General features: G+C 55.1%; 2 protein-coding genes and 2 long non-coding RNA genes across 4 annotated transcripts; 1 reads left to right on the forward strand and 3 right to left on the reverse strand.

The window, feature by feature from the left end:
- Positions 1-4,788: 4,788 nt before the first annotated feature.
- Positions 4,789-22,110, reverse strand: LOC132321311 (maestro heat-like repeat-containing protein family member 2B). The gene is made up of 33 exons (XM_059834827.1): positions 22,043-22,110; positions 21,222-21,344; positions 20,528-20,693; positions 20,027-20,125; positions 19,385-19,536; positions 18,852-18,995; positions 17,990-18,059; positions 17,765-17,878; positions 17,209-17,282; positions 16,748-16,867; positions 15,615-15,722; positions 15,260-15,419; positions 14,834-14,874; positions 14,426-14,567; positions 13,789-13,841; positions 13,242-13,349; positions 12,916-13,035; positions 12,608-12,730; positions 11,619-11,780; positions 11,271-11,393; positions 10,887-10,954; positions 10,389-10,524; positions 10,188-10,283; positions 9,625-9,729; positions 9,276-9,399; positions 8,223-8,323; positions 7,640-7,792; positions 6,939-7,084; positions 6,529-6,691; positions 6,036-6,232; positions 5,283-5,420; positions 4,980-5,091; positions 4,789-4,824 (listed from the first exon to the last, which is right to left on the reverse strand). The coding sequence occupies exons 2-33, from the start codon at positions 21,234-21,236 to the stop codon at positions 4,789-4,791; spliced, it is 3,669 nt and encodes a 1,222-aa protein (XP_059690810.1). The 5' UTR covers positions 21,237-21,344; positions 22,043-22,110.
- Positions 22,111-24,202: 2,092 nt separating this feature from the next.
- LOC132321313 (uncharacterized) lies at positions 24,203-26,395 on the reverse strand. Its single transcript, XR_009484766.1, has 3 exons — positions 25,819-26,395; positions 24,636-24,761; positions 24,203-24,399 (listed from the first exon to the last, which is right to left on the reverse strand). It is a non-coding gene; the product is annotated as an uncharacterized LOC132321313 (long non-coding RNA).
- Positions 26,396-27,189: 794 nt separating this feature from the next.
- On the reverse strand, positions 27,190-40,168 carry LOC132321314 (uncharacterized). The gene is made up of 4 exons (XR_009484767.1): positions 40,083-40,168; positions 37,808-37,917; positions 34,742-34,912; positions 27,190-27,235 (listed from the first exon to the last, which is right to left on the reverse strand). It is a non-coding gene; the product is annotated as an uncharacterized LOC132321314 (long non-coding RNA).
- A 5,313-nt stretch (positions 40,169-45,481) lies between these two features.
- On the forward strand, positions 45,482-63,745 carry LOC132321312 (maestro heat-like repeat-containing protein family member 2B). The gene is made up of 34 exons (XM_059834828.1): positions 45,482-45,485; positions 46,295-46,434; positions 47,133-47,255; positions 47,784-47,949; positions 48,352-48,450; positions 48,941-49,092; positions 49,482-49,625; positions 50,441-50,510; positions 50,622-50,735; positions 51,218-51,291; positions 51,633-51,752; positions 52,579-52,686; positions 52,882-53,041; positions 53,427-53,467; positions 53,734-53,875; positions 54,599-54,651; positions 55,091-55,198; positions 55,405-55,524; positions 55,710-55,832; positions 56,660-56,821; positions 57,048-57,170; positions 57,487-57,554; positions 57,917-58,052; positions 58,158-58,253; positions 58,722-58,826; positions 59,052-59,175; positions 60,128-60,228; positions 60,659-60,811; positions 61,367-61,512; positions 61,760-61,922; positions 62,219-62,415; positions 63,031-63,168; positions 63,360-63,471; positions 63,627-63,745. Exons 1-34 carry the CDS (start codon positions 45,482-45,484, stop codon positions 63,663-63,665), a joined length of 3,924 nt encoding a protein of 1,307 aa, XP_059690811.1. The 3' UTR covers positions 63,666-63,745.
- The last annotated feature ends 4,541 nt before the right edge of the window (positions 63,746-68,286 follow it).

Consider the following 68,286-nt stretch of genomic DNA (forward strand, 5'->3'; position numbering starts at 1 on the left):
GCAGCCCCGCTGCTCAGAATGACAGAGAAAGGGCAGACCCCGTCCTTGATTTTATTTTCTCAAGATGAAACCTATCAACCAATCTTTAACACCTACGGATGATGGTTTTGTAACGGTAAGAGGAGCTACTGGCCAAAGTGAAAAGGCGTATTTTTTAAAAACCTCTTAAATTTAAATTGGGAAAAGAATTGGGAATACACAAATTCTTATCTGTGCCTAACTCACCAAAACCTCTGTTGGGGTGAGACTTATTGGAACAACTAAAAGTGGAGATAAAATTTGAGAAAGGAAAAATAGAACTTCGAGTGGGGATGACCAGCTAATTGAACTTCTGAGTCTGGCCCTCAGAGATACTCCTGTTAGCTCAGAAGTACCTGAGGAAATCCAGAACCAAGTATATCCAGGGGTATGTGCCTCAGAAATACCAGGAAAAGCGAAAAATGCCTCCCCAGTAATGGTCAGGCTCAAATCAGGGGCGCGGCCTGTAAGAATTAAGCAATATCCCCTGAGAACTGAAGGTAGGGAAGGAATCCGACCAGTCATCAACCGATTATCAAATAGAGTAAGAACAGAGGAGGGGATAGAGGGTCTTCAGTGGCTGTAGTCTTGATCAGTTTTCTTCCCAGGGGCGCTGGTGCTTTGTGGGCAGAAAACTCTCCCTGGAAGTCCTCCTCCTGAAAGGTTTGTTAGGCACTGTACCTCCCACCTAATTTTTGATCTTTCTTTAATAAACCTTTTTTGTTGTTGTTGTTTGGGGTGTTTCCCCCCTCTCCAGGACGTGATATGCCTCTGGTTTGGAGAAAAGCAAGTAAAAGAGCAGAAGCTGGGACAGGACTAGGTAAGTCGGAGGAGTGGTAGAATATCATGGGCAAAAGTGCGTTTGGATTTTGGTCTGCTCTGAAATTTTCGTACTGGCCTTCCAACTCGCTTGTTACTAATGTGGAGGTGATTGTGAATGAAGAGAGGAGGGGAGAGACAAAGGAGTGGAGGGAGCGAGGAAGGGCTCAGGGGATTTGCAACACCTCGTGCTGCATTAATCCATTCAGCAGGAGATCCTCCCCACTGCTCCCGGAGCTGTAATGTGCTGCTCCTCTAGTGTCAGAAGGGGTGACTTGCCAGTGACACTGGAGCTGTCACTCCTCGCCCCTGACTTCATAATTCCCTTGGAAGCCAGGGCTACAGCCTCTCTCTTAAGAACGTGTGTTAGGGGTACAAGTGCACAGGGACAGCAATGTGAATGGCGGGCAGTGCGAACAGGCAACATCTCAGTCCATGGACAGGGAACTTGTTATTCCTGTCTTCTGGTGACGGGATGTCGTGGGCTTTAGCATCTTGCAGAAGGTTGTTCTTGAGAGGATGAGAAACAGGGAAGTGCTCGTCCGTCTTCCTAAGGTGCGGCATTGGGGAGGCACAGTTGGGCTCCCAGCGTGTGGGAGAATCTGCTTTCATACTAATTAGTTAGTATGTATTAAAATGAATTTGTCCTATCCTGCCCATGTGAAACCAAAGTGGGGCTGGTCCCCATGTGGAGCTGCTCCAGGCAATGCTGAGGCAGCCTAGTGACTTCATCCCCAAGGCTTTTCCTTATTTACCTTTTTGGTTCAGACTTCCCACCTTGTTTCCTGAAGTTTAAGACCCATCCCGAGACCGTGTTGCCGTAACTGTGGTTTGAAGAATACCCAGTGTTCTTGCAAGTGGTTGCAGAAATTGCTGAAGTGATGTCCAGCTTCCTCATTCAGGGCTGTTCTGGATGGAGTAGAAGGGGTGGAAAATTATGATTCCTGTCCTGGAGTTTTCCTGGGGAAGGTTTCCCAAACCCCACATGTTAAGGTTGAAAATTTTCACGGTGGAAATTAATTTACAAATAATCTGGTTCTCCTGAAATCAGAGCGCTCTGTGTTATGCCTCAGTTTTGATGTTTTTCAACGTTGGTGAGTCACTACAACGTTAAAGACATATTTTGGTTTGTGGCACACTTGCTTCCCTCTCAGGCTTTCCCCTCCTGACCCCAGGCTGTACTTTCCTCCCTGTTACCACCTGCGTGAGGGTCCCTGCAGCAGTGTCCGAGGGAAAGGCTGTGCGGGTTTGTGTGTTGCAAGTCCTGCGGCTGGCCTGGCCCACAGCGGTGGGTCTGAGCCAAAAGTCTATTTTTCATAAGGCGATGGAGGTGATTTGGGAAAAAAACTCCACTTTTTCATGAGACTTGATATGAAATTTTTCAAGGTGTTTCAGGAAAGGAAGCAATTTGAGTTGGAGCTACTGTGTCAAGTATTTCTGATTGGTGAAAGTCTAATGATTTTCTCTCAAATATAAAACTTTCCTCCCAGAAAAAGCTTAAGCTTTGCAGAATATAAAATCTCTGTCAGGAAGATCTTACCAGTTGGTAATCTGCTCCTGCGCTGTGCGTATACACCCTCGTAGCACAGATCAGTCTGCATCTGCTCGTTGAGCGTTATAATCTCTGTCCAAGAGTAATTGAGCGTGCGTTTGCAAGATAAGCGTAAGTGACAGTATCACATTTGTGACAGCAAATAACCCTGTCTTGGCCCTATTGCTGGGAGATGGGCCTGTTTGCAGGGAGATGTAATTTGAAATGGCAGACACTGTGCTTCAGAACAGGAGTGGTGCATGGTGGAAATGGAGGCAAGCTTTGTTTACTTCTTCATTTCTAAGCCCTGCAGCTGAGTTCCTACCTTAGAGATGGCAATTCCGGTCGCAGCAACAATGCGGCACAAGGTTCTTGTTCTGGAGGTGCAGCGAGGTCAGTAAGGGACCCAGCCGAGGAGCCTGTCCGGCCGTCTGGGCCGTCTTTCCCCAGCTGACGGCAGGGTCGTGGCCTTTGACAGATGTGGAGTTGTTGTCGTTGGCAATCAATACCTCCTCTGCTCAAAGTGTGAGGAGCAGCCAGCCTGCCTCTCTTACGATCCCAGGTGGAGCGGGTCTTTGCAGCCGAGCGGCCGTGCTGTAAATGCAGCTCTACCTCCTGCCCGGTCTGTCTGGCCATGTTCTGGTCTGGGGCAGGAGCCTCAGTTCACATCTGGGGGGTTTGGGCAGCTGGGTGCAGGCTTTCTGTCCTGGCTTTGGGTGAGACGTGCTGTGCCGTCGGTTTCAGCCACTCTGTTTTAGTGTCTTGGAGGCTGCACCCCCACGAGCCAGCCCCGTTCAAGAGCAAACGTGTGCAGGTCCATGCATCTGGACTCTGCTCTCCTCGCCTGTCCTCTTGCAGTGTGGAGGAAGGTTACTTTAATAAAGTGAGAAGCCTCTTCCATGGCTTAGTCTGCTCCTCTCTGGTTACGCCCAGGGATGATCTCCAGGGACTCCACTCTGCAGGGACCTCTCTCCCTATGTCTCTGGCTTCTTGGTCCTTTGCTTTCTTTCAGGAGATGCAGCTGAACCAAGGCGTCTGGTCCGTGCGAGCGGCAAGTCAGGGGGAAATAGGAGTTACCGGCAGGGCTGAGAAGCTCTGTGGGGTTGGGAGGAGGCTCAGACCATTTGAGGGCAGCGCAAAGCCCGATGTGCAGGGAGCCAGGGCTCACACGTGCCTCAGACTGACCTGCAGCAGTGGGGCAGGACAGGGGTCCCTCTGAGCCCCCCTCATACAAATGCCTGCTGCTGGAGAAGGTCCAGCTCAGTCGCTTGCCCCGTGCCTGGCACGCTCACCTCCCAGGACTACCAGAGCCCTCAGCACTGCTGGTGCCCAGGGAAACCCCCAGCACCTCGGCCCTTGCTGGTGCCCCCTCCACAGCAGGACCCTCCCCAGGCCTGGTGTTCCACCCAGTCAGGGGCTTGACTCCCTCTTCCAGCTCCAGCCCCACCTCTGTCAAGGAACGTGACTGTGCAAGGCAGGAGCACGTGTTTGAGCAATCTTTGCAGGGTCTTCAGTTAGGAACACAGGGATGGTGGGACCCCCGGGACAGGGGACCAGAGGCTTACATGGGCTCACAGCGGGGCCAGGGTGCCCAGCAGCCTGAGGGATGAAACTGCATCTCTGCTGGTGGGCTCCCTGTGTGGAGCTGCCCCTGCCCCACACAGATGTGCCCAGGCCCGCCGGGGCTGGGGACCAGCACCAGTGGGGCCTGTGTTAGTGGGCAGGGGTCCGATGGGCCAGCCAGAGCCCTCTGCTACACTCTGTCCCTCTGCTCAGCCCCTGAGCCATAGCTGACCCTTTAAGATCCCCCGACATTCCCTACTTGTCCCCCAGTGCCACCCTTCTGCCCCCTGACCACACCCCTCTAAACTGCTGTGCCTCCCTTGGTTCTCCCCACCCATCCTCCAGTGCCCCCTACTCCCCCCAGTGCCCCCCTTTTCCCCTGATACCCCCCCACTCTGTCCCTGGGCAAGTGCTGTGGGGGGGCCCAGCATGGCAGGACACCGGGGAGGGCAAAGCCTGCTGTGGTGGTATGGTCAGGGTGTTCCCTGGGCTGTTCCCTGCACCAGCCCTTGCTGGTGCCAGAGGTGGTCGTGCCGTGGTGGGAGGGGTGGCAAGGGGATCCCCATGGGCAGTGGGAGGGCACGGCAAGGCCCCAGGACCCCATGGGGAGACCCCTGCTCTGGGGTCTGTCCCAGCATGACTGCGTTGTGCCCAGCCCATGAAGATCCAGGAGGGGCCATGCAGCTGGCAGCCCCCAGCCTCGGTGTCACCCACATGTGGTCCCGCCAAGCACAAGGGTGCCATCGGTGGAAAAAAGATACACTGCCCTTTAGGCATCTTGTGCTGAGCTTTATTTAATTAACTCCTTGGTGCTGGCTGGGGACAGGTATCGTGGAGAGACTCCTCTAGTGCCTGCTTCACTCGCGGGTCCTTGTGCTGCAGTCCCAAGAGAGCTGGAAGGACACAGGCAGTGCTGTGGGGACCTGGTCCTGGCCAGGCGCTCCCCTGTCTGCTCCGCTCCAGGGATCTTCCCACAAAAACAGACGTCCCAAGGAGCCGGATCTCACTAAAACCCTCTGAACCCTTCCTTCCCCACCCCCTGCCTTACCTCAGCAAAGAAGGCTGTAGCTGTCACCCGCAGCTTAACTGAGCAGGAATCCAGCCATGGGAAGAGGGTCTGCTTCAGACAGGGTGATAGAAGCCCAGCATGGACCAGGACGCTGCGCAAGGGAGCACAAGCGAGGGACACACAGTTACCCAGGAAGGCCAGGTTGCCAAAATTCATGTACACCAATGCAGATACTATTCTTCAGCTCAGGACGGCTTCCCAGGCATGCTGGAAGGGTCCTGCAGGCATTTCCCTGGGCACAGCCCCGCAGGAGGCAGCCACGTGCATCCCTGGGGCTCTTACCTGGTCAGGAGACGCACCCCATCAGAATGGGTCAGGGGGTCTTCAAGGAGAGCCCACGCTGCCCGATTCATGAGCAGCCGCATCCACTTCTCTGCCATGCATTTGCCTAGCACCAACTCTAAAGCCATAAGGAAAACCCTGGCAAAAGAAACAAAACACAAACCCAGTCAAAACACAGTCAAACAAAACAAGAAAAAAATCAAAACAGCAGCAGCACCACAAAACCAAAGAAAGATCAAATCACTGCAGTTTAGGGGAAGATTTCTCTTTAGCAGAGCTAAATACCCCGGGAATGATGCTTCGTAGACTGCAGCTAACGACACTGGCATTTTCATCATGCCCCAAACCCACTGAAGCAGAAGAAACTCCACGCCCCTGGACTGACTCCATGCTAGAGAACCAAGGCAACACCTAATACCTCTTCCCACCAGCATTTTGTGAAGAATGATGCCATTGCCCGCAAGAGTCACGCTCCCCCCCGGTGGGGGTCCGCTGAGGGAGTGCAAAGCTATCGTGCATGCAAGGGTATGCAGAAGGCAAGATGACAGCCGTCCACAGCACGAGCTGCCTCAGACCTTCCTGCCTGGGAGTTGGAGTTTCCCCATGAAGGAGCAGAAGTAAACCCAACCACGACGAGCAGTTTGCTCATCTAGGAAGTGGGGCAGGCAAAGCCCTCCCTCAACCCCACAAAGGCACGTGCCTTGGCAAGGGGAACCGAAGCCAGCCCCTCCATCTGCCCCTTCGGCTCCTTACCTGCACGGCTTCTCCTCAAGCACCTGGCCCTTGAGGAACAGTTGTCTTCCGCCTTCTCCCAGGGGGGAAAGCAGCCTCTCCTCGCCCAGGGTTTCACTGGCCCACCTCAGGAGGCTGGGAAGGAGGTGGGGAAGCAGCTGCCTGAGCTCCTCCGTGCTCCTCAGGGCAAGCACCACTTCGGAGATGGCACGGGTGATCTGCAGAGAACCGTGACCAAGAAGCCCCTCTTCAGGCAAGGCCTTTTCCCACCAGCCTGGTTCCCCTGCCTGCCTGGGGCAGGGGGGTTACTGTCCGCAATTGTCACTTCTGTGACAGCCTTGTGGCTCAGGAGCACAACACTGTCCCAGCTCCCCACACTGCTTGAGGCTGGCCCAGCACAGCGCCCTGGGAGTCTCCAGGGGCATCTGCAAAGGGCACCTGACTCCCCCTTTTCCGAAGCAGGAGTTACAAAGCAGATGCAAAGCTACAGAAACGTGTCTGCCATTGAACGTACCATCAAAGTCTCCAGAGCAGTCTCATGGTTGTGCCACTCACAAGCGGAGGAGTTGGTCCCCAGGCAGTTGTTTCGTGCTCTGTTTAGTTTCTCCACTAAGCACCTCAGGACCTGAATCCCAATGGTGCTTCTCCCCAGGCTCCTCCACAGCTCCACCGTGTCACTGCAAGGGAACAGATGTTCACCCCTGAGCCCGTATCTTTGCAGTCCTGCAGTGCCCTCAAACCTTCTCCTCCTCTGCAATGGGGCTTACAACGCCCCAGTCACGGCAGAGACACAAGCACGCAGTCTTGCAACACTCAAGACAGCTCCGGCAGAAAAAAGACCTGCTTCTTAACTGGGCCACCCCAGTGCACGCAAGCTGTGGGGTCTCTGTTTGACTACAGTGGGGAAGTGGCTGGTGCACGTACCTGTCCATGGGCAGACCTTTCCGGAGGAGACTGCTGATGACGGGCTCCTGGTGAAAGTGGGCGAGGAGAAACACGGCCCAGAGCAGGAAGGGCCTGTGGGTGCTCTGCCGCATGTAGGTGCAAAGGGTCTTCAGGATTTTTGGCACCTGAATGGAAATGGAGGAGAAAGAAGGGCTCGGTGCATCCTTTACCCCCTCCTGCGGGGCCCAGACACAGTCATTCAGCACAGGAGCAGTGCCTGCTCCCGTGACACAGGGTCCAGACCTAGCTTGAAACCTCACCCCTTCCACCCTGCCTGGCCCTGGCTCACGTCTGGAGCTGGGTGTGCTCTTGGCAACTGCGCACACGTACGCACACATGCACGCGCTCACACGCACAGACTCAGTCACTGCATGTGCCTGGGCCCAACCGTACGAGCAGCTGCGTGCCCTTGTGCACACAGAGGACACGGGCACGTTTCACACCCAACGCTTGAAGAACTCTCCCCACATGTGTGTAGCGATGCAAGAGCAAAACCAAACACGCTCTTTGAGACCCTGAAGTCGCCTTGCAGGGCCTCTGCAAGGGCACCTGACTCCTTCAGCAGCCCCTTGGCTCGACACACAGGTGGCATTTCTTGAGCCCGTGCCAACTGCACAGGGTGTCGTTAAACAGCCAACAGGAGCAAAGACAAAGTCAAATGGGAAAAAGGTCGCCTTTACCTCCTGGACTATTTCCTTCCTGCATTCCACCAGGAAGATGAACACCCACTTCCATAGTGGCTTCACACACGTGGGTGTGACGTGCAGCAAGCTGGGCAGGACCGCAGTCAGAAAGTCTGTAGCCTGCGCTGGAGGGATGCACTTGCAAACAGCCTGGAGAGAAGTCAGGAACAAGAGAGACCACGTCACAGCTCTGCTCCAGCAATTCAGAATGGAAAGGAAACTTGACAGAACTGTTAGTTCGGCAGTCGTGCAGGGGGCAATCACTTTTTCCTCCTGCTATGCATACAGTGCTGTTTACATCTGATGCAGCTACCCGATTGGGAAGTGTCGCCCCCCATGTTGTTTGCTTATTATGTACCAAATTTGTATTCTGACAAGAGCAATCACACACGCACACATATACGGTATCTGCTCCAGCATGCCTGAAGGACAGTCTTGTCTCAAAGCCTCCTGCTACTTGCTAACAACAGCCATCCTGGACAGCTTGCTCTGGAGACAGCGAGGGACGCTGGAGGGGAGCAGGGAGATGTGCAGGAGCCCAGGAGCTGGGCCCCCACCCCGCTCTTTTTGGGCCAGTTACCTTTGCTATTTTGGCGCAGGTCTGCACGGTGTCTGGGCTGTTCAGCTCCTCACCAAGGCACCTGATCTCATCTGCCTGAGGCACCACCTCCATGGTCCTGGCTGGAACAAACACCAGAAGAAAAGGGGAGTCACACCCACAGAAAGGCAACCTCTGGCCCTAGATACTGCTCAAGGAGAACCCAGGGGGTGGCAGTGAAAGCCACAGGGAAACCCAGGGCCCTCCTGAACTCGGTGCAGCAGGATTTCCCGAGCCCGATAAATGGCTGACAAATCCCGGGCTGGAAAGAGCCCTCTTCCTCCTTGAACCATTTGTTGGGGCTTCAGGGTTTCAGCAGCTACTGGCCTCTGATCCCAGCAGCTGTGTCCCCTGTTCCCACACAGGCCACCATCGTCTCTGGGAGGCAGGAAACCTCCCCGTGACTGCCTCAGCACAGGCAGACCCTGCTGCCTGAAGAGGAAACGGTTCAAACACAACCCTTTGCGGCACGCCCCGGGTCTGCAGTTCAGATCCCTCTTCCCTGCCCAGTTTGCTCTGGGCAGCAAATTGGTTTCCTCTCTTGTGCTCAGCAGGAGAGTTCTTCCCTGGCGGCGATGAGTTTGGATAGTTTGCCTGGGGAGCTGCCTGTCTCTCCAGGCTCAAGGCAGGGAGCAAGGGGGAAGGCACCCTCTGGAATGTCAGGGGCCTCATCCGAGTGAGTTGTCTGACCACCCTCTGTCTCTCCTGGAACGTGGAGGGGGGCAGACATGGAGGGGGACAGTCCCCAGCATTGGTGGCAATGTCCTGCTCTCAGACAGCAGTGGGGGATGGCCCTGACCAACCGCACACATGCGCTGCGGAGGTGGGACTCAGCGACCCTCTCCCAGGGATCCTTCCTGACATGTCCAGGGAGGCAGAGGGCTAACAGGGTGGGGGCACAAAACCAGCCAAGCACGTTGCCTCCCGCTTCCCTCCTGGGGACAGGGCCTGGCCCTGCAGGATCCCAGTGGTGCCAGGCCGGGAAGGGAGGGAGGATCAGGCTGAGCAAGGCTGGGAAGCGCCCACTCTCCTTACCTTGCATTTGGAGAAGGTAGCCAAGGCAGACCCATGCCCTCTGGCGGGACGTGGCCAGGCAGTCGCTGGTCAGAGTCGCCAGCAATCCCACCAGGGAGCCGAACCGCTTGCAAGGACGTCCTCTCTGCAGGGCAGAGCAGCAGGAAAAGGGTCGCAGGCAGCCCCAGCACCCGCTCGCCTCTATCGCCCATCCTGCTCCCTGAGCAGCGACCGGGCAGAGGGGCAGGCAGAAGGGCTGCCCCGTAATCCCTGGAGCCCCAAAACCCAGCACCCAGTTGGGCAGGGCTCCCTTCTGGGGCCATGAATGGTGGGAAAAGGGCGCCAGGGCACGCGGGGGGGCTCTACTCACCATGAGCTCGAATCGCTCCTTGCAAGCTCCCAGCACGTGGGTGCAAACCTGCAGGGCTCTCTCCCGCTCCCATTCTTTGGCTGAGGTGAGCCAGCCCTTCAGGACCTGAGGCAGGGTGCATCTCTCTCACAACAGGCATCTTTCTCTCCCTGAGATCCCTCTCCAACTCCCTCCTTCTCTGGCCCCTTCCCAGTGCCCCACCGAGCACTGGCACTGCTGCCTCCACTGCCTCGCTCCCTCCAGCCGCCTCTGCCCTGAGCCTGCTGTTGCTACCCTGCCAGCATCTCCCCACTCCAGCCTTCCTCCAGGCTGCTCTCAGCCAGCTCAGGGCTGGCTCTGGGCTTTCCCTCCATCAGGGCCCACTGCTCTGCCTGGCCTGACGCTGCAGTGGCCGGGCGCTCCCGTCCCCCAGCTCAGCCCCTGGCCCCGGCCAGACGCACAGCCTCAGAGCGAGGAGCCAAAGCCCCACGTTCCCGCAGGAAAGGTATCCACCTCCTAACACCCTCTAAGGCCTCCACTCTCTGCCCCTGAAACACTTTCCCTCTTGCCCCACGGCTACTCACATGGACCATGTCATCAAAGCAGGCAGAGGTCACCTCTGCCTCCAGAAAGGTTTCTAGGAGATGGCCCAGATCTTCCACGCATCTCCTGTGCAGAAGCTGAAAGCAGGAAAGCAGAGCTGAGGTTCTGCATCATGGGGGCTGCCGGGGCGCACTGAGGTGGGATCCTGACCCAGGGGTGGGCAGGCACTGGCCAGCGGGTACCTGCATGTTCACAGCTGCCCTCACTGTCTTCCTGCCCTTTTTCATCTGCTCCTTGGAAGGACAGGACAAGACAGTCTGGCAGCACACTGCCAGCAGCTTGTGATTTTCCTCCCGCCTCAGAGGTGGCCTCAGCTTGCTGGCCAGAGGAAAAAGGAAGAGAAAACAGAAAGGAGATTTACTGTCTCCAGAGTGGTTCAAACCACATCTGGGTTCCTCCTAATCGAGGGCCCCAAATCCAACACACCCCCGCCCACGCCAGCAAGCACTGCCTTCAGCGCCAGCAATTCCTGCCTCCTCCCAGGCAGCAGGCAAACCCCTGCCCCCAGGTTAAGGAACCCCGGGGGCTCCCTTCCTGTGGGAGACACCCGACATGGGGGACACCCTCCCACTCCACAGCCCCAGCAGCTCCCGGCCCCATGCTCAAGGCCACTGGGGCTGCCCCAGCCAGCTGGGATGGGGCACACTGGGAGTCCCCACAGCCCGGGGAACAGATCTCACCTCAACTCCTCCAGGGCCTGGAACACTCCATACACCAGGGAGTCCCAGGGCTCCCCCTTGATCCAGTCCTGCAAGTCCCAGAGAGAGAAGCACAGAGTTGGCAGGGGCACAGGACGGCCCTCCCGCCTCCCCTGGGGACACGTTCTGCTGCCAGGCCTGGGCAGACACTGCCCCGTCACCCCCACGCATCCCCAAAGGCACCGCAGGAGGGCCCCTGCTCCCCAACCACAGCCACCCAGCACCAGCACTCAAGAGCCCCACCAGCTCCGGACACAGCTCCAGGAGCTCACGTGAAGCCCAGAGACCATCGTGCCTCTGGGGTAAGGAGTCCGATGGCACAGCCCAAAACTCCCCCGTGCGACCGCCCCGGCTACAGGCACTCACCAGCAAGGTCCACGTTGCCTCCTGCTTTAAGGACAGCTCAAAGCTGCCGCAGTTGCCCACAGCCTGGATGGCACAGCTGACCTCGGTGATGCTCTGCACCAGGGCGAGCTTGAGCTGCAAGTCCTGAGGCCAAAGACAGCAAAGCACCCCTTCAACTCTTTGAAGGGCTGAGAGGTGGAAGAAGAGCATGGGCAGGGGAAACCCATGGGGGGCTGGATCTGGATGTTGAGGACAAACCCTTCCTTGGGAGATCTTTAGAAAGGGACCGTCCACCTCAGTGCACCCCAGCCCCAAGGGCTGGAGCTGGGACACCCAGGCATCCCTGCCCTGTGTGCCCCATGCTCCTACCCTCTGTTTAGCTCTGGAGAGCCGCAGGATGTTGCCCACGATTTCTTTATCCACGCGGGTGAGCAGCTGCTCCTTGGGGGCACGCAGTGCAATGCCGCTGTAGGTGCACATCAGAGCAGCACGAATGGCCTGGGCGCTCTCCATCTTCTGCCACTGCTGGACCTGTGTCAACAGAGATGCCCTGAGAGGTCAGCCCCGGGACTCTGGCAGGCTCCTGCGGCAGGCCCTGCCCCGCACCCTCACCAGCTCCTTGTTTCCCTGGGCACCTCCCAGCAGCTCCCCAAGCCACTCCTCGAGCTGCGAGTTCCAAGGCCAGAAGTTGTTCCCATCCCACAGCTTGGGATCTCGCATGGGGATGGGGACGAGGGGCAGCCAGCATCGCACACACTGCTGGCTCTTTTACCACTGATTTGAGAGGTCGGGGAGCTGCCTGGAACCTTTCTGTGGAAAGGTATCTGACAGAGCCTGTCACGGTCCTGCTCAGACACGCAGCCCGTGCTCGTCAGGGGTGCAGATGAGCCCACTCTGCTCACCTCCCCAGGCCAGGCTGCACCGCTCTCTCTTTAGGGCCCTGCCCTGCCCTGAAAGGCTTCCCCACAGCCCCCAGGTGGGGAGCAGAGCCAGCGAGACTTCACCAGGCTCCTGCTCTTGGCCCTCAGCTTTGGGGAAGGGTCAGAGTGTCACACCGTGCCCACCCCCTTGTCGCCAGCTCCTGCTGAAGTTAAGTCAGGGGCAAGGTGGCTGCAAGCAAGCAACCACTGCAGCTGCCCCAGCTGGGTGGCTCTGATCCACCCGGTGTCAAACCCCCTCCTCTCCAAAGACACCTCAGGGGCCCCAATGTCAGGACGTCCCCTCTGAAACAGAGGTCTCGGCTAGCTCTTACACGAATGCTTATCTAAAGGCAGCTGCCACAACTTGGCTGCTGCAGGTGTAGAAGTGAAAGAAGGCCAAAAAAGGAAAGCCAAACAGGGAAACCCTGGCTCCTTTACCTTCCAGCCCATGGAAGTCTGATAAAACCAGCCTCTGGCGAAAGCGGTGGAGAACATGTTCACCGTGTCCAAGACCAGATGGAAGTGGCTCTCAGCCGTGTGGGACACAACAGAAATCATTCCCTGCAACCACAGAGAAACAGGGAGTTGGCTCCAGCACAGGCACTCGGCCATGGCCAGCAACAACGGCCAGGCAGGACATTGCGGCAAGGGGGAAATGGCAGCATGGAGGAAATAGAGGTCTGGAGCAGCCCTGCCTCTCCCCCAGGAACAGGCAGGGGATGCGCAGGACATGAACATCACCTCACCTGGGCTTCAGACAGCTGCACAGGGTTTGTCTCCTGCAGGAACCTCAGCACCTGCCCTTGGACGTGTCTGAGATCCTGACAAGCTGCCAGCACTGTCCCAAGGGCCTTGTACAGGAAAAGCTGCAAGAGAAGAGGCCACGTCCGAGATGTGGTCACGGCCCGACCTGTCAGGAAAGGTCTGGCCCCAGACAGACCCGACCACCCCTGGTGGTAGCCAGCCACTGGAGTAGCCCAGGGAGGTGCATTTTGGGGGCAAGAGAAGGGGAAGCAATGAAAACCGCCTGCGTGGGCAGAGCCCCAGCCCTGGCGCGGGGCAGGAGACACACCTTCTCCCAGGAGCCGGGGGCAGAGCTGCCCAGCTGCTGGCTCAGCTCCTGGCTCAGGCCCATGGTCCAGGCCCTGTCCTCGATGGGCTCCAGTGACGCTCGCAGGAACTGTGGGGAACAGAGAGGAAGCGAGTGTTCCCCTGCCCTTGGCCAGGATGCTTTCTACGCTCGCATGTCCCGGGACACTGCTGAGGGGAGCTACTGGGAACGGCAGACTCTTCCCCTGCCCCACCCAGCCCTCTTTTCACCAGCCTCCCTCTTCTCCTAACACCTCAGGCGAGACCTCCCCGGCATGCCAGACATAGAGGAGGAGGCAGTGCTAAGGCGTGTGCCACAGCGATAGAGGGCATTAGCCATCAGCCGTGGCACGTGCGCAGACAGCAGCTCCTCTGAGCGGGCAGGCACCTACTGCGGGGGGAGGCACAGGGCACTCAGGAGGTGCCCCCAACTCCTGCTGCCTACACAGGCAGCCCCGAGCTTCCTCCCACAACTTTGTCTGTTCCCTCTTCTCCCCCTCTATTTGTGACACCCCCCAAGGATGCTGTACCTTGAGCACACGATGCTCCCACTCTGCAGAGTCCAGGGACCTCTTGGTTTTCCCTAGAAAGCAAGAGGAAGCAAAAGCCGTCGCTGCTATTTAAGCTCACACCAAAGACGAGCCCTGTGGTCTCCTCTGCGGTCAGACCTCCCAACATTCCCAGGCCATCAGGCTAGAAAGGGCCTACAAGCACCTACACCAAAGCCCTTGTGAGGCCAAAGACACAGGAGGGATCCCAGGAACATTTGTCAGGGCCACTGATTTGCAGCTCTTCTCCCAGGCTATTGCCAAGGACAGCTGCTGCAAACCTGGCCTGGCCTGGCAACTTGGTTCTCCAAAGCCAGGGGCTGCACCCCCTCCAGGAGCACCAGTCCTGTCCCTCCCCCAAACACCATCCCGGCCAGGACATGGGGGTGCCGCCAAGACCTGCCCTCCAAAAGGACATCAACAGCCCCATCCATCCCCTGGGCCAAATTGACACTGGGGGACGGCTGCCCCCAGCCTCAGCTTTGGCTCCCTGGAAGGGGAAAGGCTGCAGAGCAAGTGCTGGGGAACTGGGGACAATTCTCCTCCGTCACGCTGGGAAGCTGCATTTTCCTGACCCCCTTCCCTCCCCCCAGCCTCTCCCTCCCCACCCGCACTTTACCTTCCAAGTACTGCAGCAGGAGGGGGATCTCGGTAGTCCACACCACCCCCAAGGCTCGGTGTATCCTGCCATGCAGGGCCTGCAGCAGCTGCAAGGCAGCGACTGCACGTTCGCCGCTCTTGTGAGGAGCTGCTGCCACCACCTAGGCGAGGGCAGGAGAGAAGGGTCACTCCTGCCACCAGAGCTGCAGTTTTTCCCGGGAGGGATGGAGGGAGCTCGATGCCGCTCCTGCACCCGGGGTGCTGCTAGCCCCAAGAAAGGAGTGGGATACCGGACAGGCCCAGGCAGTCTCAGGCACACTGCCTCCTCCTTGGGGGATCCCGGCACGGGCCTCAACAGCATCTCTGCCCTGGGCTCCCCCACCACCCCTGGCCAGAAAAGCTCTTTCCCCCGGGCCCCACTACTCACCAGCAGCCGAGCCAGCAGGGCCTGGGGAGCCGGCAGCCGGGCTGTGGGGAGGAAGAAAGGCTGGGTGAGCCAACAAGCCCCCTCCGTGCCCTGCCCATCGCGCCTCCGATGCCCCACACAGGGCTGAGGGCTGAGAGCAGCTGTGCTGCCACAGCGCTGACCCGGGAGAAATCCCCAGGGCTGCCCAGCACGGGACGAAGGCAGCTCCAGCATGGCCAGGAACAAGCCCCGGCTCGCCAGGAGAGTGCTGCGAGCAGGAGAGGCAGGCCTCTGCGCTGGGCAAGGGGCAATGCAGGGCAGAGCCCCTCGTGCCCAGCAGCAGAGCCTGGCTCCGCCCTTTGGTTCTCCCAGGCTTCTGCTGAGGGCTGGCAGGGTGCATGTAGACACAGACTGGCCAAGCCCCTGGCTGAACCCATTAGCTTCTACCTCGCTCCTGGGAGTCCACGGCGTCAGGCTCCTCCTCGTCTTCTTCACACCCTGTGCTCTCCCGTCTCTCAACTAGGGCTCGGAGACAGCGGGAGAGCGGGATCAGCATGCCGCTGTACTGGGCTGGCACTACGTACTGCAGCAACCTCGGCCACAGGAGCTGCAGAGAAGAACCAGGCAATTCACCACATCAGCATTTCTATTCAGCTCAAAGACAAAAGTGACAGTCTGCTTTTCCCTGAGCCTTGTGTGCTTCAGCACATGTGAGGGGAGAGGTTCACAGCATGGGGAAGCATGAAGAAAAATGTCCTGAAGGCAAGAAGTGGCCACAGCAGCAGGGCACAGGGTGACTTACTTTGGTCATCCCTCTCAGAGAGACGTCCAGCGAGCCCAGGATATCCACACACAGGGCTCGAAGAGCTCCTTCCTCCGGTGTTACCCAGGCAAAAAGGCCTCCTGCCACCTGTAAGACAGAGTTGGCAAAACCCCTGTTACTCTCAGCTCCCGACCGACAAGGCTCAGGCATGGCCTCACCAGTGCTCCTGCGCCAACCTCCCAGGAGCACTGACCTCCAGAAGGAGGACAAGAATGGCCAGACCCAGCTCGGGAACCACTTCCCAGACCCTGGGAAGGACTAGGAAGCCTGGGAGCAGAAAGAGACACTGCTTGTCTGCACGGTCCCCCAGGGCCCAAATGCTGCTGTCGTGCCATGGTGAGGAACGTGCCCTTCAGCAGGGCTGTGCTCGATGCCAGCCCTGGCAGCAGCACGCCCAGCCCGACAGATGTGGAGGAGAAGCTGGCTCTTTCCTTTGCCCTGCTCCCAAAGCAGAGCCTCCCCGAGCCCTGGAGCAAAGCAACACCCACAGATCCCCTGGTTGGAGGGAGGCTCTAGCCAGAGGGAAGATCCTCAGCAAGTCAGCAAAAGGCTCAGCCATGCCCATCCTTCATCTCCTGGGCACCCAGCTGGAAACACTCACCAAAGGGACTGCCAGACGGCCTGTCCCCTTGCCAGAAGGGATGCGGGTCCCCAGACTGCTATTGGATGGGCAGGGCATGCTTTGGAGGGCCAGAGTATGAGAACACCACAGAAAGATCCTCTAGCCAGGCCCATCTGGCTGCAGTGGCTGCGTTTTGCTGATTTTCTGTGAGCACTTAAGGATGGAGGATGTCCTATCCCTAGAAGACCCCTCCCTTTGCAAGGCAACTTTGCTGAAGGTATCTGTGGGCACAGCTCAGCCTGTGGGGTGCGCAGGCAGCCCCACAGTCCCAGGTGGCACGCCCGGGTGCAAACCCTCATCATTCACTGACGTCTCCACCAACATCAGCACACACACACACGAGGAACAGCCATTTGCAGGTCATTCCAATGGCAGCGCCGGCGCTGATGGCCCTGCAGCGTGGAGCTCTCCATGCTCAAGGATGCCTGCAGAAGCTCTCAGCACAGGCCAGGCACTGCTGGAAGCCCCAGGTGTCTCGCTCTGCCCTTACCAGTCTGCCTGAGGTCCGGCTGAACTCGCTGAAGATGTGCCCCACCACATCCCATGCCCAGCAGCTCTGGGAGCCGGAGATGAGCAGCTCCCGGATGAACTCCAGAACTGCCCTCCGCACCTGCCAGGGGAGAGCGTGGTTACGGTCCTCCTGTTCAAAACCCAAAGGGAAACCACCTTTGCTTGGGGGCAGCCTTTGTGGCTCGCGGAGAGATGACAAGCGCATGGCAGAAGCTTTCGCTCCGGCCATCAGGGCTGGGCTTTAGCACCAGGCTGGACGGGCATTTGCCCCACAGAGCACAGCGACCTCCCTGCTCCACTCTGCCAGCTCTCCCCGGGGAGGAGCCATCACCCACTGCCTGGGCAATGCGCCGGCACCTCCCCAGGCACCCCAGCTCTGCCCTGAGGGAAAGGCTTCCTCTGCCTCCCCTGGTGGCACTGTCCCTTCCCAAACCAGCTCACCTGGGCACTGGGGTCGTTGCACACTGACCCCATGGCCTCCATCACCTGGGGCAGCTTCTCTCTCACTGCAGGTGCTGGAAGAGATATGGAGAGGTGTGCATTGAGGTAGAGCCCCAATGGCAGAAGCTTCCAAGTTTTTCGCACACCAACGGGACAGAAAAGCGGGGCCTGACTCTGACTTCACAGGAGGCAGCAGTGTAGCCAGAGCGACTCCATTTCTAGAGGCACAGCTGTTTTATAGGGACTGAAAGCTATGGTAATATGGTAACACAGAGCACGTGAGAAATGACTTGGGTACAAGCAGCTCCTGTGCACAGCAGCCCACCCGCCCACCCACCAGCCTGCCCGTGTTACTGAGCTTGGAGCATCATCCCTGGTGTGCCACCATTTCTAACTGCCGGAGGAGAGCTCGAGCCCTGTCGCAGGGCGTCAGCTCGGCTGGGGGACCCGCTCTTTGCAGCTCCTTTTGGGTGCAGGTGCACCGCTTTCAGCCTGTTCCTGCTCTCAGCCCAGCAGCCCCAACCCCTGCCTTCTGTCCCTGGCCCATGGCACTGACCGTCAGAGTGGGCCAGCGCTCCCAGCAGGCCCAGGGCTGCCACGCGACCGGCCTTGCTCCCACCGCTCTCCGGGGAGTGCAGAAACATGCCCGTCTCCTCAGGGCATATTCGTGCTGCAGGGAAGAAATCGCATTCTGCACTAGCAGGCAGCTGCCTCTGACTGCCGAGGACAGGGAGAGAGCCGCCACAGCACGACGGGGGATCGCCCAGTCTCCTCTCCTTACCCTGCAGCGCGATGCAGCGGGGAAGTTCTGCCTTAGGGGCCAGGCCAGGCTCTTTGGTCACGTCAGGGAGCTGTGGGAACAAGGTCTGTTTTAAAGAAATCTGCATCAGCATTGAGGGGGACTGAAAAGAAAGGGTGCTCTCTGCCCTCCTCTCCCAGAGTCCTGCTGCGACTTGGCTGAGAGGGAAATCACTGTGGGAACAGGGCTGCCCCTCAGGCCCATTCCGAACAGCCAGGATCAGGCCTCCTGCAGCCTTAAGGAACCTACGTGGCACCTGTCTCACAAATCCTGCCATGTTCCTGGCCTGCAGGAAGGTCTGTGAGACAACGGGGGAGGAAGAGGAGGCTAAAGCTACCTAAAGGCACATCTGGGAGAAGGGGAGTCCCTAACAGCAGCTCCCAGGGAAAACCACAAACCCTCCTGGATGGGGCTTCTTGTTTGCCCTCCCCTCAGAGCAGCATCGGCAGGGTCTCTTTCCTCTGAACAGAGCCCGCTGTTGACAACTCCGTTTCCCGGCACTTCCCACTCATCAGACCTCAGCCCTCACTGGACGGGACTGGACACGGCCCTGGGCATTAGGGCAAAGCTCTTCCCATGCACAGAGCCCTACAGAGATGGCAATGCCTCCCTTCCTGAGAAGACGAGCCCGGGGGACTCTTGCCTCCCTTCTGGCCCCTCCCCGCATTTCTCTTTTCTTGCCCAAAGAGTGAGGGGAAGTCTCAGGCCTCCTCTGCTCTCCCCCTCCCTGTTCCTTCTCTAAGGCCTTCCCAGCTCCTCCTGGCACCCCACAGCTCCCCAGTGCCTCGTGGCACTCGCGCAGACCCACCCCAGCAGCCACGCCGGGCCCTGCGCAACACCTCACCTTGTTGACCCGGGAGGTGTCTCGGACCTCCTGAGATTGGTGCAGCAGCCAGAGGAGCTGCTCCCAGGCATGCTCGCGGTGCTGCTCCTCACGCAGCAGGACCTCCATCATGGCAGCCACTGCCCTGAGCACAGCCTGCTTGTCCTGAAGAGGGAAGGGAGAGGCTCTGCTTGGAGGGCTGAAGGTCTGCCTAGCACTCAGCATCGCCTGCACACCAGTCTGCCCTTCCCACTGGGAGGGGTTTCCCTTTCCCTTCTGCCCTGCAGCAGAAGGGCTCACTCCAGAGGAGAGAGAGCAGTTCCCCACGCTCGCACCCCAGCCCTCCCTGCAGAAAGGCCCCAGGACTCAGCTGCTTCCTGCCAGAGAGCCTCCAGCCCCAGGCACAGTGACAGCAGGCTCCCGGCCTGGGATGCTTTCTCATTCAGACTGCTCCCTCCCCTCACCCCTCTGCTCGCACCCCACCAGCCACAGACAGACCCACCAACGTGGACATCCCTGCTGTGGCCCCAGGCGTGGAAAGCAGCACTTCTTACCTCTTCTTCCTCGCAGCCCAGCCAATTTACCAGCGCGTAACGGAAGACTGGGTAAATGTCTTCACAGAGCTGCGCTTCCACATTGCGAGGGAAGGGGCATTGCTCCTGGCTGCCGAAGTATGTATTGACCCCTTTTGACCATTGCTCCAGAACTGCACCAGGAGAAAGGGAAGGGCAGCACGTGAGAGTCTGCAGCAGGGACGGTACCTTGCACCCTCACCCAAGCCTGCTCTAAGGATGGTCCCAGGCTCGGCAGGGCTCAGCCCAGGACCAGATCTGCATCTGAGGCCAAGCTGTGCCCTTGAGGTGTCTGGTTTCAAACAGCCCACTGTTTCTCTCCTCCTCCCCATCCTTTTCCTCCTCAATGGCCTGTTCCCCTCCAGTATTTCCCAGGGTAAACAGGGGAACAGAAGCCATGGGAAGGGACCCAGGAGTTCCCCTGTGCAGCACCGTCACGTCCTACCCACAGAAACCTCCGGGGCTTCTCCCGCTCCTTCTGCACACTTACAGCGGTTTGGGATCGCCAAGGCCTGACCTCGCTGTGGGCTGACACCTGCCATGTTCCCTCTGAGATCACAGGGAGGCATCAACGGCCACCCCAGCCCCTGACCCTGGGACCCCAGCTAAGGAGGGGACACTCACCACTGCAGACGGCGCGCAGGATCCGGCCACTCCCCACCCGGCTCAGCATGGCACGCAGGGCAAGCAGCGTCATTCCCACGAAGGGGATGCACCGCAGGGCTGCAGAGAAGGCAGGGACAGAGGGACCGAGAGGGTCAGTGAGAGACACGGGAGACTGGGGTCGATCCCTGGCAAGGCTGGGGCTGCTGGGCCATGTGGGACATGCCAGAGGGTGTGGGGAGGGCTGCCTTCCCCAAGGGGGACACAGGAAAGCCCTTTAGGGAAATGGGGAGGACAGTGCGGGGCAGAGACCCTGCGGGTTTGTCTCCAGTGGGTTCCCACCCTCCAGGAACCAGGACTGGGCTAGTAAGGCAGAGCTGCCGGCCAGCCCTGGCACAGAGCAAGGAGGCATGGCGACTTCATAGCCCCCCAGTTCAACACAGAGCCTTCAGGAAGGGGGAGGGTGCTTTCTCCCCGTTATCACAGACCCCTACCCAAACCAAGAGGCCCAGGGTGCCGTACCGTAGCTGCGGGCCATTTTGCCCAAGGTGAGGAGCACGATCTCATCAGGGACCTTCCCCATGGCCTTCAGGTGGCTCTGGAGCTCAGACATGACAAAGTGGAAGCGGGAGCGGGCCAGAGCCACCAGGACGTCGCTAGCAGCCATCTTCACATCATCTGTCACACCCTGAAAAAGTGCCACAAGTTAAACACTCCCGAGAAAAAGGCTGAGGCACTCGGACAGGCTGAACGCCCCTGCCTCACCTGCAAGACCCCACGGGGCAGTTTGCTCAGGCCGGGCGCCTGCTGCCTCTTGTACCCTGGGGTAGGCGAGCAGCTCCCCAGTGAGACGAGGGAGGCTTTTCCCTAGCACAGCCCTGTGCTGCTGCCTTCTCTCCCTCTCTGCAGAGATGCCAGGAACAAACTGTCACAGACTCAAGGACCCCCTGGGGCCTCTCCACGGGGCTGCTGGGCTCCCAGGGCTGTTCCTCAAGTGAGCTTGAACCCAGCTCTCACTCAGTTAGAAACAGCCCCGCGTCCACCTCTCTGCACTACTCTCTGCATCTCCTCTTCAAATTCCCTATAAGGAGGAGTCCCCTTCGGACCTCCACTGGGTCTGAATAGTTGAGGAACATCTCTGTGCTGCTCTGGATTTCCCCAAAAACCAGGGCCAGAGGCAGGCTGCTTTGGCGGCCTTGAAAGAGAACAAGCTCACCTGGGCTGCTCGCATGTCACTGGACACCTCTGCTATCAGGCGGTTCACGACACCGCTCTGCAAACTGCCATCGTCTCCTTGCAAGAAGCTCTCCAGCTCCCGGTATGTCTCCACTCGGTCACCCTGGGGACAGACCACACATAGGAGTGATGGGACTTGCTTTGCCCTCGTTGCCAGGGACCCACGAGAGAGACCTACTGCCCCCCAAATCATCTCTCTGCCACGGGCACGAGGTACGAGCTGCAGGCATCGGTCAGGACAGCCATGGGGAACGGCAAGATCTTCCACGGCACCTCTAACACTACCAGAGAGCCAGACAGGGAGGTTGATTCCACCAGGGTAAAGGGCCATGCGGGAGCCTAGGAAGTCGTTCCTGAGGATGGGGGATGGTGGAGGTCAGACGGACAGTGCCAGGCGAGGAAGGGGAAGATGTGGGAATGAGACCAGTCCCTGAGGAGGGGGAGCCATGAACTCCCTGCACCTTGGGGCACAGTGTCGCTCCCCTCGCACAGGCAGGAGCCCAGGCGCTGGGACAGTTCTGGAACCAAAGCTAAGGTGGGGCCTTGAGCACTTGGGCAAAGGTGCTGGAGAGATGCTGGGATTTATGCCAGAGGCTTTGCCTTGTCCAGGAGAGCACTGCAAGCTCCCAGGGAAAGGAGGGAGGGAGCAGTGGCATTAGTCCAGCTGGAGCGGCAGGATCGGCGCTTGGGGACGAAGCGCCTGCAGGAGGGCAGAGGTGCCATCAGGCGAGATCCCCCTCTGCCACGGCACCTGGGGAAGTCAAGGGCTTGGAGGGGAGCCCTCGAGCCCCCTTGTCTCACCTCATGGTCTTGCAGCCGCTTTAGCAGAGAAGCCCCACTAGCCACAAAGGTAGTAACGGCTTTAGGGACAGCCTTCTTTGCCCTGCCTCCATCCTCAGGATGTGCAGGTCTGGACTGAGAACCAAAGCACGGGCAGAGAGCTGGAAGAAAAGAAAGAAATCATTTTGCTGGCTGCAGGGCTTTGCACCAGGGAGGGGGGAGGATCTTCCCAGCCCCTCCCAGCACTAACAGCCCGTGCTGGGCTGTACTGGCAAGAGGGCAGTCACTGGGACAAGGGAAGGGAGTCTTCCCCTCACTGCGGCACTGGGAAGACCGCACTGGGAATACCACACTGGGGGACTGGATCCATTCTGGGCTCCCAGTGACAGAATGGCAGCAATGCGCTAGAGCGAGTCCAGCACGGGGGCCCCGAGCTGGGCGGGACATGGACATGGGACCCTGCAAGGAGGTGCTGGGAGGGCTGGGGCTGGGCAGCCCCGACAAGAGTTGGCCGGGCCAGGTCGTCTTTGAGCAGTCCCCAGATGCCCCACGGAGGGCAGGGAGAGGATGGAGCCAGAGCCCTCTCGGAGGTGCCTGGCAGCAGGATGAGAGGTGACGGCGACGCAGGCCCCAGCAGGCAGCAGCCCCCAGCCCCCCACCACCGCCTCACCTCTGAGTGCTCTCATCCTCCTCAGGGCAGCAGGATCCCCCAGATGGATGCACTGCTCTCTCTGGGTCCTCCTCCTGCGAACGCCATGAGAAACTGGGGCAGAACCAGCCCCTTGGGAAGATATAGAGCCTGGCCATTGTGACACCCGTGCGGGGCGCGGCGCCTCACAGAGGGCTGCTGTGACACAGGGACACGTGCTGGGGACACGCTGCGGGGCGGGGACCAGACACGCAGCACCCTGCGGATCCCCACAGGCCCCGAAATGCAGGATTTCCCCATTCTCCATCACTTGAACTCACTCATGGTCCTCGAACAGTTCTAGCAAGGACCTTCTCCCGAGAGCCCTTCCCAGCCCCGTCCCCGATCCACGTCCCCCTCCAGGGACCCGAGGCCACCGGAGCAGTTTGTGCCACCGCTCACAGCCGCACGGCGTTACTCAGCCATCTGGAAAGCCTCGCTGGCACCCAGGGCCTGAGAGCATCAGGCCACAAGCCTCCAGTAAACACACACGGCAAAGTTTCTCCCCATTTTCCCATTTTCAGCCCAGAACATCAGCACTGATGGGGGGCCCCAGCCCAGCCTGTCTGGGCCCTCGGGGCACAGCTGCTCCTGGCCCATCCCGCCCTGCGGGCCGTGCTGGGCCTTCTCAGGGGAAGGCGCGGGCCCTCGCCCTGAGGCCTCGCAGCACGAACAGGCGGAGGGTGCCCAGCCCAGCCCCGGTCGGGCGCCCTCCTGCTCCCTCCCTCAGTGCCAGTGTCACCGAAATCGGGAATGAAACCCCTTCACACTGGTCTATTAAAGAGCAGGCATTACTGCATTCGGCACCGGGTGCGTGGGGGATCTCTCCAGCCAGCATGCACCCCGGGCTGAAATCATGACAGGGATTTAAAACAGGTGACAAAGTTAGTTACGCCTACTGCTCCTACCCCTTAACTAACTATTGGTTAGTACCTTTCTTACTTCATCTTACAGATACAGTTCCAATTCCCTACGCATGCCCAGAGGGGAGGGGGCTTATTTGGGTTGGGGGCGTTTTCTAGCTAGGACGTGTGGGTTTCACATGACAATGAGGCAGGTCAGCCTTAAAACAGTTTTCGCACTCCATTCTATTTTCCTAGACTTCGACCTTGTGGTAATCCTTACTGTTAGTTAGTGGAGACAGTTTTTAACTGTAATTTTATGTCTACATACCAGGTGCACGCATTACAAAGTATCTTCTTCACATTATTTCCATTCCTTTTACACTACTTTGACCCTGCGTTTCAGGATGTTCTGTAACACCAGCACCAGGCCGAGCCACTGACTGCGGGGGCCTGGGGTTGCGGCCGTCAGCTCCTGCTGAGGCGTAGGAGCCCCCAGGTGCGGGGGGGCCTGGCTCTCAGCCTGCGGAGAAGTGGCCTCACCCTCAGCCTGCGGAGAAGTGGCCTGTGGAGAGGGTCCAGGTCGGGCCGGTGCCCTCCCCTGCCCCAGCCCTACTTTCAGGGGCGCAGTGTGATGCTGTGTGGTTACGCACGGGTGGGCCGGGAGCGGCGAGGGGCTTCTGCAAGTAGGTTCCCAAGAGCTCAGTTACTGTGTTGCTCCTCTTCCATACTGCCCCTTCTGCCTTCCGTGCAGCGGATCAGCCTGGGGCTGAGTCAGGTGGGGCGAGACCTTGGCTGTCCCAAACAGGTATTCCCCCCTCGGGGCAAGACGTCTTGGTGCCAGGCCTCTGCAAAGGGAGGACAGACTCTGGGTTGGAAAGGGCAGAGCCAGCCATCAGAGGGATCCCTCTCTCTCCAGCCAGGTCCCCCGCAAGCCCCTCTCCGGCATCAGGGAACTCCAGTCCAACGCCAGGCTCCAAAACCTGCTTCTGTCTCACGAGGAGTGTCAGAGAAGTCCCCTCTTCCCCGCCCCGGGCTGGCCCTGCAGCCGGGGGAAGCACCTTCCCTGTTTGGAGGTACTTACCAGGGCGGCTGCCGCTGCAGCTCTTGCTGCTGCCTGTTGGTCTCAGTGACGTGCTTGAATATGTCCCAGCCTGCTTGATGCGGCTCCAGCCTTTCCAGGACCCGGACCGCTCCTGGAGAAAGGTGGCTGCAACAGCAGGGAAAAGTCATCCCTCAGCTTCTGCTGGAGACCCCTTCTGCCTCCACGCCCGTCCGGCCTCTGCACCCACCCACTCCTCCGTCCACCCGCACTTTTGCCCCGTGGTGAGTTTTAGGCCTTGGCTGTGGGGGGAACCCTGGTCATGCCCATGTTAGGAGGAATTAGGTACACTTGCTTACTCTTTTATTACATGAGCAACAAATCACACACACACACAGAATCACAGAATCACCAAGGCTGGAAAAGACCTGTAAGATCATCAAGTCCAACCATCAACAAAAAGAAAAACAAACAAACAAAAAAACCCAACACACATCACACACCGCCATGCCCATTAAGCCATGTCCCGCAATGCCACCTCCACACGTTCCTTGAACACCTCCAGTGAGGGTGACTCCACCACTTCCCTGGGCAGTTTATTCCAGTGTGTCACCATTCTCACAGTAAAGACATTTTTCCTAATGTAGATGAACAGCAGAAAAGCTTTGGAGAAAAGCACTTCTTCAAATCTGTTATAAAGCTGTTATCTTCAAAAGCTACATACTTATTGGGAAGAGTTGAAGAGATGATTTAAAGGGAATATGTGAGGGAGAAAAAATAGTCTGTCAAGACTTATACCTCCTGTGCTTTCTGCTGATTGTTGTATAGTGTGCAGCACTACATCAGTGATGACACCATGACACTGTGGTGCACTGTGCTGCAACTGGGGAAGAGCAGTCCCTGGGCACTGCAGACGGTTTTCCTATGCAGGATTATTACTGTGTTTGGATATGGTGTGGTTATGTGAGTAGGGAAAGAAATACCGGTTCAGTGTGGTACAGCCAGGGATGGAGGGAAAAGGAACGAGGATCAGGGCAGGTCGCTCATGTGGGGATGAGGCAGTGGTTTGTTTGGGGGCTTAAAGATCTCTTCTGAGATGGAGATGGGGCTGTGTGTGCTTGAGACTGAGCTGAGGGATTCCTGTGAGGTGGGGGGGGGGCAACTGATCGCAGTGTGAATCTTGGCTGCATTGGAATTGAGTCTGGTGGTTTCCTGCATCAACAACCTTTTCTGCTGTCTTCTGGAGGTAAGAGCCAATTGAGGTGGAATCTCACTGTGACTGTTGGTGCTGAAGTTCTCATCATAGCCTAGTCGGAGAGCTCTGGAGGAGACAGGAGAGGTGTCTTCTTCCAAAAGTTTGGCAGCTTACTGATTTGCTTCCTCACAGTTTATATGGTACACAGGGCAGGCAGGAGACCATCTGATGCCTCAAGGCTTTTATGCACGACCAGGTGAAAGCCTTGTCCAGTGTCCGGAGACAACTTCACACAGCCACAGCTCCGGCCGCGTGACGTGTGCCCAGATATCTCGGGACAGTTGCTGGAATGGGGAGGGAAAATGGTGGTGGAAGTTTCCTGCTCTCTAGTAAATCCTTGTTATCGTCACATTGCTTGTTTTGCTTTTTCCCCTACTGTACATTTCCTGGTACCACCACCATCATACACTTTTTCTGGGACTTACAAAGTACTTTCCTTCTGTTTGTCCATGCCTGTGAGACTTCAGCTGCTCTGCCCTGTTGCACGGCTTATTTTGCTTCTCTCTGATCGTGCCTCTTAACTTATCTCTGAGGGCTTGATGTGCTTCCGTATTTTTTCCTCTTTGTCTTTCTCTGCATCTGTGGGGTTTTTTTATTTTTATTATTTTACACTCCTGTGCAGTGGACACCTTTCTTCCCTTCCCTCTGAATGAGCTGGGGCACTTCCTTGTCCCTGTCTGTGCCATTCCCCGCTCTCCTTGGGTAAACGGAGTCTCTGTGGCCTCCCAAGTCCTCACGTTCCTTTGGTGGCTCTTGGGGCCTTAAGTTTCACCGAAAGCCTTTCTCTTGCTGGCAGCGTGTGGTTTCAGATGCATCTTTCCCTTTCTTGTCACTCCTCTGCCCCATCAGAAAGAAGGGTCACATAGATGTTTGGACAAGGTTCTGGAGCAAGTGTTTTCTCATGGTTATTCCTCAGAGCGCCCTCAGTCACGAGGCATTCCCATCACCCTCTTCTTCAGAGCTGGCCTGGTCTCAGACATTGATTGCAACTTTCTTTGCTCCTTAGTTTGGGTGCAAAACACCGCTGGGTACAAAAGAGAGGATGCTGCTCCTGGCAAGAGCTGTTGGTATCAAAACTCCCTTGCATGATGATAGATGCTGTGAAGGGTCTGTGTACTCCCTGTGTCCTGCCTCAACCCGTGTACACAGTGGTAGAAGTCCTGCCTTTTGCTGCTCTTGAGCTTTTGACTGTTAGTGGCCTCTCAGTGGAGTCTTTCTTCTGAGTCCCACTCTTTGTTTTACAACGGGTCTGCACTTGCACACTCCTGTCCTGCTTGTGGGGTAGCTGCTGATCCTCTCTCATTGCAGCTGTGAGCAGGTGCTGGAGCCTTTGACTGGAAGAGCAGAAATGGATGGAGTGGAGCGATTCAAGACCGTCTTGGGTGGCCTGGAGAGTGGAAAAAAAATTGATTTGGCAATAAAAACTGGCAATCTAACTTGGTTTTTTAGCTGCATGCAGTTTGACTGTCTGCAGGGGTAAATTCACCCCCACGCACATTTAAGCAGTCATGCTTACAAGAAAAGCCAAGAAAGAAATCACCTTTATCAGGGGGAAGCATTCCTGCCTTTCTGTGAAATTTTATCCTTCAGACAGGTAAAAAAAAGGCCCCTTCCTTATACATTGTAAGGTCTTTATTGCACTTGATTTTAACCACACACATTTATTTCAACTCAGACTAACGTCTTCATTTGCCAAATTATAAAGACTGGGGATTTCGGTGCCACAAAAATCTTACTTAGCATCTGTATGGAAGCTCAGGCTGAACTAGCAAGTTACTCTCAAAACTCAGGGAAGGTTGTTTGCTTTTAGTTTGCATAGTAGATACCTGTATAAAAAGTCTTCTATGGGTAGGTATTTCCCGCAGCAAAAAATAGAAATTAAAAAGGAAAAAGAAAAACAACAACAACAAAAAATCTAAAAAATACCCAGAACATTTGATGAACTTTATTCTTTGACTAATAGCTGTTGCTACAACTAAGATCGGGAGATGTTGTTTCCAAAACTTTCAGACATTTTTCAGTACAGTTAGCTAAGTTTCATTAATCTGAGATTTGTTTATTTGTTTTGCAGCAGGTTTTATACTAATGTGTGTCTTTAAGAAAATTTCCAGGTTTTCTGTTTGGAAGGAATTGGGATTTGTACAGTCGGATAGGAAGGAACTGCAATGAAATTACTTCAGAAAGAATTGGTAAGTGGTTGTCATCCTCAGGCCTGGAGGTACTGAAAAACCAGCACATCCTCTGCAATGTTAATCAGCTATCAATAATAAGCATAAAACTCATTTGTACAGAGGTGATTAAACCTGGCTGCGTACAGAAGCGGGCTGCGTTCCCAACAGCGGCCCCGCCACTGACTTCAGTCCTCCACCAAACTCCTTTTTTCTTCTCCACCGCAATAAAACTAGCCTTTCCTGTACTGCTGTAACCTTAGTTCCCCCTTACGGCACATCCATTTCTCCCACCCAGAGAATAACCCGTTTCCCTCCATACGCCGTGGTCTCCCTACTGCAATAGGTGCTGGGGCCCAGAAGGTACCATAAAGGGGCAGTTCCCAATTCCCCAAACAATAAATGCAAATAACTGCTGGACAGCAATACACCACGGAAGGTGGTATGAAAGTTATTTTACTGCAGCCGCTACAGTACGTCACCGTACGATGCTGAGCTAGAACACTGCAAGGGAATGGGAAATGGCTTGGAGAAAAACTCTTGTGATTGCCCCTAGAGCTTCAGCAAGAAATGCAAAGATGAAAGCTGAGTTTTAAAAAGCACCTGCCATTTTTGACATAACTATCAGTCTGATGCAAAACACAATTTTTCACTGCTAACTGGAAACTCTTCAAGTGATTCTGGATTCCAAGTAAGATGTACCTTCCGTCAAGATATACTGAGGATTTGATGAGTTTACTGTATAGCCACAATTCTTCAGATTATGATGGTTTATATTGCTTTGTGTATGTGAAAGTCAATGAACTTTTTTGTCCCTTGCATGAAGTAGTCAAAACCTTTCTCCTTGTAAAAAAAATAAAATAAAATAAAAAAGGTTGTTGAAGTGATCAGAAAAGACTCTACTCAGTTTTAAATATAGAATATACAATGGTCTAAACTCTGCAATAAAAAAATACTGTAACTCTTGATTTCCGTGACAGTAGAGCCAAACCGTTCACTTCACCTTACCATCAAAAGTCAGCAGTTTCCACAGTTTCAAAACTATGTGTTGCAGGACGCACGCAGTGCTCTTCAGGGAGGACTCGCTCCCTGACTGATCGAGCAAGGCTTTTAACCAGCAGGATTACAATTCCACCTCTTAAAAGTTCAGTTTTCTTCCCCTGAATCCAAACTCATCTAACTAAAGAGGTCCTTCTTGCTAACAACAGCTTGAGGGCTTCTGAGGGTGCTTCCTGCTCCTCAATGTCTTTTTTTACCCCCCTCGACCACACTGTTCTTAGCAGAAGTTTTTTATTTTTCTTTTTCAGCCTTTTGTCTACCCATCTCCTTGAGTCTCTGCTCAACAGGGCAGCTGAGCCCACAGACTTTGTCAGATCCCTGCTGACACAACTCCTAAGGATACTGAGGATAATTAGTACAAAAATAAATGCTTTTCATGTAAAAAGATACTTCAGTGGTGCATTAATAAGCGATGTCTCACAATGCAGCTACGTGTTTAAAGTGTTGAATCTTGAATTGGTACAAAGAAAGCCTCTGAGGTGTCATGGAGTATATTAGTGTTCATGTGGACTGATAATTACCCCATGGAACCTGATAATGAATCTGTTCGTTGCAAAACTAGTCCAGCAACTGATTAAATAAACCTAATCTACATTTTACTGCTAATTGGCTTTTCTTCTTTGCATGATGATGGAAAAAAATCAGTATAGAAATGGACAAAACCTTCACAAAGTGAGCATGCCAGGAACAGACCGAAGGGGAAAGAGGGAGGAGAAATTTTCTTTCCAATGTTATGAGACATTCACGAGGATGTCTTTTTTTAACTCCATTTGATGACTTGCACATCCTGATAATAAATGCTAATTTATTGAAGGCTTCCTGAGACAATGGGGAAAAAAAAAATTACTTACCAGATTTGATCAGACACAGAAACACTAAAGTAAATATAAAACTATGTAACAACAGCAAAAGAAGAACCCAAACAACAAACACCACAGGTTTTCTTGGAAACCGGAATTTATCTAACAACAGTAAATTCATTCCCAGAGAGAAAGTAAGATGGCGACAACTAGGGAATGCACACAGAAGCATACGGAGCAATTAGCAGACACAGGAGTTCATACATGCATCCTTTCATCTAGCAAAGACATGGGACATGGTTTTTCCTGTTGTTATAAGGCAATATATTTGGTTTGTGACACTTGAATTTTTGAAAGGTTTATGCTAGCTCATTGGAAGACAATACTGAAGCTGTGCTTTGCATTCCCCTAACGGAAATGAAGTGAAAGGATTTGCACATGTATTATGAGATAGAACTTTGAACAATGACTTTGAACGCTGTCTTATCGTGGGCTTTGGTGACTTTTTTGCAAGATAATAATTTTTGCAATGATTATTAGAGGACTCAAAACTCAGTAGATTTATTTCTTTTCCCTCCTGGTCTGGGAACTTGTAAAGCAGTTTACTCCACCACTGTCATGGGCACTGAATCGGACTCAACAGGTAGCACTTCACAAGCAAATTTCTGCCCAGGGAAGCAATACCTAATCTAAGGTGCAGATCACAGGCTGTTAACTTAGCTCTGTGTCCGCGCTTCAGCAGCGGTGAGGCAGTTTAGCCCACACTTACCACTCACCTACTGCAGGATTAAGCATTCAGAATAGCTCACGTGCTGCAAAAACATCCAAAGTTTGTTTACTCTGAACTACGAGTTTCTGCCTCCTCTACAAAGTTGCAGAAGCACCTCACAAGCATTTGATACCAGAGGCACTGATGTTTATATGACCTTAGCTGTGATCCTAGACCTAATAAGGCCATGATAGCAATCAATTACAGTAGCTCATTGGTGGCACTGCAAAAGTGACACTCACAAAACCAGGCAACCACCAATGAAGATCGTTGCACCTTGTGGCAAAGCTCGGTCGGTTACAGGCAGCACCCAGCTGACCGAGAAGGGACTCTCACAACATTTCACCCTATATGCACACCCAGAGAGGACCATGAGATGACCTTTGGCTCTGCTGGGAAGACCTGCAGCTTCGGGGGAATTTACACTGTCTGTGCAAATGGCAGAACTGCAAAACAGGTTTTTACAAGTGTATAAACTGTAATTATACAGCACTGTGCCCAGCCTGGAGCAGATTTAATAATATTATTATTAATACTGCCATGAGTCAGACCAACTCTCAGAGGGCATAGCGTAAACCTTGATATTGTTCTTCAGGAAAATAAATTGCTTCTCTGGTAACAAAGAGATCCATTAATTTTGCCGGCCTTTTCCATCTCTGCACACCAAAGACCATAAACAAAGCTCACACTGTACGGATTCTTCATTGCCAATCTATCCAACTGTTTTAGAGCGTCGAAGGGAAAGAAGCTTGGAAAGGAAATATGATTCTGACCTCAGTAAATTCATGGATAGATGCCAGCTAAAGGTAAGTAATTGCGCAAGACTGAACAAAAATATTATTCTTACCAGTTACATGAAATGCTTTACTTTAGGGGTCAGCTGAGTAGACGTCTTGCCCTGTAAAGCAGGACTTCTTTTTCAAGCTACTGCTTCTGAATAATTCATACTTCAACTTTGTTCTAGAGTCATTAATATTCCTTCTCATGTTCATTGAAAAATTAAAAAGCAAATTAAAAAAAAAAAAGATGGTATTGGACTAAAAATAGTCCTTTGGCCTATGTAGTGGCTACCATCAAAAAACCCTCAGCAATCAGCATTCTGTTCCTTTTGCTACACACACTGGAGGTTCAACACCTACAGTGCAGTAAATTTTGATCTTTAAAAAAAGCAAAACAACTGGTGCGAGTCACTTCAGACAAATCATTCTGAGGAGCGTATTGGCTACTATCAGCTTCTATATAACCTGACATCATAGTTAAAGTCTTACAGCATCACGGACTCAGATGGGTCTCGTCTATGTGGTGCAATGCAGCCGTTTCACATCACGCAGAAGGCTCCAACCTATCTCTGAACGAGGTCCTCTGCCCAGGCTGCTTTGTCAGATCAGAGCATCACAGGAGTCCACTGCCAGCCCCTGGCTAGTCCAGATGCTCAGGCTTCTCTGCACTTTATCACACTGCTTTTTGCAGCACAAATGTACTACATTTATTTACTAGCTGAATCTTTTTAGGTACCATCCATATCTTCTAAAGGCATTATCATTTACAAGTCAGGTAAAGATTTGAGGTACCAAGGTAAAACTTTGAGTTCAAACATCCTTCTTCCACTTCAGTTTATCAAAATTGCTACAGCACTCCAAATAGATAAACAGCAAAGAGCCGGTAGTTTATCAACAGAACCGGTTTCTCATTTCATAGATCAGATTTCTCAAAGTGCAGTTTGACACAAAAAAGCCAAAAAGCAAACACAAAAAGCCGACACCTGAACAGATTGTAGCTTATGAAGTTAAACGAATACATTTGGCAACTCAGCACCTAAATCACTAGTCAGATTTTTCCTAGCCTAGACACGCTCCTTGGCAGACACTGCTTTGTCTCCCAGCACAGCGTATGTGCCTGACCAAGGGCAGGAACGCATACAGAGCTGGATTCCTTTCATCTGTGAGAGCTGTATCAGGAAAATTCTATGATCTGCATTATACCTTAAGATAACCAGACAAAAACCAAGGTAACGACCAAACAGCGGTTATTAATAATTTCTGCCTCACTGCCTCTGTACTGGGCACTCCATCAGATCTGTGCAGATACAATGGGGTCATACTCTTGTCACCCTGCATAGTTTGGGTGCCCTAGTAACCCTGATGAGGCCGCATACTCAGCTGGACAGTAACTTGTGGTTGCCCAGTTTCCTTAAAATGACACTAAGCCCAAGCCAAATTAATGCAAAATTTAAAGAAAAGCATTTATTCACAAAGTCAAAAACAAACAACACAGTTACAAAGGGTTATCAAATGCCAACATGTAGAAGTGCAAAAAAAGAAGTGTAAGTCAATATAACAAGGTTAAATATGGAACATCTCTCCCCTTCCCTTTCACAGCTGATTTGCTGCTGTTACAAGCTGAATATCAAGGCTCCAGTCTTGCTACACCTTACAAATCAGGCTGCAGCTGTTAGGAAGTGATTCTCCAGTAGAGAGAAATCACCTCTGTTGGAGGTGCACGTGCCCTGCAAGACCCAGTCTTCTCCCAGAAGTTTCCCAAAGGGTCCAGACAGACTTATACCACCTCCCCGAAGCTTGTTCCAGCCCTCCCTTATCCAGAAGGCACACTAATCACACACCTTGATTACAATAAGCCCTGTCTTACCTCCTTGAGATTGCACTGGTTATTAAACCAGAGCCTGTACTGTTAACCTGTGCAGAAGCAATTGATCAACTGCTGTATATTAGACACAATTTCAGCTGGTCCTAAAATGAATAAAACAACTGTGGGAGATTCTGAAACTCGCTAAGAGTATCATCTGAATCAACCAAGCACAGTGGCAGCAGTGCTTGGTGACCCTGCTCAAGCATATTTGCAGCGGGACCCTGAGGCCAGACAAAGCAGGAAACCGTAACGTGCAGGTTGGCAAAAGACTACGAGGCACAGGACGGCAAGGATGAGTAAGGCAGAGAGAATGAGTAAGGCAGAGAGGATGAGTAAGGCAGAGAGGATGAGTAAGGCAGAGAGGATGAGTAAGGCAGAGGATAGCAAGAACCTCCACACTTAGAGCCTAAACCTCCCCTGTCTCCTGGTCGGAGGAAGCAGAACAGAGAGCGTGTCCTGCAATGAACAAGGGAAGTCATGATCTTAATGTCAATACTCAATGTTCTCTTAATGTCAATGTCAATCCGGAGGGGTAATACCTAGTGATTCAATTGGTTCTCCCTTTTCTTATTCTGAAATACATGAATCAAAGGTCATATATCAATATCAGTCAGGAAATTAATTCTTCTGCTTCACCCACCACAGAGACACACATCTCCATTATACCAAGCAGCAGTTCTCCTGTAAGGAAGGGGAGTTGGCACCATCTTTCATCAAGAAATTATAAAGCTCTCAGCTGCCCCTTTTTGTGATTCACTCTGCATGTTCCAGTGTGAAATGAGCCTCACGCTGACCTTTATCCCTACCCTAACTGACGCATTAACCGATCTACTTAGTGCAAGCATTTACATGAGAAAAAACATTGCTCTTTAGTGCCTCTTGATTGAAACCAGACCGTAGCAACACACAATCTTTTCAGGGACTAGTGACTAATGCTTCCTCTTCCAAAAATCTTTCTCCTAAGGTCTGTAACAAGCCTGAATGGAATAATGTGTCAAGTCCCTTCTCAAAGGTGCTTCTTCAGGGTATTTCGAGAGCAAAACACGGACACATCAGGAAAAGCAATTCCACAATTTACCAAATTTCAGAGAGACTCAGCCCTTGTAGGAAACAAGCAGTTTGCCACTGTATCAAAGCTAGAACTGCACCATCTAGTCCTACATACCTCTTACCACGGTTTTCTTTCGTTTAGCACATAAAATGTGGCATAAAGCGTACGTGACCTTTCTAGTTACAGTTCTCAACTGTGTCCACAGAAAAAGACGACAGTCGCTTGCAAAATAAACGTATAAAAATAAAATGTATTTTATAACTATATATATGCATTTTACAATATATACAATATAATAATGGATTTTATATACATTTTTATATCTATTAAAAATATATATATAATAAAAATAACATAAAAAATAAACATATAAAACTCGCAAAAAATCAAGAGGACTTACAGGATCAGTCAGTTCTGGCAAGCTCGCTTGGTAGGTGAGAGGTCTACAGTCACAAGTATTATTCACCAAGACACAGGGAAGAAACATTGGTCCCACATCGTCCCCATCGAGCACATCTACTGTCAGGCTGGTTGTACTTGTCCTTCGCTCATTAAGATTCTGTCCTCAGTCCTGTGGAGCAAACGAGTTACATCTGGTGAGACTTTCTGAACTCAGAATCTACAAAAAAGTCTGAAGTTAAAGCGAAGGGCAAAACATATAAGCACCATAATTATCCAGGTTCTAGGAAATAGCTAATTACAGAAACTTCCGCCTCCGAGCTACAGCCTTTAATTTCATAAAGGCTCAGAAATACAATTAAGAGGTAAAAATTTACCTCTTGAATTAAGAAATGGTGTGAGACATCTATTACTCAGAAATAATACAGTTTTGAGAAATTAATTCTCAGGAAATGTGTGAGATGAAGATACATGTCTTGTTAAATATATATAAAAATGGAGCGTATTTGTATGACATAGAGAGTCCCTTGTGCCTTACTTAAAATCTGAAATGTACTCTTATGCTGCCTTGTGTAGCTCTACCGGATCCTATCTGTAAGTAAAAGGACTTTCACTTACAGAAACAGAAAGCATAAGCAGTAACAGCTACTTTTCTAATTGGCAGTGGGAAGGCCATGGACTGTAATGCTCAATCCACCTCTGCATGCCACATTTTAGGAAAGATTTAGCACCTCCTTCCCCGCCTCCCCCCCCCCCAAAAAAATAACCAGCCAGAGGACAGCAATGAGATTGATCTAAGATCTCCAAACTGTACTCCATGTGGAAAGCTGATTTGTCTAGAGAATGAGTTATACTGCTCATGGTTTAAAGGTTGAAGAACACTTCTGTCCACAATAAAGCAGCTACAATGCTGCATCCCAAAAAAGTCTCCATGCTGCGTGACAGGTTCTTTTCAATCTATCATGGTTTCACTTTGTTTGTTTGTTTGTTTGTTTTGGGTTTTTTTAACTCTTTGGGTACACAAGACACCATTGACTACTGCAACTTCTTTATTGTCTCTTTTTTCTCTTTCCAGATGGTACAGAATAAAACTATACTTTCCTGAATTGTGGGAACCACCCGGATTATTTTTACACGCTGAACAATGTACACGCTAGCAACAGTTCACCGTTCCTTTCTTTCTTCTTTTGTTATCATAGCAAAAAACCAGCATGACTCTCCAATACTTTTTTTTTAAATAGTCAAAAATATTTCCATTTTCATGAAGCAACTGTTGTGATAGCTTTTCTTTACAAAAAGAAAATCTTGCGGAGGGAGTATGGGCCATTAGCTAAGTCTTGCCCTCCTATCCGAGGATAACACTGACAGAAAAAAGCAATTTTTTTTAAGTATTTATGCTGTTTAATATCGTCATCTGCGTAAGACGAATAGGTCATTGCTCTGAATCAGACTGGGTACTTATACTTTTTTTCCTATTTTGGAGTCCACTCAGTTCTTGGAACCCCTTTACCTTTACAGTTACTAAATACGTGAATTTCTGAATTCAGTTTTCTTCATGGTCAATGATGAAAAACAGTAACAGCTACAAGGAGCAGCCTTCATCATCAACCAATCTTTTCTACATTCCCCCAATATGTGCTCTTGAGTAATACTGGGTCAAAGCACAGATACAGAGTTATTGATTTCATAAGAAAACACATGGCCTTGCAAGACATTTCCATCATGCAAGCTGCCCTATGATAAAAAAACACGATACAGAGGCTATCAGCACAGCTCTAGTCCCAAACCCAGTACCACAAAGGTGACAATTTACTGTCTAAGGACATATATTCAAAGGAACGAACAAATTAAGATGAGATTGCTTTGTTGTACTGCCACCATGGATCCCAAGCTGTGCCTTCACCAGTTACTCCCCCAGCGTGACAGGCTTCCCTCCTCACGCGAGGTGTTCGCACTGCTGCATGCCATGCCCGTCTCTTGAAAACCACGACCTGCTCAACTACCCCAGTTACTTTTCTAGGAGTGCTGTGTCTCATGAAACTCACAGCTCTGACATCAAAGGAAAAGAGCAGAATAAATGCAGAATAAATTATTGGTAAAACAACAAGGCAAATCAGTTCTGAGCCTTCACGTATTCCTTTTCAAGAGATCAGCAAGTTACGTTACCCGGGTAAAACGACTTGTTCCAACAGCTGTAACTGTGTGGGCCAGGAGCATCTTTAAATATATCTGAGTGCGAGAAGCACCGAGACACCCTCGGAGCCTGTCTTCTATTCGGGGAATGCTGAACATGCCACAAAATATGTAGGGAAGTGGATTGTAAAATGTATTTACAATTCTGTATCAGAAGGATGACAGTAATATAAATGCGTGAATTCAGGAGCAAGCTATCTAAAGTTGCTTCAGAGCATTCTCATTTTCCCACAAACAAAGTAGTGTCACAACAGAGGTAAACAACAGAGGAGAAGTTTTCGTTTCAGCTATTGTCGGAAGGACAAAAAGGGAAAAAAGCTTTCACAGCCTTCAAGGGCACCAAAAAACTTCCCTGATGACAGATACATAAGATACAGTTTAAACATCACTCTTCTCCGTATGCATTATCCACTGCCAGCCACTCTATCAAAACCTCCACATACGCTTGCAAGACAACTTGAAAGAAAAATCATACCTTCATAGAAAAATGCATTTCAAACCTGAAGGATACAACCAAATTATAGCCATTAAACTCGTTTGAGATCAAATTAGCATCGCTAGATTTGTTAGAAAATGAACACTTAGTGACACCAGAAGGCACTTTTATGCATGGGCTGTACTATGAATTTGCAACTTGCTCTTTGTGCCAAAAAGGTTGTCTTGTTACACACACTGAGCAAGCTTTTTTAACCAGTAATAATATGTCTAAGCTTTCAGCAACCGAGATAAATCTTAAATAAGATCTTCAGGAGAAGAGTATTATCAGACCTGGTAGTTCAGCGAGACTTTTCCTTTCCTTTGAAAAATCTCAATCTCCAAACTAAACCCCCCCCAAATCAGTGGCACAAATGGTCGTTAAGAGAGCTATACTTACATTTGCTTGAACAATGACAAAATAATGTGTCTTTTCTTCGTAATTTAGTCTTTCCCGTAGAATACTGCTCCAGACAAAGTGAGAGGAATATCAAAGGTGCTGCTGGAAGTCTGAAAAAGTTAAAACAGTACGATAAAATTGAACATGCTTCGAAGTTAAAACATGTTTCAGATAGGACACAACGAGATGATCGATTGGATGGCACACCAAAATTGCATATGCTTTCCACATTAGAGATTTTAAAGTCTTCTATGTTTTCTCCCCGCCCAATTTACTCTTTAAGAACCCCACAATAAATAATCTGTACGTAACAGAATTCTGATTCTTTGCATATACATTATTACTTCCAACCACAAACTGAAGTCTAACTATCCTGCTTCTTGCAGATTTGCCATGCTGAATTAGCAGCTGTGTGTTCAGAAAAGCTTTCTCTATTTGTCAGCTGAGAGTTCAGGTCTTCCGTTTCTACGGTTTGGCGTGCCTTCATCTATTTTTTCCCACTATTGTAGAAAGTATCAAGTATTAGAGATTAAGAAATCCACGTCACTGTACTTACCTTCTCTTTATTCTGGCTTTCAAGAGGGCAAGGAAGTAGTAAACATGCGGAGAACAGTAAAGCTACACGCATAGGTGCCAGTTCACAGTGGCAGTTATGCACTTGTTCATAAGGTAGTAAATTCAGATTTCACAGTGCCCCGCCAGCGAGTAGGCTGGGGGTGCACAAGAAGCTGGGGGGGTACACATGGTTGGGACAGCTGACCCCAACTGACCAAAGGGATTTTCCATACCATAGGATGTCGTGCTCAGCAATAAAACTGGGGGGGAGGGTGGCAGGGGGGCCACTGCTCTGGGTCTGGCTGAGCATCGGTCAGTTGGTGGGGAGCAATTCTTTTCATTTGCATCACTTGTTTTTCTTGGGTTTTATTTTCCTCTCTCTGTTGTTTGGGGGTTTTTTCCTTAGTTTTTTTTTTTTTTAAATTTCTTTTTATGTATTAAACTTTTTATCTCAACTCACAAGTTTCTTTCTCACTTTTACCCTTCTGATTCTCAACCCCATCGCACCAGATTTTGTTATTACCATCCTGCTAATGACACAATAGATCCTGCCAAACCTACAACCTGCAAAATGTGAAGACCAACTTAGGCAAGACACGTTCCAGAAATTACAGTCAGCACAGGGAACCAGATGTATCTATCTTGTTCTGTCCTTGCCAGAACTGCTGGGTGACCTGTCATCAGCCCCAGTGACTAACAGCAAGCAACAATCTCTAATCTGCCTTAGCTGAGATGCAGCTCCTAGGAAAACAGCTCTTTCAGAAAGTCACGCCTTGTGATTTTGGGAAAGTGTTTCAAGGAAATGTTTTTAACACTCTAGAATGGTAAGACTAAGCATGGGAATCTCACTCCAAGTTCTAGCTCTGTCACAAATTACCTTTTTCTTTTTTTCTTTTCACCAGAAGCATGGCACTTCTTTCTGAATGCAAGATGAGTTACATGGGCTACACAGACAGCCCAATGAAAACTGAGAAATGAGTCATTCCCATCCCCCTTCCTTGGCACTCCAACACTCCTTTCACACTCCCTTCCCTGCCCGCAGGCAGGCCTTACGCAGTCTGCGCAACACGTACAAGAGGATGACTCCACCAGATATTGCCCAAATCATCTCCTATTTGAGTTTGATCAGCTCAGCTGCTGCCACAGCCTTTTCTGGCCTTACATGCAGTCTTGCCCCATTCTGGCCCTCTCAGAAAGCTCCTACAGGGAGTATCTCACTCGCTGCCTTAATCACAACTGACAGTCTCCTTAAAACCCTCAAGTTGTTTCCGTCACTTCGCACATACAGTTAATACGGCCTCTCCTGGCTCCAGTAAAACCATCCACCCCCTGTACCCCCATTTCCCAAAAGCCGGCAGCACAGCGTCGGTGGGGGGAAAGGCACATATCAGAACCTGGGGCTGAGAGAGAGGCACCAACATCTGCCAAAGGGAGCTGCCTCCAACCAGGGCCGCTCCCCACCGAGTTCTCTGACAACAAAGCCCCGGTGCATGGTCTCACCAGGAGCGAGAAACAGCTTCCACGTCTGGAAAGCCCCCTTTATGAAAGGCTGTCAACAGCGATGGGGTTGTCCATGAGCATGAGACCCGCTTCAAGGCCTGGGGACAGCAAAGGCACCCGGTCTGTCCCCACCAGAGCACGCCTGCTCCACAGCTTGGAGCCGCCCCTCGGCGAGGAGGCAACTCTGCCCTCCCCTGGCCTGCCGACAGGCAACACTCACCTCCAGCTGTCCGGGCTCCAGCTGGGGACCCCCGGGGCAGCAGCAGGAACCGCTCTGACCCTGGCTGTGGGGCTGAGCACTCGGGCCCAGGGCTGGCGAGGGCCCCGCCCTCCCCTCCTCCTCCTCAGCCTGCTCAGCCTCTGCCCCCTCCGGCCCCGCCTCAGGCTGCCTGGGGCTGACAGGCTGCCGCCAGCTCCGCTGATTGGCTCAGCCACGGCCAATGGCGTGGCTGTTGTTGGGTGGGCACAGGCAGCCCGGGCTCCTCGCCGAGCTGCCCCGTGCCTGCTGCCCCGCTGTGCTGCAGCGCAGTGCTCAGCCGGCCGGGACGCCGGGCCTGGGGGAGAGGGCCTTCGAGCAGGGCCCTTCGAGCAGGGCCCTTCGAGCAGGGCCCTTGCACCGGGGGCTGTTCGCTCCGCAGCACGAGGCGCGTGCACAGCTCTGCCCTCCCTGTCCCTGAGTGCTCTCAGGGCTCTGGGCCTGCTCGGGGAGGGGAGAGGGAGCGGGGCAGGAGGGGCGCTCCCTTGGATCTGCTCTGGCGTGGTCAGTCTCTCCAGAAAAGCAGGTGTGCCTGTGCTGCCAGCCACAGCCCTGGGCAGGAGGAGCTGCGTGATGGGAGCCTCTCGCATCGGCCAGGCCGGCACCTGGCAGGAGGCAGGGCTCTGCGCTGAGCCCAGGGCCTTCCTCAGGCCTCGCCTTCCTCTGGGCAATGAGGAGGAGAGACACCCCGTCCTGGCGCGGCCCAGGACATCCTCCTGTGGCCAGAGGGAAGGACAGAGCCCCCGTCGCTCTCCCCGCGGGGACTGGCCGCTGTCCTTCGCTTCTGTTCCCGAAGCTCCCCCGTGCTGGCAGGCCCCACAGAACTTCAGGGCCAAGCAAATGCCGGAGCGCTGGGGGCTCCTGGGGCTCAGGGCAGGTTTGGGCATCTCCGAAGCCAAGGTGCGGCTGCCCCTTTGCTTCTGCAGATGCAGTTACTTGCTGCCCCCTTAGTGGTCAAAACTGCTTCTCTTCATGGCACACGGACTGGACAGAAGCCACTTCCCTGTTAGTCTGAGAGGACTTCAGGGAAACGAGGAAGGCAAAGCATGCACGCATGTATGAGGACAATGAAAAGGAGCTGTGTCAAGGTTTTTCTGCTGTTCCAGATCTGAACTCAGACATTTGTGTGCATCCCAGCACCAAGTCAGGTTTTCTTCCTCCAAGCTGCACAGCTTTTTGCCAGCGAAAGTGAGTTGGGCTGAGATGGTCTTTGGGATAACTCGGCTCCTTTCTTTTTTAATTGGGTGCCTACACTTCCCTTTTTTTCAGCAATTTCTTTCTCTCTCCCCCCCTTCCCCCCCTTCAGTTCCACCCTCTTTCAAAGGTAATTATGATTTGACTTTCTGGACAGATCATCGCATAGGCAGACACAAGATATAAGTATGGGCTGGTCTATACCTTCAGAGCTGTAGGCTGAGCTATTCTACTCTACCTTTGAAGGCTAGATAGGTATGGGCTATGGGTAGAGTTACTCTTTGCCAGTTATTATTTCTTTTGGGGTCCTGTGACAGTGATGGTAAGGTCATCAGCCTGCAGCTCACTGAAAGAATTTTGATGGCGAATGCTGTTCTGTGTGTTTCATTTTCAATAATCATTGCATTGAGCTAGAATTATTTCTATGCCATTAGGTGATGGGAATCTTCTTGCACTCGTCTTCTGTTTCTGGATCGCGTCCTGACAGCCATTGTCATTCAAAGCTTTCCTGTCTGTTCCCGAGAGGAGTGATGGCCACGACATGGAACAACTCCTGTGAGTAATGGCTTCACCAGTAGGCTTGGATTTAGTGAATCCCCATGGACAAAGGGATGTAGCAGGTGCTCCATCCAAGAATTTTGATGTGCTGACACTCTAGTGTGAATGTGGAGGTGTTTCTTCCTCCTCCTCCTCTTCCTTTTCCTCCTCCTCCGCTGGTTCTTTGTCATCATCATCGTCCTCCTCCTCCCATTCCTCTTACTCCTGTTCTTCCTCCTCCTCCTCCTTCCTCCTCCTCCATCCTTCTCCCTGCTTCTATTACCTTCTGTTTTTCTTCCTCCTCTTCCTGTTATGCAGTTATGCTGTTAACACTCCTCTTCCTTACCCTCATCCTCCTGTTCCTTCTGTTCTTTTTCTTCATTTTCTTCCTCTTATTCCTCCTCCTCTCTTCCTCTTTCTCTTCCCCCTCATCCTCCTATCCCCCCTCCTACTTTTTCTTCCTTCGCCTTCTCCTCCTCTTCTTACTGCTGTTCCTTTTCCTATTTCTTCTCCTCCTGTTCCTCCTCCACCACCTCGTCTTCCTCCGCTTGCTCATTTCTCATTTTTCTCCTCCTCTGCCACGTTCTGTTCCTTTTCATCCTCATCCTATTTTTTCCTCCTCCTTATCCTCATCTTCCTTCTTGTGTTCCTCCTTCTCTTTCTCCTTCAACTTTTCTTGCATTTTCTCCTCATCCATTTCCTTTTGTTTCTCCTCATCCTTTCCTTGCATTTTCTCCTGGCCAATTGTATGAGGTTCCACAAGGCCAAGTGCCGGGTCCTGCACTCAGGTCGTAACAACCCCATGCAACGCTCCAGGCTTGGGGAAGAGTGGCTGGAAAGCTGCCCAGCAGAAAAGGACCTGGGGGTGTTGGTCGACAGCCGGCTGAATATGAGCCGGCAGTGTGCCCAGGTGGCCACGAAGACCAGTGGCATCCTGGCCTGTATCAGAAATGGTGTGGCCAGCAGGAGTAGGGAGGGGATCGTGCCCCTGTACACAGCGCTGGTGAGGCCGCCCCTCAAATGCTGTGTTCAGTTTTGGGCCCCTCACTCCAAGAAGGACATTGAGGTGCTGGAGCGTGTCCAGAGAAGGGCGACGAAGCTGGTGAGGGGTCTGGAGCACAAGTCTTGTGAGGAGCGGCTGAGGGAACTGGGGTTGTTTCGCCTGGAGAAGAGGAGACTGAGGGGAGACCTCATGGCTCTCTACAACTACCTGAAAGGGGGTTATGGTGAGGTGGGTCTTGGTCTCTTCTCCCATGTAACTAGCGATAGAATGAGAGGAAATGGCCTCAAGCTGCGCCAGGGGAGGTTTATAATGGAAAGCACAGGAGGTGTAAGTCTTTACAGACTATTTTTTCTCCTTCACATATTCCCTTTAAATCATCTCTTCAACTCTTCCCAATAAGTATGTAGCTTTCGAAGATAACAGCTTTATAACAGATTTGAAGAAGTGCTTTTCTCCAAAGCTTTTCTGCTGTTCATCTACATTAGGAAAAATGTCTTTACTGACAGAGTGGTGACACACTGGAATAAACTGCCCAGGGAAGTGGTGGAGTCACCCTCACTGGAGGTGTTCAAGGAACGTGTGGAGGTGGCATTGCGGGACATGGCTTAATGGGCATGGCGGTGTGTGATGTGTGTTGGGTTTTTTTGTTTGGTTCGTTTGGGGTTTTTTTTGTTGATGGTTGGACTTGATGATCTTACAGGTCTTTTCCAGCCTTGGTGATTCTGTGATTCTGTGTCTGTGTGATTCATTGCTCCTGTAATACAAGAGTAAGCAAGTGTACCTAATTCCTCCTAACATGGGCATGACCAGGGTTCCCCCCACAGCCAAGGCCTAAAACTCACCACGGGGCGAAAGTGCGGGTGGACGGAGGAGTGGGTGGGTGCAGAGGCCGGACGGGCGTGGAGGCAGAAGGGGTCTCCAGCAGAAGCTGAGGGATGACTTTTCCCTGCTGTTGCAGCCACCTTTCTCCAGGAGCGGTCCGGGTCCTGGAAAGGCTGGAGCCGCATCAAGCAGGCTGGGACATATTCAAGCACGTCACTGAGACCAACAGGCAGCAGCAAGAGCTGCAGCGGCAGCCGCCCTGGTAAGTACCTCCCTGATGCCGGAGAGGGGCTTGCTGGGCACCTGAATTGTCTTTTTGTGGGGGACCTGGCTGGAGAGAGAGGGACCCCTCTGATGGCTGGCTCTGCCCTTTCCAACCCAGAGTCTGTCCTCCCTTTGCAGAGGCCTGGCACCAAGACGTCTTGCCCCGAGGGGGGAATACCTGTTTGGGACAGCCAAGGTCTTGCCCCACCTGACTCAGCCCCAGGCTGATCCGCTGCACGGAAGGCAGAAGGGGCAGTATGGAAGAGGAGCAACACAGTAACTGAGCTCTTGGGAACCTACTTGCAGAAGCCCCTCGCCGCTCCCGGCCCACCCGTGCGTAACCACACAGCATCACGCTGCGCCCCTGAAAGTAGGGCTGGGGCAGGGGAGGGCACCGGCCCGACCTGGACCCTCTCCACAGGCCACTTCTCCGCAGGCTGAGGGTGAGGCCACTTCTCCGCAGGCTGAGAGCCAGGCCCCCCCACACCTGGGGGCTCCTACGCCTCAGCAGGAGCTGACGGCCGCAACCCCAGGCCCCCGCAGTCAGTGGCTCGGCCTGGTGCTGGTGTTACAGAACATCCTGAAACGCAGGGTCAAAGTAGTGTAAAAGGAATGGAAATAATGTGAAGAAGATACTTTGTAATGCGTGCACCTGGTATGTAGACATAAAATTACAGTTAAAAACTGTCTCCACTAACTAACAGTAAGGATTACCACAAGGTCGAAGTCTAGGAAAATAGAATAGAGTGCCAAAACTGTTTTAAGGCTGACCTGCCTCATTGTCATGTGAAACCCACACGTCCTAGCTAGAAAACGCCCCCAACCCAAATAAGCCCCCTCCCCTCTGGGCATGCGTAGGGAATTGGAACTGTATCTGTAAGATGAAGTAAGAAAGGTACTAACCAATAGTTAGTTAAGGGGTAGGAGCAGTAGGCGTAACTAACTTTGTCACCTGTTTTAAATCCCTGTCATGATTTCAGCCCGGGGTGCATGCTGGCTGGAGAGATCCCCCACGCACCCGGTGCCGAATGCAGTAATGCCTGCTCTTTAATAGACCAGTGTGAAGGGGTTTCATTCCCGATTTCGGTGACACTGGCACTGAGGGAGGGAGCAGGAGGGCGCCCGACCGGGGCTGGGCTGGGCACCCTCCGCCTGTTCGTGCTGCGAGGCCTCAGGGCGAGGGCCCGCGCCTTCCCCTGAGAAGGCCCAGCACGGCCCGCAGGGCGGGATGGGCCAGGAGCAGCTGTGCCCCAAGGGCCCAGACAGGCTGGGCTGGGGCCCCCCATCAGTGCTGATGTTCTGGGCTGAAAATGGGAAAATGGGGAGAAACTTTGCCGTGTGTGTTTACTGGAGGCTTGTGGCCTGATGCTCTCAGGCCCTGGGTGCCAGCGAGGCTTTCCAGATGGCTGAGTAACGCCGTGCGGCTGTGAGCGGTGGCACAAACTGCTCCGGTGGCCTCGGGTCCCTGGAGGGGGACGTGGATCGGGGACGGGGCTGGGAAGGGCTCTCGGGAGAAGGTCCTTGCTAGAACTGTTCGAGGACCATGAGTGAGTTCAAGTGATGGAGAATGGGGAAATCCTGCATTTCGGGGCATGTGGGGATCCGCAGGGTGCTGCGTGTCTGGTCCCCGCCCCGCGGCGTGTCCCCAGCACGTGTCCCTGTGTCACAGCAGCCCTCTGTGAGGCGCCGCGCCCTGCAGTGGTGTCACAATGGCCAGGCTCTATATCTTCCCAAGGGGCTGGTGCTGCCCCAGTTTCTCATGGCGTTTGCAGGAGGAGGACCCAGAGAGAGCAGTGCGTCCATCTGGGGGATCCTGCTGCCCTGAGGAGGATGAGAGCACTCAGAGGTGAGGCGGTGGTGGGGGGCTGGGGGCTGCTGCCTGCTGGGGGCTGCGTCGCCGTCACCTCTCATCCTGCTGCCAGGCACCTCCGAGAGGGCTCTGGCTCCATCCTCTCCCTGCCCTCCGTGGGGCATCTGGGGACTGCTCAAAGACGACCTGGCCCGGCCAACTCTTGGTGGGGCTGCCCAGCCCCAGCCCTCCCAGCACCTCCTTGCAGGGTCCCATGTCCATGTCCCGCCCAGCTCGGGGCCCCCGTGCTGGACTCGCTCTAGCACATTGCTGCCATTCTGTCACTGGGGAGCCCAGAATGGATCCAGTCCCCCAGTGTGGTATTCCCAGTGCGGTCTTCCCAGTGCCGCAGTGAGGGGAAGACTCCCTTCCCTCGTCCCACTGACTGCCCTCTTGCCAGTACAGCCCAGCACGGGCTGTTAGTGCTGGGAGAGGCTGGGAAGATCCTCCCCCCTCCCTGGTGCAAAGCCCTGCAGCCAGCAAAACCATTTCTTTCTTTTCTTCCAGCTCTCTGCCCGTGCTTTGGTTCTCAGTCCAGACCTGCACATCCTGAGGATGGAGGCAGGGCAAAGAAGGCTGTCCCTGAAGCCGTCACTACCTCTGTGGCTAGTGGGGCTTCTCTGCTAAAGCGGCTGCAAGACCATGAGGTGAGACAAGGGGGCTCGAGGGCTCCCCTCCAAGCCCTTGACTTCCCCAGGTGCCGTGGCAGAGGGGGATCTCGCGTGATGGCACCTCTGCCCTCCTGCAGGCGCTTCGTCCCCAAGCGCCGATCCTGCCGCTCCAGCTGGACTAATGCCACTGCTCCCTCCCTCCTTTCCCTGGGAGCTTGCAGTGCTCTCCTGGACAAGGCAAAGCCTCTGGCATAAATCCCAGCATCTCTCCAGCACCTTTGCCCAAGCGCTCAAGGCCCCACTTTAGCTTTGGTTCCAGAACTGTCCCAGCGCCTGGGCTCCTGCCTGTGCGAGGGGAGCGACACTGTGCCCCAAGGTGCAGGGAGTTCATGGCTCCCCCTCCTCAGGGACTGGTCTCATTCCCACATCTTCCTCTTCCTCGCCTGGCACTGTCCGTCTGACCTCCACCATCCCCCATCCTCAGGACCGACTTCGTAGGCTCCCGCATGGCCTTTTACCCTGGTGGAATCAACCTCCCTGTCTGGCTCTCTGGTAGTGTCAGAGGTGCTGTGGAAGATCTTGCCGTTCCCCATGGCTGTCCTGACCGATGCCTGCAGCTCGTACCTCGTGCCCATGGCAGAGAGATGATTTGGGGGGCAGTAGGTCCCTCTCGTGGGTCCCTGGCAACGAGGGCAAAGCAAGTCCCATCACTCCTATGTGTGGTCTGTCCCCAGGGTGACCGAGTGGAGACATACCGGGAGCTGGAGAGCTTCTTGCAAGGAGACGATGGCAGTTTGCAGAGCGGTGTCGTGAACCGCCTGATAGCAGAGGTGTCCAGTGACATGCGAGCAGCCCAGGTGAGCTTGTTCTCTTTCAAGGCCGCCAAAGCAGCCTGCCTCTGGCCCTGGTTTTTGGGGAAATCCAGAGCAGCACAGAGATGTTCCTCAACTATTCAGACCCAGTGGAGGTCCGAAGGGGACTCCTCCTTATAGGGAATTTGAAGAGGAGATGCAGAGAGTAGTGCAGAGAGGTGGACGCGGGGCTGTTTCTAACTGAGCGAGAGCTGGGTTCAAGCTCACTTGAGGAACAGCCCTGGGAACCCAGCAGCCCCGTGGAGAGGCCCCAGGGGGTCCTTGAGTCTGTGACAGTTTGTTCCTGGCATCTCTGCAGAGAGGGAGAGAAGGCAGCAGCACAGGGCTGTGCTAGGGAAAAGCCTCCCGCGTCTCACTGGGGAGCTGCTCGCCTACCCCAGGGTACAAGAGGCAGCAGGCGCCCGGTCTGAGCAAACTGCCCCGAGGGGTCTTGCAGGGGAGACAGGGGCGTTCAGCCTGTCCGAGTGCCTCAGCCTTTTTCTCGGGAGTGTTTAACTTGTGGCACTTTTTCAGGGTGTGACAGATGATGTGAAGATGGCTGCTAGCGACGTCCTGGTGGCTCTGGCCCGCTCCCGCTTCCACTTTGTCATGTCTGAGCTCCAGAGCCACCTGAAGGCCATGGGGAAGGTCCCTGATGAGATCGTGCTCCTCACCTTGGGCAAAATGGCCCGCAGCTACGGTACGGCACCCTGGGCCTCTTGGTTTGGGTAGGGGTCTGTGATAACGGGGAGAAAGCACCCTCCCCCTTCCTGAAGGCTCTGTGTAGAACTGGGGGGCTATGAAGTCGCCATGCCTCCTTGCTCTGTGCCAGGGCTGGCCGGCAGCTCTGCCTTACTAGCCCAGTCCTGGTTCCTGGAGGGTGGGAACCCACTGGAGACAAACCTGCAGGGTCTCTGCCCCGCACTGTCCTCCCCATTTCCCTAAAGGGCTTTCCTGTGTCCCCCTTGGGGAAGGCAGCCCTCCCCACACCCTCTGGCATGTCCCACATGGCCCAGCAGCCCCAGCCTTGCCAGGGATCGACCCCAGTCTCCCGTGTCTCTCACTGACCCTCTCGGTCCCTTTGTCCCTGCCTTCTCTGCAGCCCTGCGGTGCATCCCCTTCGTGGGAATGACGCTGCTTGCCGTGCGTGCCATGCTGAGCCGGGTGGGGAGTGGCCGGATCCTGCGCGCCGTCTGCAGTGGTGAGTGTCCCCTCCTTAGCTGGGGTCCCAGGGTCAGGGGCTGGGGTGGCCGTTGATGCCTCCATGTGATCTCAGAGGGAACATGGCAGGTGTCAGCCCACAGCGAGGTCAGGCCTTGGCGATCCCAAACCTCTGTGAGTGTGCAGAAGGAGCGGGAGAAGCCCCGGAGGTTTCTGTGGGTAGGACGCGACGGTGCTGCACAGGGGAACTCCTGGGTCCCTTCCCATGGCTTCTGTTCCCCTGTTTCCCCTGGGAAATACTGGAGGGGAACAGGCCATTGAGGAGGAAAAGGATGGGGAGGAGGAGAGAAACAGTGGGCTGTTTGAAACCAGACACCTCAAGGGCACAGCTTGGCCTCAGATGCAGATCTGGTCCTGGGCTGAGCCCTGCCGAGCCTGGGACCGTCCTTAGAGCAGGCTTGGGTGAGGGTGCAAGGTACCGTCCCTGCTGCAGACTCTCACGTGCTGCCCTTCCCTTTCTCCTGGTGCAGTTCTGGAGCAATGGTCAAAAGGGGTCAATACATACTTCGGCAGCCGGGAGCAATGCCCCTTCCCTCGCAATGTGGAAGCGCAGCTCTGTGAAGACATTTACCCAGTCTTCCGTTACGCGCTGGTAAATTGGCTGGGCTGCGAGGAAGAAGAGGTAAGAAGTGCTGCTTTCCACGCCTGGGGCCACAGCGGGGATGTCCACGTTGGTGGGTCTGTCTGTGGCTGGTGGGGTGTGAGCAGAGGGGTGAGGGGAGGGAGCGGTCTGAATGAGAAAGCATCCCAGGCCGGGAGCCTGCTGTCACTGTGCCTGGGGCTGGAGGCTCTCTGGCAGGAAGCAGCTGAGTCCTGGGGCCTTTCTGCAGGGAGGGCTGGGGTGCGAGCGTGGGGAACTGCTCTCTCTCCTCTGGAGTGAGCCCTTCTGCTGCAGGGCAGAAGGGAAAGGGAAACCCCTCCCAGTGGGAAGGGCAGACTGGTGTGCAGGCGATGCTGAGTGCTAGGCAGACCTTCAGCCCTCCAAGCAGAGCCTCTCCCTTCCCTCTTCAGGACAAGCAGGCTGTGCTCAGGGCGGTGGCTGCCATGATGGAGGTCCTGCTGCGTGAGGAGCAGCACCGCGAGCATGCCTGGGAGCAGCTCCTCTGGCTGCTGCACCAATCTCAGGAGGTCCGAGACACCTCCCGGGTCAACAAGGTGAGGTGTTGCGCAGGGCCCGGCGTGGCTGCTGGGGTGGGTCTGCGCGAGTGCCACAAGGCACTGGGGAGCTGTGGGGTGCCAGGAGGAGCTGGGAAGGCCTTAGAGAAGGAACAGGGAGGGGGAGAGCAGAGGAGGCCTGAGACTTCCCCGCACTCTTTGGGCAAGAAAAGAGAAATGCGGGGAGGGGCCAGAAGGGAGGCAAGAGTCCCCCGGGCTTGTCTTCTCAGGAAGGGAGGCATTGCCATCTCTGTAGCGCTCTGTGTGTGGGAAGAGCTTTGCCCTAATGCCCAGCGCTATGTCCAGTCCTGTCCAGTGAGGGCTGAGGTCTGATGAGTGCAAAGTGCCAGGAAACGGAGTTGTCAACAGCGGGCTCTGTTCAGAGGAAAGAGACCCTGCCGATGCTGCTCTGAGGGGAGGGCAAACAAGAAGCCCCATCCAGGAGGGTTTGTGGTTTTCCCTGGGAGCTGCTGTTAGGGACTCCCCTTCTCCCAGATGTGCTGGATTTCTCCCTTCCCAAGTGCCTTTAAGTAGCTTTAGCCTCCTCTTCCTCCCCCGTTGTCTCACAGACCTTCCTGCAGGCCAGGAACACGCCAGGATTTGTGAGACAGGTGCCACGTAGGTTCCTTAAGGCTGCAGGAGGCCTGATCCTGGCTGTTCGGAATGGGCCTGAGGGGCAGCCCTGTTCCCACAGTGATTTCCCTCTCAGCCAAGTCGCAGCAGGACTCTGGGAGAGGAGGGCAGAGAGCACCCTTTCTTTTCAGTCCCCCTCAATGCTGATGCAGATTTCTTTAAAACAGACCTTGTTCCCACAGCTCCCTGACGTGACCAAAGAGCCTGGCCTGGCCCCTAAGGCAGAACTTCCCCGCTGCATCGCGCTGCAGGGTAAGGAGAGGAGACTGGGCGATCCCCCGTCGTGCTGTGGCGGCTCTCTCCCTGTCCTCGGCAGTCAGAGGCAGCTGCCTGCTAGTGCAGAATGCGATTTCTTCCCTGCAGCACGAGTATGCCCTGAGGAGACGGGCATGTTTCTGCACTCCCCGGAGAGCGGTGGGAGCAAGGCCGGTCGCGTGGCAGCCCTGGGCCTGCTGGGAGCGCTGGCCCACTCTGACGGTCAGTGCCATGGGCCAGGGACAGAAGGCAGGGGTTGGGGCTGCTGGGCTGAGAGCAGGAACGGGCTGAAAGCGGTGCACCTGCACCCAAAAGGAGCTGCAAAGAGCGGGTCCCCCAGCCGAGCTGACGCCCTGCGACAGGGCTCGAGCTCTCCTCCGGCAGTTAGAAATGGTGGCACACCAGGGATGATGCTCCAAGCTCAGTAACACGGGCAGGCTGGTGGGTGGGCGGGTGGGCTGCTGTGCACAGGAGCTGCTTGTACCCAAGTCATTTCTCACGTGCTCTGTGTTACCATATTACCATAGCTTTCAGTCCCTATAAAACAGCTGTGCCTCTAGAAATGGAGTCGCTCTGGCTATGCCGCTGCCTCCTGTGAAGTCAGAGTCAGGCCCCGCTTTTCTGTCCCGTTGGTGTGCGAAAAACTTGGAAGCTTCTGCCATTGGGGCTCTACCTCAATGCACACCTCTCCATATCTCTTCCAGCACCTGCAGTGAGAGAGAAGCTGCCCCAGGTGATGGAGGCCGTGGAGTCAGTGTGCAACCACCCCAGTGCCCAGGTGAGCTGGTTTGGGAAGGGACAGTGCCACCAGGGGAGGCAGAGGAAGCCTTTCCCTCAGGGCAGAGCTGGGGTGCCTGGGGAAGTGCCGGCGCATTGCCCAGGCAGTGGGTGATGGCTCCTCCCTGGGGAGAGCTGGCAGAGTGGAGCAGGGAGGTCGCTGTGCTCTGTGGAGCAAATGCCCGTCCAGCCTGGTGCTAAAGCCCAGCCCTGATGGCCGGAGCGAAAGCTTCTGCCGTGCGCTTGTCATCTCTCCGCGAGCCACAAAGGCTGCCCCCAAGCAAAGGCGGCTTCCCTTTGGGTTTTGAACAGGAGGACCGTAACCACGCTCTCCCCTGGCAGGTGCGGAGGGCAGTTCTGGAGTTCATCCGGGAGCTGCTCAGCTCCGGCTCCCAGAGCTGCTGGGCATGGGATGTGGTGGGGCACATCTTCAGCGAGTTCAGCCGGACCTCAGGCAGACTGGTAAGGGCAGAGCGAGACACCTGGGGCTTCCAGCAGTGCCTGGCCTGTGCTGAGAGCTTCTGCAGGCATCCTTGAGCATGGAGAGCTCCACGCTGCAGGGCCATCAGCGCCGGCGCTGCCATTGGAATGACCTGCAAATGGCTGTTCCTCGTGTGTGTGTGTGCTGATGTTGGTGGAGACGTCAGTGAATGATGAGGGTTTGCACCCGGGCGTGCCACCTGGGACTGTGGGGCTGCCTGCGCACCCCACAGGCTGAGCTGTGCCCACAGATACCTTCAGCAAAGTTGCCTTGCAAAGGGAGGGGTCTTCTAGGGACAGGACATCCTCCATCCTTAAGTGCTCACAGAAAATCAGCAAAACACAGCCACTGCAGCCAGATGGGCCTGGCTAGAGGATCTTTCTGTGGTGTTCTCATACTCTGGCCCTCCAAAGCATGCCCTGCCCATCCAATAGCAGTCTGGGGACCCGCATCCCTTCTGGCAAGGGGACAGGCCGTCTGGCAGTCCCTTTGGTGAGTGTTTCCATCTGGGTGCCCAGGAGATGAAGGATGGGCGTGGCTGAGCCTTTTGCTGACTTGCTGAGGACCTTCCCTCTGGCTAGAGCCTCCCTCCAACCAGGGGATCTGTGCGTGTTGCTTTGCTCCAGGGCTTTCTAGTCCTTCCCAGGGTCTGGGAAGTGGTTCCCGAGCTGGGTCTGGCCGTTCTTGTCCTCCTTCTGGAGGTCAGTGCTCCTGGGAGGTTGGCGCAGGAGCACTGGTGAGGCCATGCCTGAGCCTTGTCGGTCGGGAGCTGAGAGTAACAGGGGTTTTGCCAACTCTGTCTTACAGGTGGCAGGAGGCCTTTTTGCCTGGGTAACACCGGAGGAAGGAGCTCTTCGAGCCCTGTGTGTGGACATCCTGGGCTCGCTGGACGTCTCTCTGAGAGGGATGACCAAAGTAAGTCACCCTGTGCCCTGCTGCTGTGGCCACTTCTTGCCTTCAGGACATTTTTCTTCGTGCTTCCCCATGCTGTGAACCTCTCCCCTCACATGTGCTGAAGCACACAAGGCTCAGGGAAAAGCAGACTGTCACTTTTGTCTTCGAGCTGAATAGAAATGCTGATGTGGTGAATTGCCTGGTTCTTCTCTGCAGCTCCTGTGGCCGAGGCTGCTGCAGTACGTAGTGCCAGCCCAGTACAGCGGCATGCTGATCCCGCTCTCCCGCTGTCTCCAAGCCCTAGTTGAGAGACGGGAGCACGCAGGGTGTGAAGAAGACGAGGAGGAGCCTGACGCCGTGGACTCCCAGGAGCGAGGTAGAAGCTAATGGGTTCAGCCAGGGGCTTGGCCAGTCTGTGTCTACATGCACCCTGCCAGCCCTCAGCAGAAGCCTGGGAGAACCAAAGGGCGGAGCCAGGCTCTGCTGCTGGGCACGAGGGGCTCTGCCCTGCATTGCCCCTTGCCCAGCGCAGAGGCCCGTCTCTCCTGCTCGCAGCACTCTCCTGGCGAGCCGGGGCTGGTTCCTGGCCATGTTGGAGCTGCCTTCGTCCCGTGCTGGGCAGCCCTGGGGATTTCTCCCGGGTCAGCGCCGTGGCAGCACAGCTGCTCTCAGCTCTCAGCCCTGTGTGGGGCATCGGAGGCGCGATGGGCACGGCATGGCAGGGGCTCGTTGGCTCACCTAGCCTTTCTTCCTCCCCACAGCCCGGCTGCCGGCTCCCCAGGCCCTGCTGGCTCGACTGCTGGTGAGTAGTGGGGCCCGGGGGAAAGAGCTTTTCTGGCCAGGGGTGGTGGGGGAGACCAGGGCAGAGATGCTGTTGAGGCCCGTGCCGGGATCCCCCAAGGAGGAGGCAGTGTGCCTGAGACTGCCTGGGCCTGTCCGGTATCCCACTCCTTTCTTGGGGCTAGCAGCACCCCGGGTGCAGGAGTGGCATCGAGCTCCCTCCCTCCCTCCCGGGAAAAACTGCAGCTCTGGTGGCAGGAGTGACCCCTCTCTCCTGCCCTCGCCTAGGTGGTGGCAGCAGCTCCTCACAAGAGCGGCGAACGTGCAGTCGCTGCCTTGCAGCTGCTGCAGGCCCTGCATGGCAGGATACACCGAGCCTTGGGGGTGGTGTGGACTACCGAGATCCCCCTCCTGCTGCAGTACTTGGAAGGTAAAGTGCGGGTGGGGAGGGAGAGGCTGGGGGGAGGGAAGGGGGTCAGGAAAATGCAGCTTCCCAGCGTGACGGAGGAGAATTGTCCCCAGTTCCCCAGCACTTGCTCTGCAGCCTTTCCCCTTCCAGGGAGCCAAAGCTGAGGCTGGGGGCAGCCGTCCCCCAGTGTCAATTTGGCCCAGGGGATGGATGGGGCTGTTGATGTCCTTTTGGAGGGCAGGTCTTGGCGGCACCCCCATGTCCTGGCCGGGATGGTGTTTGGGGGAGGGACAGGACTGGTGCTCCTGGAGGGGGTGCAGCCCCTGGCTTTGGAGAACCAAGTTGCCAGGCCAGGCCAGGTTTGCAGCAGCTGTCCTTGGCAATAGCCTGGGAGAAGAGCTGCAAATGGGCAGAAAGTGGTGGGTCATTAAGGAGAAAATGTGTGTTGCCAATGCACGCTGGCACGCAGTGGTCGGAGTTGTTCTGGGAGCTGCAGTCAAGCAGTGGGGATCTGTTGTGGACAGCACGTCCTTGCCCAGCTTGAATCAGTGGCCCTGACAAATGTCCCTGGGATCCCTCCTGTGTCTTTGGCCTCACAAGGGCTTTGGTGTAGGTGCTTGTAGGCCCTTTCTAGCCTGATGGCCTGGGAATGTTGGGAGGTCTGACCGCAGAGGAGACCACAGGGCTCGTCTTTGGTGTGAGCTTAAATAGCAGCGACGGCTTTTGCTTCCTCTTGCTTTCTAGGGAAAACCAAGAGGTCCCTGGACTCTGCAGAGTGGGAGCATCGTGTGCTCAAGGTACAGCATCCTTGGGGGGTGTCACAAATAGAGGGGGAGAAGAGGGAACAGACAAAGTTGTGGGAGGAAGCTCGGGGCTGCCTGTGTAGGCAGCAGGAGTTGGGGGCACCTCCTGAGTGCCCTGTGCCTCCCCCCGCAGTAGGTGCCTGCCCGCTCAGAGGAGCTGCTGTCTGCGCACGTGCCACGGCTGATGGCTAATGCCCTCTATCGCTGTGGCACACGCCTTAGCACTGCCTCCTCCTCTATGTCTGGCATGCCGGGAGGGTCTCGCCTGAGGTGTTAGGAGAAGAGGGAGGCTGGTGAAAAGAGGGCTGGGTGGGGCAGGGGAAGAGTCTGCCGTTCCCAGTAGCTCCCCTCAGCAGTGTCCCGGGACATGCGAGCGTAGAAAGCATCCTGGCCAAGGGCAGGGGAACACTCGCTTCCTCTCTGTTCCCCACAGTTCCTGCGAGCGTCACTGGAGCCCATCGAGGACAGGGCCTGGACCATGGGCCTGAGCCAGGAGCTGAGCCAGCAGCTGGGCAGCTCTGCCCCCGGCTCCTGGGAGAAGGTGTGTCTCCTGCCCCGCGCCAGGGCTGGGGCTCTGCCCACGCAGGCGGTTTTCATTGCTTCCCCTTCTCTTGCCCCCAAAATGCACCTCCCTGGGCTACTCCAGTGGCTGGCTACCACCAGGGGTGGTCGGGTCTGTCTGGGGCCAGACCTTTCCTGACAGGTCGGTCCATGACCACATCTCGGACGTGGCCTCCTCTCTTGCAGCTTTTCCTGTACAAGGCCCTTGGGACAGTGCTGGCAGCTTGTCAGGATCTCAGACACGTCCAAGGGCAGGTGCTGAGGTTCCTGCAGGAGACAAACCCTGTGCAGCTGTCTGAAGCCCAGGTGAGGTGATGTTCCTGTCCTGCGCATCCCCTGCCTGTTCCTGGGGGAGAGGCAGGGCTGCTCCAGACCTCGATTTCCCCCTTGCTGCCATTTCCCCCTTGCCGCAATGTCCTGCCTGGCCGTTGTTGCTGGCCATGGCCGAGTGCCTGGGCTGGAGCCAACTCCCTGTTTCTCTGTGGTTGCAGGGAATGATTTCTGTTGTGTCCCACACGGCTGAGAGCCACTTCCATCTGGTCTTGGACACGGTGAACATGTTCTCCACCGCTTTCACCAGAGGCTGGTTTTATCAGACTTCCATGGGCTGGAAGGTAAAGGAGCCAGGGTTTCCCTGTTTGGCTTTCCTTTTTTGGCCTTCTTTCACTTCTACACCTGCAGCAGCCAAGTTGTGGCAGCTGCCTTTAGATAAGCATTCGTGTAAGAGCTAGCCGAGACCTCTGTTTCAGAGGGGACGTCCTGACATTGGGGCCCCTGAGGTGTCTTTGGAGAGGAGGGGGTTTGACACCGGGTGGATCAGAGCCACCCAGCTGGGGCAGCTGCAGCGGTTGCTTGCTTGCAGCCACCTTGCCCCTGACTTAACTTCAGCAGGAGCTGGCGACAAGGGGGTGGGCACGGTGTGACACTCTGACCCTTCCCCAAAGCTGAGGGCCAAGAGCAGGAGCCTGGTGAAGTCTCACTGGCTCTGCTCCCCACCTGGGGGCTGTGGGGAAGCCTTTCAGGGCAGGGCAGGGCCCTACAGAGAGAGCGGTGCAGCCTGGCCTGGGGAGGTGAGCAGAGTGGGCTCATCTGCACCCCTGATGAGCACGGGCTGCGTGTCTGAGCAGGACCGTGACAGGCTCTGTCAGATACCTTTCCACAGAAAGGTTCCAGGCAGCTCCCCGACCTCTCAAATCAGTGGTAAAAGAGCCAGCAGTGTGTGCGATGCTGGCTGCACCTCATCCCCATCCCCATGCGAGATCCCAAGCTGTGGGATGGGAACAACTTCTGGCCTTGGAACTCGCAGCTCGAGGAGTGGCCTGGGGAGCTGCTGGGAGGTGCCCAGGGAAACAAGGAGCTGGTGAGGGTGCAGGGCAGGGCCTGCCGCAGGAGCCTGCCAAAGTCCCGGGGCTGACCTCTCAGGGCATCTCTGTTGACACAGGTCCAGCAGCAGCAGAAGATGGAGAGCGCCCAGGCCATTCGTGCTGCTCTGATGTGCACCTACAGCGGCATTGCACTGCGTGCCCCCAAGGAGCAGCTGCTCACCCGTGTGGATAAAGAAATCGTGGGCAACATCCTGCGGCTCTCCAGAGCTAAACAGAGGGTAGGAGCATGGGGCACACAGGGCAGGGATGCCTGGGTGTCCCAGCTTCAGCCCCTTGGGGCTGGGGTGCACCGAGGTGGACGGTCCCTTTCTAAAGATCTCCCAAGGAAGGGTTTGTCCTCAACGTCCAGATCCAGCCCCCCATGGGTTTCCCCTGCCCATGCTCTTCTTCCACCTCTCAGCCCTTCAAAGAGTTGAAGGGGTGCTTTGCTCTCTTTGGCCTCAGGACTTGCAGCTCAAGCTCGCCCTGGTGCAGAGCATCACCGAGGTCAGCTGTGCCATCCAGGCTGTGGGCGACTGCGGCAGCTTTGAGCTGTCCTTAAAGCAGGAGGCAACGTGGACCTTGCTGGTGAGTGCCTGTAGCCGGGGCGGTCGCACGGGGGAGTTTTGGGCTGTGCCATCGGACTCCTTACCCCAGAGGCACGATGGTCTCTGGGCTTCACGTGAGCTCCTGGAGCTGTGTCCGGAGCTGGTGGGGCTCTTGAGTGCTGGTGCTGGGTGGCTGTGGCTGGGGAGCAGGGTCCCTCCTGCAGTGCCTTTGGGGATGCGTGGGGGTGACGGGGCAGTGTCTGCCCAGGCCTGGCAGCAGAGCCTGTCCCCAGGGGAGGCGGGAGGGCCGTCCCGTGCCCCTGCCAACTCTGTGCTTCTCTCTCTGGGACTTGCAGGACTGGATCAAGGGGGAGCCCTGGGACTCCCTGGTGTATGGAGTGTTCCAGGCCCTGGAGGAGTTGAGGTGAGGTCTGTTCCCCGGGCTGTGGGGACTCCCAGTGTGCCCCATCCCAGCTGGCTGGGGCAGCCCCAGTGGCCTTGAGCATGGGGCCGGGAGCTGCTGGGGCTGTGGAGTGGGAGGGTGTTCCCCATGTCGGGTGTCTCCCACAGGAAGGGAGCCCCCGGGGTTCCTTAACCTGGGGGCAGGGGTTTGCCTGCTGCCTGGGAGGAGGCAGGAATTGCTGGCGCTGAAGGCAGTGCTTGCTGGCGTGGGCGGGGGTGTGTTGGATTTGGGGCCCTCGATTAGGAGGAACCCAGATGTGGTTTGAGCCACTCTGGAGACAGTAAATCTCCTTTGTGTTTTCTCTTCCTTTTTCCTCTGGCCAGCAAGCTGAGGCCACCTCTGAGGCGGGAGGAAAATCACAAGCTGCTGGCAGTGTGCTGCCAGACTGTCTTGTCCTGTCCTTCCAAGGAGCGGATGAAAAAGGGCAGGAAGACAGTGAGGGCAGCTGTGAACATGCAGGTACCCGCTGGCCAGTGCCTGCCCACCCCTGGGTCAGGATCCCACCTCAGTGCGCCCCGGCAGCCCCCATGATGCAGAACCTCAGCTCTGCTTTCCTGCTTTCAGCTTCTGCACAGGAGATGCGTGGAAGATCTGGGCCATCTCCTAGAAACCTTTCTGGAGGCAGAGGTGACCTCTGCCTGCTTTGATGACATGGTCCATGTGAGTAGCCGTGGGGCAAGAGGGAAAGTGTTTCAGGGGCAGAGAGTGGAGGCCTTAGAGGGTGTTAGGAGGTGGATACCTTTCCTGCGGGAATGTGGGGCTTTGGCTCCTTGCTCTGAGGCTGTGCGTCTGGCCGGGGCCAGGGGCTGAGCTGGGGGACGGGAGCGCCCGGCCACTGCAGCCTCTGGCCAGGCAGAGCAGTGGGCCCTGATGGAGGGAAAGCCCAGAGCCAGCCCTGAGCTGGCTGAGAGCAGCCTGGAGGAAGGCTGGAGTGGGGAGACGCTGGCAGTGTAGCAACAGCAGCCTCAGGGCAGAGGCAGCTAGAGGGAGCGAGGCAGTGGAGGCAGCAGTGCCAGTGCTTGGTGGGGCTGGGGTTGGCACTGGGAAGGGGCCAGAGAAGGAGGGAGTTGGAGAGGGATCTCCGGGAGAGAAAGATGCCTGTTGTGAGAGAGATGCACCCTGCCTCAGGTCCTGAAGGGCTGGCTCACCTCAGCCAACGAATGGGAGCGGGAGAGAGCCCTGCAGGTTTGTGCCCATGTGCTGGGAGCTTGCAAGGAGCGATTCGAGCTCATGGTGAGTAGAGCCCCCTCGCGTGCCCTGGCGCCCTTTTCCCACCATTCATGGCCCCAGAAGGGAGCCCTGCCCAACTGGGTGCTGGGTTTTGGGGCTCCAGGGATTACGGGGCAGCCCTTCTGCCTGCCCCTCTGCCCGGTCACTGCTCAGGGAGCAGGATGGGCGATAGAAGCGAGCGGGTGCTGGGGCTGCCTGCGACCCTTTTCCTGCTGCTCTGCCCTGCAGAGAGGACGTCCTTGCAAGCGGTTCGGCTCCCTGGTGGGATTGCTGGCGACTCTGACCAGCGACTGCCTGGCCACGTCCCGCCAGAGGGCATGGGTCTGCCTTGGCTACCTTCTCCAAATGCAAGGTAAGGAGAGTGGGCGCTTCCCAGCCTTGCTCAGCCTGATCCTCCCTCCCTTCCCGGCCTGGCACCACTGGGATCCTGCAGGGCCAGGCCCTGTCCCCAGGAGGGAAGCGGGAGGCAACGTGCTTGGCTGGTTTTGTGCCCCCACCCTGTTAGCCCTCTGCCTCCCTGGACATGTCAGGAAGGATCCCTGGGAGAGGGTCGCTGAGTCCCACCTCCGCAGCGCATGTGTGCGGTTGGTCAGGGCCATCCCCCACTGCTGTCTGAGAGCAGGACATTGCCACCAATGCTGGGGACTGTCCCCCTCCATGTCTGCCCCCCTCCATGTTCCAGGAGAGACAGAGGGTGGTCAGACAACTCGCTCAGATGAGGCCCCTGACATTCCAGAGGGTGCCTTCCCCCTTGCTCCCTGCCTTGAGCCTGGAGAGACAGGCAGCTCCCCAGGCAAACTATCCAAACTCATCGCCGCCAGGGAAGAAATCTCCTGCCGAGCACAAGAGAGGAAACCAATTTGCTGCCCAGAGCAAACTGGGCAGGGAAGAGGGATCTGAACTGCAGGCCCGGGGCGTGCCGCAAAGGGTTGTGTTTGAACCGTTTCCTCTTCAGGCAGCAGGGTCTGCCTGTGCTGAGGCAGTCACAGGGAGGTTTCCTGCCTCCCAGAGACAATGGTGGCCTGTGTGGGAACAGGGGACACAGCTGCTGGGATCAGAGGCCAGTAGCTGCTGAAACCCTGAAGCCCCAACAAATGGTTCAAGGAGGAAGAGGGCTCTTTCCAGCCCGGGATTTGTCAGCCATTTATCGGGCTCAGGAAATCCTGCTGCACCGAGTTCAGGAGGGCCCTGGGTTTCCCTGTGGCTTTCACTGCCACCCCCTGGGTTCTCCTTGAGCAGTATCTAGGGCCAGAGGTTGCCTTTCTGTGGGCGTGACTCCCCTTTTCTTCTGGTGTTTGTTCCAGCCAGGACCATGGAGGTGGTGCCTCAGGCAGATGAGATCAGGTGCCTTGGTGAGGAGCTGAACAGCCCAGACACCGTGCAGACCTGCGCCAAAATAGCAAAGGTAACTGGCCCCAAAAGAGCGGGGTGGGGGCCCAGCTCCTGGGCTCCTGCACATCTCCCTGCTCCTCTCCAGCGTCCCTCGCTGTCTCCAGAGCAAGCTGTCCAGGATGGCTGTTGTTAGCAAGTAGCAGGAGGCTCTGAGACAAGACTGTCCTTCAGGCATGCTGGAGCAGATACCGTATATGTGTGCGTGTGTGATTGCTCTTGTCAGAATACAAATTTGGTACATAATAAGCAAACAACATGGGGGGCGACACTTCCCAATCGGGTAGCTGCATCAGATGTAAACAGCACTGTATGCATAGCAGGAGGAAAAAGTGATTGCCCCCTGCACGACTGCCGAACTAACAGTTCTGTCAAGTTTCCTTTCCATTCTGAATTGCTGGAGCAGAGCTGTGACGTGGTCTCTCTTGTTCCTGACTTCTCTCCAGGCTGTTTGCAAGTGCATCCCTCCAGCGCAGGCTACGGACTTTCTGACTGCGGTCCTGCCCAGCTTGCTGCCCATCACACCCACGTGTGTGAAGCCACTATGGAAGTGGGTGTTCATCTTCCTGGTGGAATGCAGGAAGGAAATAGTCCAGGAGGTAAAGGCGACCTTTTTCCCATTTGACTTTGTCTTTGCTCCTGTTGGCTGTTTAACGACACCCTGTGCAGTTGGCACAGGCTCAAGAAATGCCACCTGTGTGTCGAGCCAAGGGGCTGCTGAAGGAGTCAGGTGCCCTTGCAGAGGCCCTGCAAGGCGACTTCAGGGTCTCAAAGAGCGTGTTTGGTTTTGCTCTTGCATCGCTACACACATGTGGGGAGAGTTCTTCAAGCGTTGGGTGTGAAACGTGCCCGTGTCCTCTGTGTGCACAAGGGCACGCAGCTGCTCGTAGGGTTGGGCCCAGGCACATGCAGTGACTGAGTCTGTGCGTGTGAGCGCGTGCATGTGTGCGTACGTGTGCGCAGTTGCCAAGAGCACACCCAGCTCCAGACGTGAGCCAGGGCCAGGCAGGGTGGAAGGGGTGAGGTTTCAAGCTAGGTCTGGACCCTGTGTCACGGGAGCAGGCACTGCTCCTGTGCTGAATGACTGTGTCTGGGCCCCGCAGGAGGGGGTAAAGGATGCACCGAGCCCTTCTTTCTCCTCCATTTCCATTCAGGTGCCAAAAATCCTGAAGACCCTTTGCACCTACATGCGGCAGAGCACCCACAGGCCCTTCCTGCTCTGGGCCGTGTTTCTCCTCGCCCACTTTCACCAGGAGCCCGTCATCAGCAGTCTCCTCCGGAAAGGTCTGCCCATGGACAGGTACGTGCACCAGCCACTTCCCCACTGTAGTCAAACAGAGACCCCACAGCTTGCGTGCACTGGGGTGGCCCAGTTAAGAAGCAGGTCTTTTTTCTGCCTGAGCTGTCTTGAGTGTTGCAAGACTGCGTGCTTGTGTCTCTGCCGTGACTGGGGCGTTGTAAGCCCCATTGCAGAGGAGGAGAAGGTTTGAGGGCACTGCAGGACTGCGAAGATACGGGCTCAGGGGTGAACATCTGTTCCCTTGCAGTGACACGGTGGAGCTGTGGAGGAGCCTGGGGAGAAGCACCATTGGGATTCAGGTCCTGAGGTGCTTAGTGGAGAAACTAAACAGAGCACGAAACAACTGCCTGGGGACCAACTCCTCCGCTTGTGAGTGGCACAACCATGAGACTGCTCTGGAGACTTTGATGGTACGTTCAATGGCAGACACGTTTCTGTAGCTTTGCATCTGCTTTGTAACTCCTGCCTCGGAAAAGGGGGAGTCAGGTGCCCTTTGCAGATGCCCCTGGAGACTCCCAGGGCGCTGTGCTGGGCCGGCCTCAAGCAGTGTGGGGAGCTGGGACAGTGTTGTGCTCCTGAGCCACAAGGCTGTCGCAGAAGTGACAATTGCGGACAGTAACCCCCCTGCCCCAGGCAGGCAGGGGAACCAGGCTGGTGGGAAAAGGCCTTGCCTGAAGAGGGGCTTCTTGGTCACGGTTCTCTGCAGATCACCCGTGCCATCTCCGAAGTGGTGCTTGCCCTGAGGAGCACAGAGGAGCTCAGGCAGCTGCTTCCCCACCTCCTTCCCAGCCTCCTGAGGTGGGCCAGCGAAACCCTGGGCGAGGAGCGGCTGCTTTCCCCCCTGGGAGAAGGCGGAAGACAACTGTTCCTCAAGGGCCAGGTGCTTGAGGAGAAGCCGTGCAGGTAAGGAGCCGAAGGGGCAGATGGAGGGGCTGGCTTCGGTTCCCCTCGCCAAGGCACGTGCCTTTGTGGGGTTGAGGGAGGGCTTTGCCTGCCCCGCTTCCTAGATGAGCAAACTGCTCGTCGTGGTTGGGTTTACTTCTGCTCCTTCATGGGGAAACTCCAGCTCCCAGGCAGGAAGGTCTGAGGCAGCTCGTGCTGTGGACGGCTGTCATCTTGCCTTCTGCATACCCTTGCATGCACGATAGCTTTGCACTCCCTCAGCGGACCCCCACCGGGGGGGAGCGTGACTCTTGCGGGCAATGGCATCATTCTTCACAAAATGCTGGTGGGAAGAGGTATTAGGTGTTGCCTTGGTTCTCTAGCATGGAGTCAGTCCAGGGGCGTGGAGTTTCTTCTGCTTCAGTGGGTTTGGGGCATGATGAAAATGCCAGTGTCGTTAGCTGCAGTCTACGAAGCATCATTCCCGGGGTATTTAGCTCTGCTAAAGAGAAATCTTCCCCTAAACTGCAGTGATTTGATCTTTCTTTGGTTTTGTGGTGCTGCTGCTGTTTTGATTTTTTTCTTGTTTTGTTTGACTGTGTTTTGACTGGGTTTGTGTTTTGTTTCTTTTGCCAGGGTTTTCCTTATGGCTTTAGAGTTGGTGCTAGGCAAATGCATGGCAGAGAAGTGGATGCGGCTGCTCATGAATCGGGCAGCGTGGGCTCTCCTTGAAGACCCCCTGACCCATTCTGATGGGGTGCGTCTCCTGACCAGGTAAGAGCCCCAGGGATGCACGTGGCTGCCTCCTGCGGGGCTGTGCCCAGGGAAGTGCCTGCAGGACCCTTCCAGCATGCCTGGGAAGCCATCCTGAGCTGAAGAATAGTATCTGCATTGGTGTACATGAATTTTGGCAACCTGGCCTTCCTGGGTAACTGTGTGTCCCTCGCTTGTGCTCCCTTGCGCAGCGTCCTGGTCCATGCTGGGCTTCTATCACCCTGTCTGAAGCAGACCCTCTTCCCATGGCTGGATTCCTGCTCAGTTAAGCTGCGGGTGACAGCTACAGCCTTCTTTGCTGAGGTAAGGCAGGGGGTGGGGAAGGAAGGGTTCAGAGGGTTTTAGTGAGATCCGGCTCCTTGGGACGTCTGTTTTTGTGGGAAGATCCCTGGAGCGGAGCAGACAGGGGAGCGCCTGGCCAGGACCAGGTCCCCACAGCACTGCCTGTGTCCTTCCAGCTCTCTTGGGACTGCAGCACAACAAGGACCCGCGAGTGAAGCAGGCACTAGAGGAGTCTCTGCACGATACCTGTCCCCAGCCAGCACCAAGGAGTTAATTAAATAAAGCTCAGCACAAGATGCCTAAAGGGCAGTGTATCTTTTTTCCCCCGATGGCACCCTTGTGCTTGGCGGGACCACATGTGGGTGACACCGAGGCTGGGGGCTGCCAGCTGCATGGCCCCTCCCGGATCTTCGTGGGCTGGGCACAACGCAGTCATGCCGGGACAGACCCCAGAGCAGGGGTCTCCCCATGGGGTCCTGGGGCCTTGCCGTGCCCTCCCACTGCCCATGGGGATCCCCTTGCCACCCCTCCCACCACGGCATGACCACCCCTGGCACCAGCAAGGGCTGGCGCAGGGAACAGCCCAGGGAACACCCTGACCATACCACCACAGCAGGCTTTGCCCTCCCCGGTGTCCTGCCATGCTGGGCCCCCCCACAGCACTTGCCCAGGGACAGAGTGGGGGGGTATCAGGGGAAAAGGGGGGCACTGGGGGGAGTAGGGGGCACTGGAGGATGGGTGGGGAGAACCAAGGGAGGCACAGCAGTTTAGAGGGGTGTGGTCAGGGGGCAGAAGGGTGGCACTGGGGGACAAGTAGGGAATGTCGGGGGATCTTAAAGGGTCAGCTATGGCTCAGGGGCTGAGCAGAGGGACAGAGTGTAGCAGAGGGCTCTGGCTGGCCCATCGGACCCCTGCCCACCAACACAGGCCCCACTGGTGCTGGTCCCCAGCCCCGGCGGGCCTGGGCACATCTGCGTGGGGCAGGGGCAGCTCCACACAGGGAGCCCACCAGCAGAGATGCAGTTTCATCCCTCAGGCTGCTGGGCACCCTGGCCCCGCTGTGAGCCCATGTAAGCCTCTGGTCCCCTGTCCCGGGGGTCCCACCATCCCTGTGTTCCTAACTGAAGACCCTGCAAAGATTGCTCAAACACGTGCTCCTGCCTTGCACAGTCACGTTCCTTGACAGAGGTGGGGCTGGAGCTGGAAGAGGGAGTCAAGCCCCTGACTGGGTGGAACACCAGGCCTGGGGAGGGTCCTGCTGTGGAGGGGGCACCAGCAAGGGCCGAGGTGCTGGGGGTTTCCCTGGGCACCAGCAGTGCTGAGGGCTCTGGTAGTCCTGGGAAGTGAGCGTGCCAGGCACGGGGCAAGCGACTGAGCTGGACCTTCTCCAGCAGCAGGCATTTGTATGAGGGGGGCTCAGAGGGACCCCTGTCCTGCCCCACTGCTGCAGGTCAGTCTGAGGCACGTGTGAGCCCTGGCTCTCTGCACATCGGGCTTTGCGCTGCCCTCAAATGGTCTGAGCCTCCTCCCAACCCCACAGAGCTTCTCAGCCCTGCCGGTAACTCCTATTTCCCCCTGACTTGCCGCTCGCACGGACCAGACGCCTTGGTTCAGCTGCATCTCCTGAAAGAAAGCAAAGGACCAAGAAGCCAGAGACATGGGGAGAGAGGTCCCTGCAGAGTGGAGTCCCTGGAGATCATCCCTGGGTGTAACCAGAGAGGAGCAGACTAAGCCATGGAAGAGGCTTCTCACTTTATTAAAGTAACCTTCCTCCACACTGCAAGAGGACAGGCGAGGAGAGCAGAGTCCAGATGCATGGACCTGCACACGTTTGCTCTTGAACGGGGCTGGCTCGTGGGGGTGCAGCCTCCAAGACACTAAAACAGAGTGGCTGAAACCGACGGCACAGCACGTCTCACCCAAAGCCAGGACAGAAAGCCTGCACCCAGCTGCCCAAACCCCCCAGATGTGAACTGAGGCTCCTGCCCCAGACCAGAACATGGCCAGACAGACCGGGCAGGAGGTAGAGCTGCATTTACAGCACGGCCGCTCAGCTGCAAAGACCCGCTCCACCTGAGATCGTAACAGAGGCAGGCTGGCTGCTGCTCACACTTTGAGCAGGGGAGGTATTGATTGCCAACGACAACAACTCCACATCTGTCAAAGGCCACGACCCTGCCGTCAGCTGGGGAAAGATGGCCCAGACGGCCGGACAGGCTCCTCGGCTGGGTCCCTTACTGACCTCGCTGCACCTCCAGAACAAGAACCTTGTGCCGCATTGTTGCTGCGACCGGAATTGCCATCTCTAAGGTAGGAACTCAGCTGCAGGGCTTAGAAATGAAGAAGTAAACAAAGCTTGCCTCCATTTCCACCATGCACCACTCCTGTTCTGAAGCACGGTGTCTGCCATCTCAAATTACATCTCCCTGCAAACAGGCCCATCTCCCAGCAATAGGGCCAAGACAGGGTTATTTGCTGTCACAAATGTGATACTGTCACTTACACTTATCTTGCAAATGCACGCTCGATTACTCTTGGACAGAGATTATAACGCTCAACTAGCGGTTGCAGAATGATAGAATAAACCGATCTGTGCTACGAGGGTGTATATGCACAGCGCGGGAGCAGATTACCAACCGGTAAGATCTTCCTGACAGAGATTTTATATTCTGCAAAGCTTAAGCTTTTTGTGGGAAAGTTTTGTATTTGCGAGAAAATCATTAGACTTTCACCAATCAGAAATACTTGACACAGTAGCTCCAACTCAAATTACTTCCTTTCCTGAAACACCTTAAAAAATTTCATATCAAGTCTCATGAACAAGTGGAGTTTTTTTCCCAAATCACCTCCATCGCCTTATGAAAAATAGACTTTTGGCTCAGACCCACCGCTGTGGGCCAGGCCAGCCGCAGGACTTGCAACACACAAACCTGCACAGCCTTTCCCTCGGACACTGCCGCAGGGACCCTCACGCAGGTGGTAACAGGGAGGAAAGTACAGCCTGGGGTCAGGAGGGGAAAGCCTGAGAGGGAAGCAAGTGTGCCACAAACCAAAATATGTCTTTAACGTTGTAGTGACTCACCAACGTTGAAAAACATCAAAACTGAGGCATAACACAGAGCGCTCTGATTTCAGGAGAACCAGATTATTTGTAAATTAATTTCCACCGTGAAAATTTTCAACCTTAACATGTGGGGTTTGGGAAACCTTCCCCAGGAAAACTCCAGGACAGGAATCATAATTTTCCACCCCTTCTACTCCATCCAGAACAGCCCTGAATGAGGAAGCTGGACATCACTTCAGCAATTTCTGCAACCACTTGCAAGAACACTGGGTATTCTTCAAACCACAGTTACGGCAACACGGTCTTCGGGATGGGTCTTAAACTTCAGGAAACAAGGTGGGAAGTCTGAACCAAAAAGGTAAATAAGGAAAAGCCTTGGGGATGAAGTCACTAGGCTGCCTCAGCATTGCCTGGAGCAGCTCCACACGGGGACCAGCCCCACATTGGTTTTACATGGGCAGGATAGGACAAATTCATTTTAATACATACTAACTAATTAGTATGAAAGCAGATTCTCCCACACGCTGGGAGCCCAACTGTGCCTCCCCAATGCCGCACCTTAGGAAGACGGACGAGCACTTCCCTGTTTCTCATCCTCTCAAGAACAACCTTCTGCAAGATGCTAAAGCCCACGACATCCCGTCACCAGAAGACAGGAATAACAAGTTCCCTGTCCATGGACTGAGACGTTGCCTGTTCGCACTGCCCGCCGTTCACGTTGCTGCCCCTGTGCACTCGCACCTCTAACACACGTTCTTAAGAGAGAGGCTGTAGCCCTGGCTTCCAAGGGAATTATGAAGTCAGGGGCGAGGAGTGACAGCTCCAGTGTCACTGGCAAGTCACCCCTTCTGACACTAGAGGAGCGGCACATTACAGCTCCGGGAGCAGTGGGGAGGATCTCCTGCTGAATGGATTAATGCAGCACGAGGTGTTGCAAATCCCCTGAGCCCTTCCTCGCTCCCTCCACTCCTTTGTCTCTCCCCTCCTCTCTTCATTCACAATCACCTCCACATTAGTAACAAGCGAGTTGGAAGGCCAGTACGAAAATTTCGGAGCAGACCAAAATCCAAATGCGCTTTTGCCCATGATATTCTACCACTCCTCCGACTTACCTAGTCCTGTCCCAGCTTCTGCTCTTTTACTTGCTTTTCTCCAAAACAGAGGCATATCACATCCTGGAGAGGGGGGAAACACCCCAAACAACAACAACAAAAAAGGTTTATTAAAGAAAGATCAAAAATTAGGTGGGAGGTACAGTGCATAACAGACCTTTCAGGAGGAGGACTTCCAGGGAGAGTTTTCTGCCCACAAAGCACCAGCGCCTCTGGGAAGAAAACTGATCAAAACTGCAGCCACTGAAGACCCTCTATCCCCTCCTCTGTTCTTACTCTATTTGATAATCGGTTGATTACTGGTCGGATTCCTTCCCTACCTTCAGTTCTGAGGGGATATTGCTTAATTCTTACAGGCCGCGCCCCTGATTTGAGCCTGACCATTACTGGGGAGGCATTTTTCGCTTTTCCTGGTATTTCTGAGGCCCATACCCCTGGATATACTTGGTTCTGGATTTCCTCAGGTACTTCTGAGCTAACAGGAGTATCTCTGAGGGCCAGACTCAGAAGTTCAATTAGCTGGTCATCCCCACTCGAAGTTCTACTTTTCCTTTCTCAAATTTTGTCTCCACTTTTAGTTGTTCCAATAAGTCTCACCCCAACAGAGGTTTTGGTGAGTTAGGCACAGATAAGAATTTGTGTATTCCCAATTGTTTTCTC

Source organism: Gavia stellata, unplaced genomic scaffold, assembly GCF_030936135.1.
Source record: "Gavia stellata isolate bGavSte3 unplaced genomic scaffold, bGavSte3.hap2 HAP2_SCAFFOLD_193, whole genome shotgun sequence".
Classification (NCBI taxonomy): Eukaryota; Metazoa; Chordata; class Aves; order Gaviiformes; family Gaviidae; genus Gavia; species Gavia stellata.

What these genes read in the sequence shown, in the direction of transcription:
- LOC132321311 (XM_059834827.1), bottom strand. An exon ending in ACACCTCCCGGGTCAACAAG is followed by an intron (nt 18,060 to 18,851) that starts GTGAGGTGTTGC and finishes TTGTTCCCACAG; the next exon opens with CTCCCTGACGTGACCAAAGA. An exon ending in CGTGGACTCCCAGGAGCGAG is followed by an intron (nt 14,875 to 15,259) that starts GTAGAAGCTAAT and finishes TCCTCCCCACAG; the next exon opens with CCCGGCTGCCGGCTCCCCAG.
- LOC132321312 (XM_059834828.1), top strand. An exon ending in GTGACATGCGAGCAGCCCAG is followed by an intron (nt 47,256 to 47,783) that starts GTGAGCTTGTTC and finishes GCACTTTTTCAG; the next exon opens with GGTGTGACAGATGATGTGAA. An exon ending in AGGAGCGATTCGAGCTCATG is followed by an intron (nt 58,827 to 59,051) that starts GTGAGTAGAGCC and finishes TCTGCCCTGCAG; the next exon opens with AGAGGACGTCCTTGCAAGCG.